This window comes from Notamacropus eugenii, chromosome 3 (genome assembly GCF_028372415.1).
Source record: "Notamacropus eugenii isolate mMacEug1 chromosome 3, mMacEug1.pri_v2, whole genome shotgun sequence".
In the NCBI taxonomy this organism is placed as follows: Eukaryota; Metazoa; Chordata; class Mammalia; order Diprotodontia; family Macropodidae; genus Notamacropus; species Notamacropus eugenii.
The window spans coordinates 224643906-224715994 of record NC_092874.1 but is presented as its reverse complement, the minus strand read 5'-3'; the positions used below and the strand labels follow the sequence as shown (position 1 = coordinate 224715994).

At 43.7% G+C, this 72089-nt stretch overlaps 1 protein-coding gene across 1 annotated transcript; it reads left to right on the top strand.

The window, feature by feature from the left end:
- Positions 1-12726: 12726 nt before the first annotated feature.
- KRT80 (keratin 80) lies at positions 12727-46510 on the top strand. Its single transcript, XM_072654731.1, has 9 exons — positions 12727-13242; positions 26948-27156; positions 36213-36273; positions 36964-37059; positions 38339-38503; positions 41457-41582; positions 42719-42939; positions 43681-43736; positions 44218-46510. Exons 1-9 carry the CDS (start codon positions 12940-12942, stop codon positions 44337-44339), a joined length of 1359 nt encoding a protein of 452 aa, XP_072510832.1. The 5' UTR covers positions 12727-12939; the 3' UTR covers positions 44340-46510.
- The last annotated feature ends 25579 nt before the right edge of the window (positions 46511-72089 follow it).

Genomic DNA, 72089 nt, shown 5'->3' with positions numbered 1-72089 from the left:
CTTCACATAGGGCACAGAATCTCTCTTGGATAAGTCATTCCACAATGGAGATGGACTGATAGGGTTGATCAGTTCCTCACCCAACACAGTTCGTCTTTCACCACCGAGATGACTTTTCAGAGGATGCAACCTTTCTGTGGAAGGGTCAATTCATTGGACTTCCTAAACTTATTTTTAGATAGGCAGCTACCATGTCCACCACATCCAGCTTCAGGTTTCGCTGGGTATTACAGCACTCTTTTTCAGCTGGAGTATGACAATAATCTTCAAAAAATGAAGAGACCTTGAGTCTTCCCTTTGACTCCCTCATGGTCAGAGGTTTGCTACTTCCCTGGCAAAGGTGGGAGAGGTATAGCCTGTCCTGCTTGGCAATTCTTCCTGGCTCAAAGCAGGGTTCCACCCTTACTTCTGGGTTACATTTCTCAGATTCCTGTATGGGTCCTATGTAAGCCAAATAGTTCATGACAATCTGTGTTCGGAGGCAAGTTTTTGTTGGTTGGATTTTTCTTCCGCAATTAAGCTATTGAAAGCCCTTTTTTATTTACTTACTTATTATTTATATCTGAAGTCATATTACCTTCATTGTCTTCACCCCTTTAGAACATTCAGCATTGCTGAAGTCTAAGTAGGTCACACTCTTAGACCTAAAATGGAAAAGACAATATTTGCCCATATGTCTTACGTATATGTTATACATATCTATGTTTTGAGGAAACTAAAAAGCCCCACACATATAAAAGCTATTAGTACTAACCTCAGTTCTGGCCCTCAGGTTTTCATGTCTACCTGTCACTCATTCCCCACCACTGCTATCCTTGGAAATTTTTCTCTAGTCAATGAAAATTGGTCCCCCATTTCCCCATTTTTGACATTTGGTTATTAAAAACAAACTCCTACACCTGAAATTTAACCTTCTTACTCATGGGCTCCTCTAATACTTTGTCCTATGAGACTTTGGAAATGTTCCTACCAAGTTGAGCTGATTTTTACAAGAAATCTCTTCTATTTGGAAAGTTCTCTTCCATTGGATTACCCCACCCCCATCACTTATCTCATTCCCATATCATCAGTGACCATAATCTCAATATATCCCTACTAAGTGCTTTGAGAGGGAAAAAGACAACTGCTCTCCAGGAAATTTCCAGTCTGATCATTCCATAGAATGTAAGTTCCTTAAAGACTATTTCATTCTTTCATCTGTATATGCCTTCACAATATCTGAAACATAGTAGTTACTTAACAAAAGATCATGGAACTTTAATTTGTTGGCTCATAGGGAGCTAGCTCTAGTACTTCTAAGAATTATTCAGACTTGAATAATGAGAGAAAGGATCAAATTGTGCTGGGGACTGGGGGTCAGGAAGGAAGGTAAAGATTGAGTGAGATTAATCTGCAAAGGCTTCCTGCAGCTGGTAATTGAGTTCCTCTATCAACTAATGTAGGAGTTCTTAACTTTTCTTTGTGTCCTGGACCCCTTTGGCAGTCTCATGAAGCCTATGGAACCTTTCTCAGAATCATGTGTTGTTGTTTTTTTAATTCATAATTGAAGAAAATGCTGATTTCAGTTAGAGGTCAATGGAAATAAAGAATCCAATTTTTCCTTAATTTCCCAGGATCCTCTGAAATCTAACTATGATCCCCAGTTAAAAAGCCCTGATTTAATGAATCAAAGCCAAAATCTTCTCTCCCTCTGCTTCCAGAACCTTCATTTCACCTCTTGGGCTCCTTTTCTTTCCCCACACCCAACTGACAGTCTCCACACACTTCAGTTCCTTCCCACCTTGGAAACTCATCCTAAACTATGTGATACCCATTCATCACACAAATATTTACTGAGTGCCTACTGTGTGCAAGATACTGGTTTTGCTTTTATGAGATAGGCCTCTGCCCAGCTGAGGAAGCAAGGTAAGGAGGAGAAGCTGAAACTATGACGTAAGGAAATGCCTTTCTCATCCGCCCCTCAACCTTGATGGGTTGAACTGAACCACCTTCTCCACCCCCAGACTCGGTTAAGCTGTGAGGCTCATGCCTGTCATATCCAGGTGGCCATGACTTAGAGAGAGAGAGAGGAAGTAAAAAGAAAAATAAAGAGACCTAGAGCTAGAGGCCTAAAGGCAGAAAGAGGAGTGGTGTAGAAGATAGGGAAAAAAGGAGAAGGGGAAGGAGGAGAAAAAGCAAGAGAGGAGGGATGTGAGGAGGGAGAAAGTGAAGGAAGAGAGGGAAAGAAGACATACAGAGAGAGGGAGAAAGAAAAAAAGAGAGTTTAGAGAAAGAGAGAAAGAGAGAGAGAGAGAGAGAGAGAGAGAGAGAGAGAGAGAGAATAGGAATCAGAAGAGTTCTAACCCCAGATCTTCCCCTAAGCTTGGACAAATAGCTTCATCTCATCTGCAAATTGAAAAAGTTGGATTAGATGATCAATAAAATACTTTCTAATTCTATCACCCTATGCACTGAACAGACTTCAATGATAGCCAGTGGTATGCTTTACTTATACTGGAGGCATATCTCTTCCCAGACTGTAAGTTCTGTGAAGGCAGGAACAATCTTATCTTCTTTGTCTGTCTGTCTCTGTCTCTCTCTCCACCTATCTATCTAACTATCTATCTATCTCTCTGCTCAGCACTCTGGTGGGCACATAAAAAGGACCATTTCTGGTTTAAACCTTATAGTAAGGATCTAGCACAGAGTTTTGCACATCATAGTCCCTTAATAAATACTTGCTGTACAACACTGGATTATGATCAGCTATGAATGACTTAGCTATTCCTGGTTATACAAGGATCCAAGAAAATTCCAAAGGATTTATGATGGAAAATGCAATTCACATCCAGAGAAAGAGCTGATGGAATCTAAATGCAGATCAAAGCACACAATTTTCACTCTATTTTTTCCACATGGTTTTTTAGGGGAATCTGTTTCTTCCTTTACAACATGAGTAATATGGACATATGTTTTACATGATTACACATATATAACCTATATTAAATTGCTTACCATCTTAGGGAGGGGGAGGGGAGAGAGGGAGAGAGAAAATTTGAAACTCAAAATTTTTAAATGAATGTTAAATTTGTCTTTACATGTAATTAGAAAAAATACCATTATAAATGAAAATAAATAAATAAATGTCTGCTGTATTGCACTGTGGCTGTAACATTCAATTCAATAAAGATTTATTAAGCCCTCTGCTGGGACCACAAAGACAAAAGTGGAGTAGCTCCTGCCTCCAAGGATCTCACGTCCCATTGGAAGGGTTAGACTCTAAGATTCCTTTAAGAAGAGCATAAGCTCCTTGAGGGTAACAACTACAGTGATCCCTTCTACACTGTGACTTTCCCCATCAGGTTTTCATATGTCATGGGTCAGCATCAAAATTAAATAAGAATTTGGGGGGGGGGGTTGTGGAAGCCACAGATGACACGTGAAGGTCAACAGACAACACAGAGCCTATGACCAAATACTTAACCCAAATTTTACAATAAGGTACTGTATATTCCCCATAAAAGAAAAAGAAAAAATTCAGATTTCTTCTCTGTTAGAGAAATATTTTATGTGGATTTTCCAAATCACAGAGGCATGCCCCCAACCTCTACAATGTGGAAGGGGTAACTGTAGCTGGGCTTTGTTTCTATATCCCCTAGCTCAGTGATAGAGAGAGCCATCTTGGAGACAAGAAGACCCAAGTTCTAGTCTTGCCTTTGGGTGGCCCTGGGCAAATTACTTAACCTCTCAGTGCTCTAGACAACTCTCTAAAACAATATAAGTTGTTGAGTGTGTGACTATCTGTACTGGTGGAGGAAGTTTCCTCATCTGGGAGTTCCTTGTATCTATTAAATCATAAATCTAGTCCCCATTTTGCATCCCCAGTGCCTCCCAAAGAACCTTGCACATAATGTGTGTTGGACTGAAATTTCATCCCTAGCGTTCTATATGATTCTGGAGGGGAAGGGGAGGGAATGAGGCCTCGTGATTTGGTTGGCTTTTGTTTATTTTGGGCTTTTCCTCCTGTTGTTCCTGTTTGACAGCTGTAACAGGCCAGTGCAACACCTTCCTCACCTTCCTCAGAGGCACCCAAGGGAAGACTCCACCAAGTCTGATGAAAAAACCACCACTGGACTCTGGTGTCAACTCCATGAGGCCCAGAATCATGGTCCCAGGCTCCCCCTTTGAGCACCCTGTGCCAAACCCAGAGACAGGGCCATGGGAAAGACAGGCCAGTCACATAGCTGAAGATGGGGGCCTTGGGAACTGAACCATGCCAACGATCAACCAGGAAGAAGGAACGGTGGGAGTCAGGCAGAGTAACTAATAGAAATCAGGTATTAGATAGGACACAAGAAACTCACAAAAGATGGAATTTAAAAGAGACAAATCTAAGTCCTATATTTAAGTTTTAAAAAAATCAACTTTACAAGTATGAAATAAAGGCTGAACAGTCTTTTCATGAAAAAGATATGAAACTTATAAAGGACTGCAAACTCATGAATAAATGAAAAAGCATTTAAGTGCTTACTGTGTGCCAAACTCAGGGGGTGCAGTGGATAGAGTACTGGGCTTGGAGTCAGGAAAACCTGAGTTCAAATCTAGCCTCAAGACACTAAGTAGCTGTGTGACCCTGGGCAAGTCACTTAATCTCAGTCAGCCCCAGTTCCCTTAACTGTAAAAAGGGGATAATAATAGCACCTAGCTGAGTTGTAATAAGGCTCTGAGGATCAAATGAGATAATATCTTTAAAGTGCTCAGCACAGTGCATGTAGAAGGTGCTTAATAAACCCTTGTTTCCTTCTCCCTGCCCCCAGGCCAAACACTATTGATACAAATACAAAAGCAACATCATCTCTTCCCTGAAGAAGCTTACATTCAAACAGATGGAGACAAAACATGTGGGGAAATGGCGACTGAGGAAGAGAGTTTGGGTTTGGGAAGTCAAAGGGATGCTAAGTGGATCAATAAGAGTTGATTGACATACTCTTTCCGGTAGCAATGGCAACATTGATTTGATTACAGTTGGGGTGGGGATAAAAGAACCCACTCCCACCCAACTCCATCAATATAAATGGAAAGAAGATAGCTGAGGAGAAATTGGATAGTACAACATGGCAGACAAATGAGCTTATATGATCTTGGGCAGCATTAAGAGAAGCTTGGTGTCCAGCACATGGGAGGTGATCATTTTATCAAGGGGACTGGGCACAAGAATGGAGTACATGGGACAGTCTCTCTCCATGTGGAGAGACCAGGGAGCCAGCTTCCCAGAGAGCTGAGGTAACTTGTTAGGGGAAGAGCCTTGGAAAGACTATAGTTGTGATCTCCTAACCATGGCGGGGAAGGGGAGGTTCTTTGGTTGACTGTAGAAGTATTCAAAAAGGCCTATCAGCCTCAATTTAAGCCTTTGAACTGTTTTCCCTTCAGTTACATTCTGGTGATACATCTTCTTCACTCACAGTGTTGAGTGAGAGACATTACCACAAGGAGGGAAGCCATTAGATCTTCATCCCTCTGACACCATTGTCATCAATATTGTTGGTGTGGTTTGTCCTTCATCTCAAAGAGGACCAATGACATCAGGAGGGTGATGTCTTGACTTGCAAGTGAATTAGATTTAAGTGAGGGAAGGCTGTGCAAAGTCACCAGCCTCACTCTCTCCTCCAGGGTCACAGAAGTCCAGTGGTCAGAAATAGATCAGGAGGACTAGTGATAGCCCCAGATATGGAAGGATACCCTGGCCTTTTTAAGCTAAGGTACTTCTTAGGTCCTCTGAAGCCCTGTGAAAAGATTTTGGTCCTTGACCCCTGGGTTTGTACTTTAAGTGAAAGATTTTGGAGTATATAACTGTGTGAGTTCAAAAAGTCAGGAAGTCACCCTGGTACCTAGCATCCCATAGTCTGGGGTCCAAGGCCAGTGCAGTATCAATGTCCCAAGGAACAATAAGTGACCTTGGGGTTTGACCTTCAGTACCCCAACAGAGCAGTAGCTAAAACAAGAACTCATCTATCCAAGATGAACTTGTTTGATTAGTGCTACCTAGGGACTAAGCTAAGTTTGGGGCCTATTCCTCCCAGAAACCAAGCTGTTCTGGAAGCAAGTATGGCTCTGAGGTATTTGACGAGGGGGGGAGGAGAAGTTTGTACTTTATTCTTTCTTTATCTTTGAAATAAATAACCCTTTGTAAAAGTTACTTGATGTTAAGTTCTTAATATACCTCTGGGGCACTAGCCAATGACACCTGACATGGCACAGTCTTTGGGGGCTCCAGTCAGTGGTAGTAAGGAAGAGATACCTCAACTTTTCATTGTACCCAAGAAATGCCAACACAGAGCCTACCCATGTGGCCCACAGCACTCCCAGCTGCTACTGGAATCATGTGAAAATGTCACTGGGAAATAGTTTTTAAAATAAATAAAAACACAACAAAACAGATAACATCACATTTTGAAACTAAGTCAATATGTGGCCCACAGAGATAATTAGGCAACTCAATGCAGTTCTAACCTGCTTTGTTTGCCCTGCTAACCTTCTGGAGTCTGATCACAACCAGAATCATGTGTTCAGTACTGGGAAACATTGACAAGATGGAAAGTATCCAGAGGGGAACAGTCCAGGCCTTAAAGGATTTAAGACCAGGTTCTGTGGAGATCAGTTGAAGGAGATGGGAAGAAAAGAGGAAAAAAAAAGATTTAGGGAAGATATACAACTGCTGTCTTCCAAGTATTTGAAGGGCTGTCAGTCAGTCAACGATCTTTTTTTCTTCAAGTGTCTACTATGGGTCAGGCACTTTGCTAAGTGAGGGGGATACAAAGAAAGGCAGAAGACAATCCCTGTCCTCAAGGAGCTTATAATCTAATGAAGGTTGTGTATTCATCCTTCACTGCTGAAGAAGACCATGCCATCAGAGAAATGATGACATGACCAGCACTTGAGTTTGTTTTGAGTGAGGGAGGGCTGTGCAGGTCACCAGCCTCACTTCTCCTCCACAGCCATCTGGATCCAGTGACCAGATATTCATCAGGATGACTGGAGATGACCCAGGATGAGGCAGTTGGGGTTAAGTGACTTGCCCAAGGTCACACAGCTATCAAATGTCAAGTGTCTGAGGTGGATATGAACTCAGGTCCTCTGACTCCTGCACTGGTGCTCTAACCAACGTACCACCTGAAAAGAAATACACACTTACTAATGCTATATATAGGAGAATAAAATAATTAGTAGAAGGAAGGCATTAGAATTAATGGGGATCAGAAAAGGCATTCTGTAGAAGGTGGGCTTTTAGTTCAATCAATCAATAAACATTTATTAAGCATCTGTCATGTGCCAGTCAATGTGCTAAGTGCTAGGGATAAAAAAAGGCAAAAGACAGTCACTGTCCTCAAAAAATCTAAAGGGGGAGACAACATGCCAATATTTATTCATTTATTCATTTGTATTTATTTATATATTTAAATATATTTTATTTTATATATTTATATATGTATATAAATATATACAAAGCAAGATATATATAGGAAATATAATGAGTTTTGTTTTGGACATATTAAGTTTAAGATAAATCTCCTGGACATCCAGTTCATGATGTCCAAAAGGCAATTGGAGATGTGAGATAGATCAGCAGGGAGACTGGGGCAGGAAAGGTAGATTTGAGAATCATCAGTATAGAGGTGGTAATTAAACCCATGGGAGCTGATGAGATCCTGAGGACAGAACCCTGAGAGACACTTGATAGCAAGATCTGGAGGAGGATCCAGCAAAGGAGACAGAGGAAAGGCTGTCAGATAGTAAGAGGAGAACCAGGAGAAAACCTAAAGAGAAGCGAGTATCAAGAACAAGAGAGTGATCAACAGTGTCAAAGGCTGCAGAGAGGTCAAGGAAGATGAGGGCTGAGAAAGCACCGTTGGATTTGGCAACTAAGAAATCATTACTCCAAACTTTGGAGAGAGTAGTTCTGGTGGAATGTCAGAAGTCAGATTGTAAGAGGTTGAGAAGAGAGTGAGAGGAGAGAAAATAAAGACACTTCTAGATCACCTTTCTGAAGAGTTTAGCTACGAAGGGCAGAAGAGAGATAGGAGGATAGTAAGTGGGGATGGAAGGGTCAAATGAGGGTTTTCTTCAGGATGGGAGACCTGGGCTTGCAGGTGGTAAGAAATGAGCCAGTGGGGAGAGATTAAAAACAAGTGAAAAAATAGGATGACACGGGGGGCAATCTGTTGGAAGAGATGGGATGGAATGGGATCACTTGAGCAAGCAGAGGTGTTAGCCTTGGTAAGGAGTAAGGTCATTTCATTATGTGAGACAGGGGTGGAGGAGAAGATAATGGCAGGAGGTACCTGAGTGATAGATGAGGAAGAAGGGAGAAGAGGGAGTTCACGGGCAAATAGCCTCATTTTTTTCTGTAAAGAATGAGGCAAAGTTTTCAGCTTTAGAATGGGGACAAAGGGTGAGAGGCTGAGGCTTCGCTGGACATTATCTGCAACATGATAAGGGTCCTAGGGATTCCAGGGAGAAGGACAATGTAGAGTTGAATTGGTTCACCAAAAGTCAAGCTGGGGAGGAGAGAAGAAAGCAGCTGCTACAGGAAAGGTGGCCTGGAAGAGAACTGAGAGGGCAAGGGATCTGAGGTCACAGTGCAGACAAAGAGTAGGGTTTCATAAGGGAAGGCAAAGGGAGAAGTGACAACCCAAAACGTTATATGTCCCTTTTAATCACTGAAGGCAAAGTTTGAGTTATCAAAAAGGACTTCATCAGCAACAGGGGGAAATGAGACAAAATTTTTAAAAATCAATTTAAAAATATAAAATTGTTTTTTAAATTCTAACCACATAATAGAATTGTCAAATTGTATATAACAGCCCCTACAAAGATCAGAGGAGATGTCACATAAAGCATGAACAGAGCAATCTTACCTTAAAATGCCCCAATATTGCCTCAGAGTCTGATACCATTTCCTGAACTAACTGGGGAAGAGGAAGGTCCTTCTGCATCTCTCATTGCTACAATCCACAATGCAACATAGTTGCTCAATGTATCTATTTAAATCACTGAAGACAAAAGTTGAATTATCAAAGGTGTTCACCAGCAACTAGAGGCTGATGGTAAATTCTCAATCCACAAAGCAAGACATAGGACCACAATATTTTCATTGAAAAGAGACTTTAAGAGACCATTTAATCCCATCAAGATCAAAAGATATACTACTTGTAACGTGCTTAGCAAAATGCCTTGTACATAGTAGGCACTTAATAAATGTTTATCCCTCCTTCCTTTATACAGAAGGAAACTGAGGCCCAGATACATCAAGCGACTTGCCCAAATTCAATCACTTCAAAACTTCAAGGATCTGTGATCTCATTGATTGCAATATTTCCTCCACTCACACCCATTAAAAGTCTTCTATAACTTGGTACTAGGGTACTTAATGTTTTTTGTGTATATGTTGGACCTCTTTGGTAGTCTGGTAAAGGCTATGGTAAACCCTTCAAAGGATTGTGTTTTTAAATGCATAAAATAAAATGCATAGGATTACAAAGGAAACCATTAGTAAAAAAAAAAAAATTTAAGTCCACATACTCCAAGTTCAGAACCCCTGCCCTAGGAGAGTCAATTAAATTTAATTCCATAAGCATTTTGTAGAGGTTGTAACATTTAACAACAATTCTGTTATGTGTCAAGATTTATAAAACACTTCCCGTGTGCCAGGCACTGAGCTAAGAACTAGGGATACAAATATGAAAAAAAAAAAAAAGATAGTCTCTACCCTCACAGAACCTAATAAGATGATCTTCTCAAGTGTTTGCAGCTATGTTGGTGTTGAGTGTCTCTGAGCTCACTCGGACTTATCCTCAGACAAAGACCTGCTGGGACTCGTACTCAGATTACACAGTGTATGGGAACCCTGGGTCACCTCTGGGCCATGGAAAGGCCATGGAATAAGATGTCAGCAGAAGTTCCAAAGCCATCCAAGCTTGGATGGAAGCCCAGGTATTACAAATCCAGTGTTCTCCCTGCTCCCTACGAGCTACTTCACTGATAAGTTGAGCTGAGACCAGAGAAGAGTCCAGACTCAGGGTCATAGGTTTGAGGTATCATGGGAATTGGCCAGGTCTAAAGTCAGAAAATGACAGGAAGTGTGAGGTAGCAGAAAGATCACCACACTGGGAATGGTCCTATCTTGGCAACTTGTGAATAGTATGAACAAATCATTTCCATTATTTGGGCTTTACTTTCCTTATTTGTTGGACTGAATGGCTTGTAAAGTGCTGGCAAGTCGAAATTCTAGAGGCTAACCTTCCATTCCCTTCTAAGTTGCAGTTCCTAAGTCTGGGTCCTCCTTCAGACATTCAGGTCATTGCTTTCAGATACCATAATTCCACATGTTAGCAAGGCTCTCCCCATCAGCAGTGAAGGAAGGGTTCTTTTTTCACAGGTTGTCACAGTCATTTGTGACCCCCATTTAAGTGGTTTGCCATTTCCTTCTCCAGCTCATTTTATAGATGAGAGAATGGAGGCAAACACAACTAAGTTACTTGCCCAACTAAGTTACTTGCCAAAGGTCACTCAACTAGTAAGCACCTGAGGCCAAATTTGAACTCAGGTCTTCCTGACTCCAGGCCCAATGTTCTATGCACTGAGCAACCAAGCTGCCTCCTTAGCTTGACTGTGTCCATTGGTATGAATTTCAATTAAATTTAAGCTCCCTGAAGGCAGAAATTATTTCTCTTTGTAAAACCTTTGTAAACTCTTTGTAAACTTGCATGTAGTGATCCCTGAACAACCATTTGTTGAATGGAATGGGATTAAATTGAATTGGGAAAAAAAGTGTTGAGGTACTCACACCAGTGAAATAACTGGTGTGTGGCATGATACCATAATGAGGCAGATAGGTTAGCAGCTGATTTCAGAAGTTCATTCACGCTCTCTCCTGCTCTGAAGTTGCCTTCGCATTCCCTTGTACTGTGTGCACCTCTTGTGGGAAACTCTTATGTTACAGGTTTTGCTGCAAATTGTCTGAGATCTTGAGCACAGAGAATACTAAAGGGTTTAGATGACAATGAATTTGTGCCACTAGATCAGGATCTGTTTTATCCTAGGAAACACTAGGGGATTCTCCACACTTCATAGTCATGCTCAGGTCTGGGGCTGAGAGAATTTGAATTTGGTCAAAGCTCAAGCAACATTTACAGGAAGCCTTTCTTTGTCATCCCAAATGTCAGTGCCCTCTCCAACAAAAACTTAACCTTGCTTTTATTTCACATATACTTATTGTCTCCCCTAATGAACTATAAGCACCAGGGACTATTTCATCAGTGCCTAGTACCTAGTGGGCATTTGATAGATGATTGTTGATTGAATAGTGGACCCTGACCTTGGGGTTCAGACCTTAATCTTCTGATTCCATTTCCTGGATCCACTCTACTACATCAAGATGCAATAGCTGGATGCTAAATCTGAGGCCCCTCCTATGTGTTCCCCCTCTCCTTCTAAGAAGATGGTTAGATGTGATGTAGGTAGCTAAGTAGCCCAATGGACAGAGCATTGGGTCTAGAGTCAGGAAGACATGAATTCAGATCCTGCCTCAGCCATTATTAGCTGTGTGACCTTGGGCGAGTCACTTAACTTCTGTCTGCCTTGGTTTCCTCAAATGTAAAACAGAGATAATAGCTCCCACCTCCCAGGACTATTGTGAGGATGAAAAGAGATAATAGCTGAGAAGTACTAGCATAGTGCCTTGAATCTAAATGCTCGTTCACTCCCCCATCATTCAGGCAGAGGGACAGTAGCGTTAGGAGGTTCAGTTTCTCTGTTTTGCAGAGTAGCCATCCCAGGCTCTTAGGCTGAGGATAATAGGTCCAAGTTTCTTAGATGCTGCATAAATCATCTGAGGCATATGCTTTCCTACGCACACAAGCATTTCCTCTCCTCATGAGCACACTTGTCCCAAAAGGGTCGCCTCATGAGTGGGATGTTGAGCTGAGCTGAGTTCAGAGTCCAGCCCCTGCTTACCCAAGGCTGCTATGGACATGTGCATGATGCCTCAGCTGGAGGGGTCAGTGAGGACAGAGTAGGAAAGAGTTTATCACCAAGGTCACCATGGTAGAATCCCATGCCCACTCCATTTCACTTGGGCAAAGCTACAGAAAAGTAGTATTCCAGGAAAGCTTCCTGGAAGTGGGGAACTTTGGGGACGGATAGAACCCAGGAAGGCTTGGGGATGATACTTTGGTCACCAATTTATAAACCCTTTGAGGTCAAAAAATATTTTTTAAATATGTCTTTTAATCTCAAGATGTGGGAGGGGTAAGGGACGGGAGGAAGGATAGAAGGAGGGAAAGAAAGAATAAAAACTTTTACGGTGAAAAAGAAATAATTTTAGAAGCTGTTTTTCACTGCCAGTCTGGCACTTGAGGGGCCACCATCCACACCTGAGAGCCCAGGGCCAGGGCACAGCCTTTTCCTGGGCTCAGCTTTTCCAAAAGTATGTGAGTATTAATACGTCACTCCTCAGGTATGCCACTGAGGTCTGTGGTGAGAGCTTCTCTCTCTTTCTCCTTCCTTGTTGTGTCTGCCCTTCCTCTCTCCCACCCACCCACCTTAAGACTCCTCCCCTCCCTTCCACCCCCTTCAGAGCCTGACCTGGGTTTTGTTTGGGAGTCTAACAACCCACTCATAGCAAACTACCTCAGGAGGGGAGGGGAAGGATTCAGGGATCTGGAGGGGGAGGGAGGGAGGAGGGAGAGAGCAACATCATCTAACAGGTTGGTCTGGCTGGGAGGCGTCACGCCCTCCCCGAAAAGGTAATGAGCACAGTACAACAGGTGTTTGCTCCTCATTACCCAGCTCCCTCCTGCCTGGTAGAGACAGGAGACGACTGGCAGACCCCTGCTGCCACATCCCTCTCACCCAGGGTGCTCCCTTGGGTGCCCGGTCTCACTGCCCCCCAGGGGGGGCAAGATGGCCTGCCAGTCCAGCGTCAGCTTCAGTAACCTCAGCAGCAGCGGTGTAACCTCAGTATGGAGCACTGGACTAGGCTCCTTGGGATGGAATGGCTGTGGGGAGCCCAGCCCCAACCCCAGCTTCAGCTCTCGCAGTCTCACCAGCTGCGAGTCAGGAGGCACCTTCCAGAAGGTGACCGTGAACCCCAGTCTCCTGGTGCCTTTGGACATCAAGGTGGACCCCGCCATCCAGCAGCAGAAGAATCAGGAGAAAGAGGAGCTGAAGACCCTCAACGATAAGTTTGCCTCTTTGATTGGGAAGGTAAGAGGAGGCAGCTTTTACTGAGCCAACTTCTTTTGTAACCGTATTTGACGATAAAGGGACAGCGCCGCTGGTCTCTGGCTGACTTGGACACTTTGCAAAGTGGGATGCGCGGGAACAATCAAGTGGGTTTATTTTTATTCTTGCTCCTCCTCCCCACTACCCTGACTCTGAGCATCCCCTAGGATCCCTCACCAGCCAATGGGAAGGCAGGATACTCAGCTGAGCTAACCTCTGAGAAGGGGCGGGACTTTCCTGACTCCATCCAAGCACTTAGCAAGAAAGGACAGGACCCACTGTCCCTGAAGGATGTCTAGGAGTGGAAGAGCATTTATTCGACTTAGAGCTGCTCCCCAAAGTGCACATCCTGGGTCAAAAAGTCCCTTCTCCTTTATCAGATTCTCTTATACATATGGGTCTCACTTAACAGCTGTGAAAACTGAGGAACAGAGAGGTTAGGTAACTTGCCCAGGTTCACCCAGCCAGTAAGTGTCTGAGGTGGAATTTGAACTCAGGTCCTCCTGACTCCAAGTCCTGACCTGTTCTGTGGTGTAAAAGTAGAGGTAGAGGTTTGTCAAGAAAGCCAAAGAACAACCCAAACCCCAGTCTCTGCCCATCCATCCCTTAAGAGCCGGTGGATCTATTCCTATCCTTTTTTCATAATCCTGGGGAGGGATAGTATCCTTTTTGTTCTTCTTTGGCCAACCCCTGTGATTCCCTGCAGAGATGAGGTGGACCCAGGAAGCCTGAGCCAGAAGGAGGATGCTGCCCCAGGCATGTCAGGGGATAGGAATGTTGGTGGTGATGCTGGGATATAGGAGACAGCCCTGCACATGGCTTCTCAGTTCCATGGCTCTCTAGCCAGGCCTCCAGCTCTGCTGAAATTACAGCAGAAATTCAGCCTCACTTGGGCTCTGGGTATCTTCAGCACCCCCATCCTTGGCCTGCATTTGGTTCTCTGACACTAATCTGTCTTTGTGTGTTCTGATTCCCCTTTCTGATCTGGTCCCTTAGGGCAAAGACCATGAGCCCTCATGCTAAGAAGCCATTTTTTTCTCCTTCCAGCTCCAGATATCACTATCCCCCCCCCCCATTTCCCAAAAGCATTCTCTGGCTAATCTTTCCTTCGTTCTCCAGCTCTGGCCTTCATCCAGAATTCTCTGTCTGGTCCCCAAAGGGTGCATCCTGGGTGAGAGTCCTTTCTCCCTCTTCAGAGTCTCTTCTGCATATATTCGAGGCAGAAAAAAAAAGATGACCAGCTATAGTAATAGCTACTATTTATATAACTCTTTGAGAGTTACAAAATGCTCTCATTCTCTCTCTCTCTCTCTCTCTCTCTCTCTCTCTCTCTCTATATATATATATATATATATATATATATATATATATATATATATACATGCATACATATATAAAATATGTGTGTATACACATATTTACATATGTACTTATATACATATATACACATACATATACACACATGCACACACACATATATATATATTCCTCACATATTCACAATACTGTGAGGTGGGTACTATTCTTATCTCCATTTTACAGATGGGGTTGACAAAGGTTTAATGACTTCTCCAGGGTCACATGGCTACTAACTTTCTGAGACAAGTTGCAAACTTAGATCTATTTTGAATCCAAGCCCTGTCTTCTAGCCACTATTCCCCCCAGCTGCCTGCCTGAAAAACAATTGTCTAGCTAGGTGAGAACTTTCTGCCAACTCCTAACAACTGATAAGCCCCAGAACTGTAATTTCCCTCCAATGACAAATATTTTGTAGAGGGGAGGCAGGTCCCTGCACAGCTCTGCTCTCCAATCCTGGTTTAATCCCTGAAAAGTATTGCTTCACCAAACTACGTCATTTGGCCAGGGTGGGTGACTTGTCTCCATTGAATGCCGGTGCTGATATCACTTTGAGCTGTTGCCATAGGGAAAAAGGAAGCTGGAATTTTGTTTATAGAGTGCTGGGCAGGATGACCCCAAAAGGCACCCCAGAAGCTGGGACTGAGGAAACTGCCTTTGGAATGTTTTTCCGGGAAGTTATGGCCTCAACTCCCACAGCTCCAAGGTTCTCTTCAGGGTTATGAGTGTTGGCCTTTGGCCAAGAAGGGGCCCCATTGATTCTATAACTCTGGAAAGACAATTTGCTTGTCTACCTCCTACCTTGACTGCTCTTCTCCCTCTCCTTCTTCTTTGAATGTGTAGCTCCATCCTAGATGTCAGCAAAGAAAGGTCCCTGCCCCACCCCCAGATTCTGATGTGGAAAATGGACAGAACCCAGAGCAACTGGACAGAATAATAACTCACTGTAGGTTGGGAGTGGAAATGGGGGTGGTGTGATAGTCAGGAAAGACCTTCCTGAAGAGTGCTGGGAAGGGAACAAGTCTGGAGAAACACTACGGAGATACTAAAAAGCTGCAGAACACTAAGAAGGAAAGGGAACGGATATGAGACTGCAAACTGGAATGAAGTCCCTGCTGGAGGTTCATGCAAAATGGAGGGAAGGAAGGAGCCAGCACAGATGATAAAGCTAAAAGACATTTAAGAATCATCTAATCCAGAGGTGGAGAACCTGCAGGCCACATGTGGCCTTCTAGATCCTCAAGTGCGGCCCTTTGGTGGAGTCCATTTTATAGAACAAATCCTTTTATTAAGGGGATTTGTTGTATAGAGTTTGGATTTGGTCAAAGGGCCGCACTTAAGGATCTAGAGGACCACCCTCAATCTAATCAATTCCTACCATCTTTTAAATGTGAAGGGTCTGAGACATTTACCCTCCATTCCCTATTTCTTACCCCATGATTAAAATAACAACTAGAATTTATATAGTGATTTCAGGTTTGCAAAACACTTCACCTAAATTACCTCAGCAACCCTGGGAAATAGGTGTTCAATTACCCTCATTTAACCAGTGAGGAAACTGGCAGAGATTAATGGCATGCCCATTGGTGGCCCAGCTAGCAAGTGTCTGAGGTTGGATTAGAACTCAGGACTTCTTAGAGCTGGATTAGGACTCTTAGAACTTCTTGCTCCAAGTTCAGCACGGTATCCATTGTGCCATCTGGCTACTTCAAGGTGAATTAAAAGCTACAGAATTCATTAGGAGAGGGGTGAGGACAAAGAGCAAGAGAGGGGAGCGTCAGGGATGATAAGAAAGCTAGGAGAAAAATCAGAGGGAGCAAGGATTATTTCCTCTAGGGAAGAGAAAACTGAGACAGGTTGGATCATAGCACAATGTATGTACTCATAATCACTCTAGGATGTAGGTACTACTTGCAAAATGGGGATATTGTTATCCCCATTTTACAGATCAGAAAATTAAGACTTTATCTTTTGAGGTATCATAGATTTAGAGCCAGAGGAGATCTTAGAGATCATTGAATTCAAGGCTCTCATTTTACAGATAAAGAAACTGAGGCTTCCTAAGGTCAAGTGACTTGTCCCAGGTCACAGAAGCAGGAAGAAGTAGGGCAGTGATTCCAATTCATATTCTCTCATGGCTTTTCCATCACACCCACCCTGCCTGTCAGTCACTGAAAAGGGCACTATTGGGAGGTGGGGAGGGAATGGTCTATGAATGAAGTCTTAGGGCTCCCAGAGGGCCAGGCAAAAGGAAATGGATTGAGGGAGGTAAGACAGTAAGAAGGTCTGTCAGGAGAAAAAGGAAACAGAACGAGATTGTGAAATGTCCACTTGTACAGATAGGGACAGAGAGGCACTGGCCTCTCCTCCGGGCTGCCTGCAGGCACAGAGATGACTGAGATCATTTCCACTAGTCCCTAAGGAATTCCAGGATTAGGAGGAAGGTCTGGATACCAGGACTGACAGACCCCTGCATGCAGGCAAACTATATATAGCTAGCAGCCAAACCTCCCTGAACAAAGCACATTCCTACCTAGAAGCAAAGAGATAGAGGAATCCTCCAGGGTCATTCCAGGCAGGTGGAGCAGGGAGAGGACCTCACAGCCTAGCAAAGCTGCCAAGCCAGGAAGTCACAGAATGAAGAGTACAGTCAGATAAGGGCAGGGAACTGGGTAAAGAGAACTCTAAATCCCCTACCCACTCCCAACACACACACACACACACACACATACACACACACACACACATACACACACACACACACACACACACACACACACACACACACACACACAATCTCATAGACAGACAGCCTTTCTGCAGAAGGCCAGGCTATGGGACAAAGCGTTCAGGGGCATAAATCCAAGAAAGTCTACAAAGATCACTTTCCCACCTTGGCCCCAGGGAGCAAGTCTCCCCAGTTCCCTAGAGCTCCCTCATTTGGCCTGTATCCTCCTAAGGCCAGAGAAGGACCACCCAGGCAGGACGTGAGCTGAGCCTAGGGCTGGGGAGCAGGGGTATGTACCTTAGTGAAAGAGGCCCAGAGGGTTAGCCCATCCCTGTTTGGAGTAAATTCCTTTGGCCTCTTGGAGACAACTAAACTGGCACCTCATCTGGCTCTGGATTAGTTGCCCTTCCCAGCCCTTTTGTTCCCAGCACGGGCATTGAGGGAGGAGGCCTCTAGAAAAGAAGATTTTTTGGGGAGTTCCTGGGTGGGGGACAGACATTCACATCCCTCCCCACCCACTATGACAACATAGAATTCTTCAAGGGGGCAAATGGCCTCCCAATCCTATGACTAGAGGTCCCTTCACCTTTGGAGCACTTGGCTTCATTCACACTGTCTTCATGAGTAAAATTAACTGGGGCTACAACATAAGAGCCTGAGGTTAGATGGAAGGCAAAACTTCTGGGAGGGAAGATTTGTCTATACACCATGGGTGGAGGAAAGAGAGCTTTACATGTCTCCTCCCTCCCCACCCACTGCATAAACATGGGACTCCTGCCCAGGTAAGGAAGGTGGGAGATCAGTATGGTAGTAGGAGAAGTAATTCCCCTTCCTCCACTCCACCCTTCCCCAAATTCATTCATTCATTCATTCATTCATTCATTCTCTCTCTCTCTCTTTCTCTATCTCTTTCTTTCTCTCTCTCTGTGTCTTCCTCCATCCTCCCCCCTCTCCCTCTCCCTCAGTCTTTCTCTGCCTGTCTGTGTGTATGAATCTCTGTGTCATCTCTCTCTCTGTCTCTCTCTCTCTGTCACACACACACACACACACACACACACACACACACACACACATTTTCTGATATCTATGAACTAATCTAGCTATGACCACTACAGAAGGTAGACTTGACAAAGATCTCACATAGAACTTTCCAGAAGCTAGAAGGTTAAGATAATCAAATAGCATCAACTGACTCTTGTCCCCATAACTTTCCTGGCATAGAGACATTACATGCCAGTTAGTCCAACCCCCTCTTCTAATAAATAGGAAACTGAGATCTAAAGAGGTACGTTGACTTGTCCAAGGTCACACAAGTCAGAGTCAGAGTCTAAATTTGAACCCAGTTATTCTGGCCTTCACTGTACCCCACTTCCTCCCATGTCTTGGTTTGGTTTAGGGGATTTCAAAAGAGAACATGGAAGAGAGAGGATTATGAATCTCAGTTTTTATATTCTGGGCAGTCACTTGGCAGGACAGACACTAGGCAGCTGAGGAGCAGCCATCATCTACAGAGTCTTCAGTACTGGGAAATTAAATGTACCTCAGAAGAGACAAGTGGTAAACCAAGAGGGGAGAACAGCTTGGGCAGACAGAGGATAAAATAGAATGATCCTGACAGACCGGGTACCAGGTGTCACCAGGTGTCACCAGGTGACAAGCCTAAGAGGTGGCCTGCTCCCAGCCCAGAATGAAGAAAATCTACCTCTTGCTAACAGGATAACATGGGTCACATCGCCAGTCCCAAGAGCAAAGCTTGGGTTTATTCCTGAACCCTTGTGCTTAGCCCTATTCCCAATGCTCAGTTCCCATCCCTATCTGCTAGTTTTTCATCAGGACAATGGAGGATGAGTGAAAGGAGAATGGAGCGCTATTAGCATTCCAGAGTCGCGGACAGAACATTACCCTTGGAGGCCTGGGAGATGTCAGCACTTACTGCTGTTTTCTGTTTCACTTCAGCTGATTGCGTCCATGTTTTCTCTCCCAGACTGGAAAGGGTGAAGTCAGGGACTTCATTTTATCCTTCTTTGGATTCAAAGAACCTAGCACAATGTGGTGATGCCCCATAAAATGTGCTTAAGAAATATTTGTTGAATTGATATGTTGTATTATTGATATCAGTGATATTAATCCCGACATGTGGGATTAATTTGACCTTCATAATGTCTTGTTAGATAGCTGCTGATTTGGAACTGTCACAGGTTCACATTTGAGTTCAGACAGACATTCCTAGTCATAATAACTTGATATTTTTATGGCAATCTGGACTGTCAGTTAATCGATAAGTACTTATTAAATTGTTTCAGTTATGTCTGATTCTCTGTGACTCCATTTGGGGTTTTCTTGCAAAGATACGGAGTAGCTTGTCATTTCCTTCATTTTACAGATGAAGAAACTGAGGCAAACAGGGTAAAGTGACTTGCCCAGGGTCACACAGCTAGTAAATATCTGAGATTGGATGAGTCTTCCTTACTCTAGGACCTACACTCCATCTACTATCCATCTAATTGTCCCAAGTAGCACACCTGAAAAGGGGGCAAAAAATAGTCCCTATCTTTGAGGAGTTCACAGTCTAATGGGGAGAAAATAAGAGAAAACATATGTACTGAGAAGCATATGAGGAAAAATTGAGAAATAAGGGGTAAGAACCAAGAGGGGTTGAGAAATGCTTCCTATAGAAGATGGGATTTTAATTGGAACTTGTGTGATGTCCTCTTAAAAAACAAAGGAGTAATAAGAACTGCAAAAGAAATCAAGGAAGCCAATAGAGAGAGCTGAGGAGGAGAGCATTCCAGATATAGAAAACAGCCAGAGAAAATGCCCAGAGCCACAAGATCTAGTTCATGAAACAGTGGCAAGGACAGGGTCACTGGATTGGAGCATATGTGATTAGGAGTAAGGTGAAAAAATAAGGTAGGAGGGGAAAAGGTTATGTAGGGCTTTGAACGTCAAACAGCAGACTTTGGCACTAGAGGTGATTGGAAGCCACTGAAATTTATTTTATAAGGAGATGGCAGGGTCACATCTGAGCTTTAGGAAAAATCACTTTGGTAACTAAATGGTGGGTGGAGTAAAGAGAGCCTTGTAGCAGGCAGATCCTCCAGCAAGCTCTTGGAGTAATCAGGATGTGAGGTGATAAGGGTTTACACCAGTGTGATGGCAGTGTCAAGAGGAGAGAAAGGTGAAATCGGCAGGGCTTGGCAACAGGTTGGTTGTGAGGAGAAAGGGGGTAAGAAAGAGTAAGGAGTCGAGGATGGCACCCAGCCTTAGAGACGTTAAACTTTAAAAATTGCAAAGCACTGTATATATGTTATTTTCATATGAGTCTTACAACGACCCTGTGAGTTGGTCCCACAATTATTATTCCTATTTTACAGATAAGGAAACTGAGGCTCAGAGAAAATAAGTGCCTTCCACATAGTCTCACAGCTCAGAGGGCGGCAGGTCCTAGAATGCAAAGATGAATAAAATACGCTCTGATTTCATCCTTTCTAGGAGAGGAGATAAAATGTAAACACAAAGAGCTATGGTACAAAATAGAAAATGGCAAGTGCTTAGGATACAGACAAATCAGCATCTTGAAGAGACGCAAGGAAAAACAGCCATCTCCTTCTCCAGACCTTTAGCATCTACAGATGCTCGAGATGTAGAAGGTACAGAAACAGCCCCTGCCTGAAAGAGAGAAGAGCTTGGTCCTCCAACAAGCCCCCATGCCCCACCCCCACCAGCAGCACCTGGTCCTAGAGCAGGTCCACTGTCTCTAGTCCCCAGCAGCCCCCATCCTCAGTCTCTAATGACTACAATCTTTCCCCACTAACCTGGGAGAGCCCAGGACAGAGCCATCCTTGAGTATTGTTGCAAGATGATTCCCCTCTAGTGATCAAAGGTCACAGGAACTCACAGCTTCCCAGCCTTGCCTAATGACTCCCGAATTCAGCCTCCTCCTCATCCCTGATCCACACCTCTCTGTCTCTCATGTCACTAGATATGATGGGCAATTCAATATGCCCACTCATGGCCTCCTCTCCTCACAGCCTCTTCTACCACACACTTTCCTAGGAAAGCTTCCCCGGACTGATGCCACCCCTCTCTGCATCTCCTCTGTCTTCTGTGAGAACCTACCTTTGGAATCACAGATTTGGATCTGGAAGACACCTTAGTGTGTCTATTCAAATCCCCTCATTTTGCAATGAGGAAACTGAGGCTCAGAGAAATGACCTGAATCATCCAAGGTCACAGAAGTAGGTAGTGACAGAACCAAGAGTCAAACCCAGGTCCACTCACCCTACACCCTGAGCTCCTTCCACCATGTCACATTACCTTCCTAATCTGTACTTGTTGAGATATTATTGTATGTACATATATATGTGTGTGTGTGTGTATGTATATATATGTATGTGTGTATAGTAGATATATGTAGAGATATATAGTATGGTGAGATATCATTGTAAATATATAGTTTATATATATCTACATATATAGTAGATATATATAGATAGCTAGGTGGTGCAGTGGGTAGAGCACCAGTGCAGGAGTCAGGAGGACCTGAGTTCAAATCTCACCTCTGACACTTGGCACTCACTAGCTGTGTGACCTTGGGCAAGTCACTTAACCCCAGTTGCCTCATCCTGGGTCATCTCCAGTCATCCTGATGAATATCTGGTCACTGGATTCATATGACTCTGGAGGAGAAGTGAGGCTGGTGACCTGCACAGCCCTCCCTCACTCAAAACAAAGTCAAGTGCAAGTCATGTCATCATTTCTCTGATGGCGTGGTCTTCTTCATCAACAAAGGACTAACACGCAGATATATATATAGATATAGATAGATAGATAGATAGATAGATAGATAGATAGATAGATAGATAGATATATAGATAGATAGATATACATACATAGACACATAGTAGAAACATTGGTAGCTGTCTCCAGTCAGGAAAGAAGAACAAGGCAAATACCGAATCCCTCCTAGAATCTGTTGTTCCTTCTCTGTAACCTCCAACATGCCAACCAGCACCCCCTAACTCTCAGGGCCTCTGTATTTATCTAACTTCCCCTCTGTATTCCTCTGCCCCCACTGTCACCATTGGATACTTCCTTTTCCATTTACAGATACAACCCGAAGTGAGGCTTAAGTGAGTTTATCCTACATTAGAGAAGGGGTAACTAAAAGAAAAAAGCTTGCAGATGATCCCAGAAAGATCAAGTACTGAGCTCTGGCCCAGAGTCTTTTCCTAAGATGTTGCATTAGCCAGTCTTGCAGACTGGTACATGCTGTCCAATGTCCAGCACCAAAGGAGGACATGGGGCTGGCAAGGCTGCAGGGAGGAGTCATCAGCAGGCAGACACCAAGGAAAGGAATCCTCCTAGGGAAAGGGTGTGGTCCACCTCCAAGAGCAGAAGGGATACTATCCAGGTCAAGTGAGAGTTCAGCAGCAACCAAGTAATCATAGCCCACATTTATATACTGGTTTTGGGGGGTTTTTTAAGCCAGTCTTGTGATATCATTGATGTAGGGAACTCCAAGGGATGAACTCTCCGCACTAATGCAGGTCAGCACCTTTTCTGCTGCAAATAGCCAGAGAGCCATCTGGGGCACAGAGAGGTTAAGTCATTTGATACGGCCCCAGGATGGTCAGAGGTAAGGCTTGGATCGAGGTCTCCTTGATTACCAAGCTGACTCTATCCACTATGCTACCTGGCCTTCTCATGTAGCCTTTAAAGTTTATTACAAAATACTTTTTGGAAGCAACAAGAAAAACTAGATTTGATGTTAGAAAACCTAGATTTGAGTCCTGACCCTGAAACTTATCAACTTTGTGAATTTCAACAAGTCATCTTTCCTCTCTGTAAAATGTTCCATTATCTCTAAGGTGCTTTCCAGGCTTAGACTTTCTAAGTCCTATGAACAGAAGCAAATGGTGTGAGTATTATCAATCCCATTCTAAAGACGAGGAAATTGAGGGTCCAGGCTGCAGTAGGCTAAGAGATAATCTCCAGTCCAGTGCTGGGGCTAATCCTTGCTCCTGGGGGAGGCTAAAGCTTAGTGGATCTCTTTAGTTTGAGAATTCTGAGCTACAGCTGGGCTAAAGCCTATTAGGTGTTCATAATACATCTGGCTCTAATACGGTGAGCCCTGAGCAGGACCACCAGGCTTCCAGAGGAGTGAGCCACCTGGGATAAAAACTTCCAAGCAAATTAGCACTAGGTTTGAGCCCATCATTGGCCACTACTTTTGGAGAGCCAGCCCAAGGAAGATAAGGAAAAGGAAGAGAAAGAAAGGGAAGGAAGAGGGAAGAGGGGAAGGGGAAAGGGGAAAAGGAAAAGAAACTTATTCCTATACAAGTGTGAGAACCAGTCACCTCCATTCTACCCCAGTTCCACTCCCATACCGCAGCAGCACCTAGCTGTTAACAATGGACAAATCGATTATCACTAGTCCCCGGAAGCCCCCATCAGTGGTGTTGATGGGGTGCTTGGGTGCATGTGCTTGGGCCCCAATTTTAAAATCGCATTTCTCTTTAAAAATCACATTTCTCCCTAACCTCAAAATACTATCTCAGACAGTTTCTCCCCAGCCCAATGACACAGCCTGCCCCAGCAACAACCCTTATCTCCCTTCCTGCTACAGCAGCCAGTTGCACCTATAGAACTTACTAGTATGAACCAACTATGCACTGATTGAACTGGCTGTGCACTGGGTCATCATCTACTACTTACTGACCAATCATATGTATCCTAGACTTAGACATATGTATACTCCCTTATATTTACCTTGTCTAACAAGACATTGATGAGAGCAACCTGGTATTTCTGAGCCAGCCCCCTGACTGTTGGTTGACTTAGTGACATTCTATGCCTAAAACCTAAAACACCTACAGGTAGCCCCCTTTGGGCTATTTTCCGATGAATTTTTGGATACAATACCTGCTCAGTAGATACCAAAAGTGCATGTTCCTTTAAGAACTAACCACTCCTTAATCAATCACTCCCTAATCCCACCCCAAAACACCTAATTAGCACTTTTGTCACATGCTTCACTATATAATATTCTATATAAACTTTACATATGCCCCTGTAAGGTTGCAGGTTCCCTAAGAACTCTTGCCCGCTGAAAACTGTAATAAATCTTTACCTTGATCTCAACAATGCTTGAGTCTGTGAATTCCTTCCAGGCGGCCTGCCCCTGGTACCCTGGTCTTTGAGGGGGGGGTCTTACCACCACCCCCTTTTCCTCCCTCATCAGTGTCTCAGGACTACAATCTGTTCCTCTCTCTCCCATGCTCATACAGCTAGTCAAGTGTAGGAACTGGAATCCAAGGGACCATGACAGAGACAGAGATAGGAATTTACAACAATGGTCCAAGGCCAGGGAAGCCAGCACCAAATCAGACAGAACCCCATACCAAGAGCAGCAACAAGCCTGGGGAGATGAGAAGCTATCTCCAAGCTTCTCTGCCCAAGATGAACTTGTCTTGCAATGGTAGCATGCTGGCTATCACCCCTCACTGACCCCCTTGTCTATCCAGACATAATCTTCGATGACCACAGTCTCAGGCTTTAGATCCATGGAGAATGACAGGGATCTTGAATTGACAGTCATCCAGCCTAAATTATCCCATCACAATTCTTCATATTTCTAGGAATCTTTGCCATGTCTCTGGTTCTAACTGCCAATTTCAAGGAAAAGAACTCAGAGAAGGCAGCATGGTACATGGGTTCTAATCTTCCCTCTGATATTTACTAGCTGTGACCTTAGGCAAGTGACTTAACCTCCCTGAAATTCACTTTTCTTTTTCAGTAAAATGAAGGGGGTTGGAATAGCTGGCCTCCAGAGGCCGCTCTGAGCTCTAGATCTCTGATTCCTGACTTCTAGTAGCCATGACATTGCTTCATGAGCAATGCTGCCCCAGGAGCCCCCACTAGTGTATAGTTGTCACACCATGACATCTGGACATCACACACTTCCCACAAAAGGATTGGCAATACATACATAATACACAGGCATTTTCTAATAATACAAGCATATGGTAAAATGAACATGCAATTTCTGTCCCCAGTCATAAGGGAAAGGCTGTTTCTTTGGAGGATGTGAAGAGAAGCACTTGTCCAAATGATTGTGGGGAAATAGGGGGTGTGGAGCCTTGTTCAGGTTATAGAATAATGAGGGCTTAACTTCCAACTATGGAGTCTAGAACTTGGGGAGGAAGGCGTGAAAGGGCTTCAGCTTTGAACTTGAATCATAATAGTGAACCACATTTTCACAGAACCCTAAGATTCACCAATCAATCAACAAATATTCATTGAGCACCTATCATGTGTCTAGCAACTGTGCTAGGTCCTGAGGATACAAGCACAAAGACAGATCAGGAGGCCAGATATGCTTCAGAGGAAGGGAAGTATGAAACCAGGTGGGAAGAAGGAAGGAAACAAAGAGAACAAGCATTTATTAAGTGCCTACTGTGTGCCAGACACTTTACAAATATTATCTCATTTGATCCTTATAACAACCCTCGAAGATAGGTACTATTTTATTCCTATTTTATAGTTAAGGAAACTGAGACAAACAGAAGTAAAGTGGCTTGCCCAGGGACACACCCAGTAAGTGTCTGAGGTCAAATTTGAACTCAGATTTTCCAGATGCCAGGACCAAGCTATCTACTGGGCTACCTAGCTCCTTAGGGGGAGAGATGAGTTAGATAGAACTCAGCCTGATGAACCTTAGCAACACCTGAAATAGGAATGCCTTGGAATAAGATTCCTATGCTGTGTAACTCTGTAAGAAAATTCTGTAAGACTTGAATTTTCTCCTCTTTTGCTTTCACTAGTAGTAAAGTTTTCTTTTGAAAATCATATCTCTGTCTCTAGAGCAAAGAAAGGGATGTCCAAGCTTGGGCCAAGAGCTTCTGGGGCAATGAGAGTACCCAGGAAACAAGAAAAGCATTGACAATCCCATGTCGTGTCCTCTGTCCTGATGGAACCATGTTCATAATGGTCTATTCAGACTTGTCTGGACACCACATTTTAGGAAGAACAAAGCTAAGGAACAGGTGGGGAGACCATCTGGTAGGCGGATGAATGGGGGGAACCAGGGATATCGAAAGGAAGAAAAGAAGATTTGGAGGGGGAACATAATTGCTATCCTCAAATATCTGAAAGTACGTCATGTGAAATAAGTTCTGCTTTGCCCATAGGGCAAATCCAAGTAGCAGTTGCAACAGCAGATTTCAGGGGGATGTCGGGGAAAACTTCCTGAGAGCTGCCTGGGGGGAGGGTTCCCTATCCCTGGGGGACAAGTGGATGGTCACTTGTCAGAGATCCTTCATGCAGGTTGCTATTCAGGTAAAAGTTAGACAATAGAATCTCTCAGGTCCCTATGTGCTTGTCAAATGGAACTAAGAGATAATGGAAAGACACCTGGATTTGGAGCCAAATTTGAGTTCAAATCTTAGGTCTTTTAGTGAATGTATAATCTGAGACATGTCTCAAATCCTCTGAACTCAAACTTCTTTTCTCCTCACCTTGGACCCAGAGCTCCCCAAATCCCACCAAACAGCCTAGCCCCAGATGCCTGTCCCCTCATCACCCATTCCCTAACTCTTCTAGGTGCAGTCCCTGGAGCAGCGGAACCAGCTGCTGCAAACCCGATGGAGCTTTCTGCAGGAGCAAGAATCCACCTCAGTTGACTTCAGCCACATGTATGAGGAGTACCTGAATCGCCTGCAGCAGGAATTGAAGACGGTGAGCCAGGAGCAGAGTCAACTGGAAGCCAACCTGACACAGATGATGGGGAAGGTGGAAGAATACAAGATCAAGTAAGTCTCTGCTCTGTGACCTAGGATGGGTTGACTCTCCCTAAGGACAGGGAGGCCCAAAACATGATTTTTTTTTCCCACTTCCTATGGAGGTTGGAGCAGCCTGAGTCCCTAACTATTCTGCCTCAATTCAGGGTCCCCAGGCATCCTACTCTGGACCCCAAATTTCCTCCAAAACTCTTTTTATTACCACAATAAGGAAGGCAAGGCAATTAATATGGTGGACAAAATGGCGGCAGCAATTGCTAATAATCCTTGCAAGGGCACCAGCCTCTTACCCTATTCTAATGCTATCTATAGCAGCAAAGCTAGTCCAAGCTCCTTCATAAACTAGTCCTTATAGTAAGAGCTGACTTGCCAGGACAGATAACAAGAGATCCAAGAAAGACTTTTCAGTGGCAAAACAGTACAGTCCTAGAAAGTCTAGAAGTCTGAGTGACTTTCCTTGTTTCCCCATAAGACACTTTCCTCATGTCCTCAAATCCTTGTATTTGATGGCCTAAGACTCTATGATCCTACCCAGCCTGCCCAGTATCATCAACACTCTCACCCTATAGCCTTCTTGACTCACTAGCCCTAATATTCTACCTTCTCCCCAACATCTGACCTCACCACCTTCAGAGTTCCTACCAACCACCCTCAGACACAGAACTGAATGGAGACTGGTACAGAGAGACCCCACAGGAAAGACCAGAGGGATTCCATTTCTCCTAGATCTGTCACCTAGTTCCAAAGTTCACTGTGGGATTTCTCTTGAAGTCTCCACCTTAATTCCATAAGGTCTTTATCTGAATTCTATTAGGCCTCTTGCCTAGTTTCTGTTCAGCTGTTTGATTTCTCATTTAGCCTCTCCCTGATTTTCACTCAGTTTTCTACCTGATTTCTCAAAGGCCTGCTGCCTAATGTCCATCAGGCTTTCTACCACACTAGATCTGTAAGGTCCCTTCTCAATCTAAAAAAAAAACAGATTAGGTGATTGGCTTCTATTTGGTCTGGTCCATTAGATTCATTACCAAATTCTACACCCTACTGGGCATGGGGGCCTATGGTTTCTTGTCTAGTTTTATCTAACATCCCACAGAGCATTCAAGGTCCAAGAAAGGTTCTTCCAAGCTGGGTTCCATAGTATATAAGGGGAAAGGGGAGGACAGATGATGGGATGAGAAAGAAGTACCAGGGCTCCCCAGAGAGAAGAGCTCAGATTGCCAGAGGTAGGTGTGGGGAATGTTTTGTATCTCCCAGACCCCCCAGGTTGCTATGCGTGTTGGAGGGGGTGCCTAGGTGACTTTGGGCTAGGTCCCAAGACAGAACAGGGAGGGGCTAATCCTTGGCTTCATAAAACTGATGAGATCAGCCCTTGCTCTTGACAAGCAAACAAGTTGGGGAATGGGGAGGAAGAAGAGGTGGGGATGGAACAAGGCAGCAAATTGAATTAAAGATTTTTTGTGGATCTCGACTGAGGTGGGGGAAGGAAGGACAAAGAGTCAGGGTCACCCCAGTTGGGCTTTCCATCCAGGAAGTGGGTCCATGGAAAATAGAATTGTAGAATATCAGAACTGAAAAGGACTTCATTTTCCAAATGAGGCCCAAAGAAGGGAAGCAATTTTCCCAAGTTTATTTATACAGGGAGCTTGAGGCCAGGCTGGGATTCCTGATTCCTAGTCACAGGCTGTTTTCACATCATGCTGGGGCCACCCTGAGGAGGTTAGGGCTTGAGAACAATTGCTTCCCTTTCACCTGGAGAAGGGGCCAAAAGTCAGACCTGCCTCCCCACACGTCCAAGTTCCGTCCCCTCCTGGGCAGTCTCCATGTGGCTCTAAGCCAACTCAACATTCCGTCCAATGAGCAGCTAGCTGGGCAGACAGGAGAGACCCTACCCACAAGAGGCACCCCCTTCCAGGCAAAAGCAGCAGCTCCTGGAAACATTAAGCAATCACTCCTTTAGTGTCTGCCTCTGTCCTGTTCAGTCACATTCATGACCTTCTCCCCTTCTCTTCCATAAAGAGCTCAATGACCTTGACCCTATGCCCCATCTCCCCCTCCTCGCAGACATTGTCCTGGGTGAAACCCACAATAAGGGGAAAGAGTGCACACAGTAGAGATATTGTGTATCCATGAGGACCAACCTGTGTCTCTGCCTGACTTGCCCCTGGTTTCTACTGAAATCTACAGCTTATTTTTAAATTAAATTTTATTTTTAATTATCAAGCACTCATTTTTCCTTCTCCCCATCTCCCTTCTCACTGCCCACCGCCCTCCACAGAGAAGAAGAAAAAGAAAAACAAAACCCTTGGATCCAATATGTAAAATCAAGTAAAGCAAATTCCCATATTGGCCACATCTAATACTGCCTTTATTCTATCAGAGAACCTAGTAGAATCTCAGATTCCTGGATAGGCTGTCCAGGCCAAGCCTTTGCCTCCAAGTCAGATGCTACCCTACAGCTCAGCTTTAGTGTAAAGGTCTAGACTTCTAGAGGAGAAGCCATACTTCAGTCAGGAGGGACTAGGAAGGAACCGGGAAGGGAAGAACAGGGAGACAGAAGGTGAAGAACCCTACATGACCTCAGGTAAATTACTTCACCACCCTGAACCTCAGTTTCCTCCTCTAGATAATGAAGGGGTGGAACTATAATCACTAAGGTCCCTTCCAGGGCAGCTGGGTGGCTCAGTGATTAGAGCACCTCCTTAGACTCAGAAGGACCTAAGTTCAAATCTGGTCTCAGACATTTACTAGCTGTGAGACCCTGGATAAGTCACTTAACTCTGTTTGCCTCAGTTTCCTCATCTGTAAAATTAATTGAAGAAGAGGAAATGACAGATCACTCCAGTAGCTTTGTCAAAATGGGGTTACGGAGAGTCAGACACAACTGAAATCGCTGAACAAAAACAAAGGTCCCTCCCAGGTCTAAATTGTCGGATCCCTCCCAGGTGACCTCTACTGAACCTAAGGTCTCCTGTTGGAACTGGGAACTAGGAAGGATGATAAGTGACTCTCAGAACAGCATGTCCCTGACACTAGAACAAAAGAGTAATTGGTCAGAAAACCCAAAGGAAATTGGGGTAAGCCTACTAGGAAATCAGGCAAGAAGAGAACCAGATCTCTCTGAGCCTGTTTCCTCATCTGTAAAAGGAACAGGAGAGGGGAGGGTGTTCCAAATATTGTTCAGTCAGTTTTCAGTCATGTCTGACTCTCTGTGATCCCATTTGGGATTTTCTTGGGCAAAGATACTGCCATTTCCTTCTCCAGTTCATTTGACAGAGGAGGAAACTGTGGCAAATTGAGGTTATGTGATTTTCCCAGGGTCACACAGCTGGTAAATATCTGAGGCCAGATTTGAACTCAGGAAGATGAGTCTTCCTGATTTCAGACCCAGCAGTCTCTGCACTATGGTGCCACCTAGTTGCCCCCTTCTAGATGACCACCATGATATTATGATCTGGTGATATGAGAAGATCTCATAAAAATAAAGCATTAGATATGATGACAGTTCAGCAGTAGGTAATAATGAAGGTCAGGTGAGGGACCTCCTAAAAATTAGAAAGTCTGGCAGATCCTCAGTCTTTCAGGGGATGCATATCCATGAGTAGGAGAAGGTGGTGTGGCTGGCCATGGTCCCAGTGATCCCCAGGCCTGACCCTATTGACCTGACTGAGTCTGCTCCCTTTCTCACAATTAGCTATAGAATATGTTGGTGCGTCCCAGATCCCAACAGTCTATAGTGTTTATTGTTAAGAGAGGAGGGGAAGCCTACAACACACTGCCATTCATTATCATCCCCAGATCATGCAGCCCCACAAATTGCAATTTGGGTACCATATTTGCATTAACCCCACCCACATGTTGACAGTGTCTTCTCCTCCCCCATTTTCTACCTCTCCTCATCCTCAAGGTGAGTGTTTGTAGCTAACATCCTCAAAGTTTTCCCACCCAGACCAGAAATCGTCCAGTCAACCAACATTTCCTAAGCACTTACTACTGCCAGGCACAGTATAAGTACAGAGGATAGCAAGAAAGGCCAAAGACAGAACCTGGTCTCAGAGAACTCACATTTGTATATACATGATATTTGTTGCTGTTGTCAGTCATTTTCAGTGGTGTCTGACTCTTTGTGATCCCCTTTTGGGGTTTTCTTAGCAAAGATACTAGAGTGAATTGCCATTTTCTTCTCCAACTCATTTTACAGACAAGGGAACTGAGGCAAAAGGGGTCAAGTAACATACCCAAGGTCACACAGCTGACTAGGAAGTGTCTGAGGCCCAATTTAAACTGTGGTCTTCCTGACTCCAGGTCTGGCACTCTATCCACTGTGCCACTGACCTGTTCCTACACATGATATATACATGTATATATACATGTAAATGGAAAGTAGTCTTAGAAAGAAGGGACTGGAGGAAGAGGGTAGGGACCAGGAAAGGCTTCTTGAAGAAGATAGGATTTGAACTGAATACTGAAGGGCCTACATAGGCAAAAGCTGAAAGTGAAGAAGGAAAGCATTCCAGACATGGGGGACAGTCACTGAAAAGACACTGCAACCCCCTCATTTTATAGGGAAACTGAGGCCCATCAGCTAAGACTCTTGCCCACAGTCATGTACATAAGTTAGTGGAAGAGTTAGGAATCTCAGCTCAGGGCTTTGTCCCCCACAGCATCTCCTAGGGGAACCCAGGATACAAGAGCAGCAGCCAAGGAGAATTCTTTTCTCTCTGACCAGAAGCCTGATTTCCTGTAGACCTGGTTTCTCTCTCTTAGGTATGCATCTATGAACAGTTGTCAGATGGCAAAGGTCAAGGCTGTGGGGAGGTCCTCCCACTGGGGTTCCCCCTAGAGCCTGAGGAACCACGCCAGCTGGTGACACAGGTCCAGGGCAGTACCTGGTGCATGGCAAGAAAGGCTGGTTATAATTATCACCAGAAGACGATACAGGAATTCCAGGGGAGAAAACTATAGAAAAGAGGAGGTACCCATCTCTCAGGCAACTCTGAAGCTACAAGATCCCAGGGTACACACCCAGCTCTAATCTTCAGGGCATCTGAAGAATGCCCAGAAAGGAGGGAAAGGGGAGCACCAGAGATCTCTACAGGGTCATGCAGAGATCATAGCTGAAGCAGCCGCAGACTGAGTGTCAAAGGGCAGGTGGGAGGGAGAATAGCTTATGAGTCAGCCTAGGCTCCACAGCAAATATTGTCCCAAGGGGAATCAGTTACACGAGATCAGGGAGTGTTGGATGGGGAGGGAACTCAGGAACCTAGTCCTGTCCCATCTCTAGTTCCATCCATCAGATAGGGTCCCTATTCCATCCAGAAGACCAGCAAAGAACACTTGGAAACTAAGGAAAAGCAGCAGCAATGTCCAAGGACAGCCCTTCACAGGTCAATCTGTCTGGTCCCCGTCCTTCAAGAAAGCCTCCCCAAGAAGAGAGGCTCCCCCACTCCATTTCTCTGTCTGGTCTATGAGGAGATCTTTCCTGCTGCTTAGCCCTAAGTACTTCTGGCTTCAATTAATTGACAAAGTAACTAACAAAGTAACTAGTAACACAGCAGGCAGCTAGGTGCAGTGGATAGAGTATAGAGCTAGAATCAGTCCTGAGTTCAAATCTAGCATCAGACAGTTGCTAGCTGTGTGACACTGGGCAAGTCACTTAACCCTGCTTGCCTCAGTTTCCTCATCTATAAAATGAGCTGGAGAAGGAAATGGCAAACCATTCTGGCATGGGGTCACAAAGAATCTGACATGATTGAACAACCACAAAGTCTAAGACAAAGGTTAGTCTCTAACTCCTAAAGAATTAGCTTTGGTGAAGGGACTGAAGGGCTAAAATTCTATCCTTCTAGAGGAGACTCTACCTGTGCGCTTGAGGAACTCCTGCTATATAAACTAAGCCACAAACATGGAGTGGTCCAGGGTAAAGTGAAGACATCAGACCTGGAAAGATGGTCATCAATGGAATCAATCAGGGAAGACTTCCCAGAGAAGAGCACAGAATGATACAGAGAGCCCTGGATTTTGAGTCATGGAATATAGATTCAAGTCTAGACTAGTTCTTCTAGCTGTGTGAGCTTGGGCAAGTCACTCACTTCTATTAGGCTCAATTTCCCCATTCATAAAATGAGAGAAACCATACACTATTGACTTCACAGGGTTGTTGTGAGGGAAACACTTTGAAAAACTTAAAGAAATATTGTTATTATGCAATATGTGCAGGGTTGGGAAGGAGACAGGGATAGGATTGGAGTAAGGAGAGGAGGAGGAGAGCTGAGAAGAAACCGGCTGGAAATAGGGGAAAGGATGTGAAAAGAGACTGAGGTGTAAACAGGGTGCTGGGAGCAGATTAGCCCAGCTAAGTCAGAGTGAAGCCAGAGTCACTGAAGAGGAGAAGGGGGTAAGATGGCAGGACCTCTAGGGAAGGATGCTTTAAAGACAGACAGTGAAAGGAGATTGAAAACCAGGTTGAGTGTACAATCAGAAAGGACTTCCCAGAGGAAGCAGGGCTGCAGGAAGTCAGGGAGTCCCAGGGAAAGAAAAGTCTGATGAAGTTTAATGGCCGAGAATTTGGATGATGGGAGTGACTCACCAGTTTCCAAGAGTTAGGGGAGTCATAGGGTAGGGATGGGGATGGGGGAAGAGACATGAAAGTGACCCTGTTGTCAGGGTCATTAACTCTTTCTTGACCTATTATGGAAATATGTAATACGAGTCTACCTTTTCCATTTCACAAATGGGGAACCTGAATGAACCTGGACAATGGGGGAGATATATAGGAAGAAAGGAGAATTGAGGATGGGGACATTGAGGGATTGCCCCCAGTGATGTGATGAGATAGAGCTGGGAATGGGGAGGTCTGGTGGTCCTGCTACATTCTCCTCCATCTCTCAAGCTCAGAATTTGTGACAGTTTTTCAAATACATGAAAGTGGAATCCCCACCCCTTCTCCTCTCACCAGCTTGGGAAGTTCTGAGGCGCAGGATTCAGGTCTGGCTTTGCTGATTGGGGTCTGTCTCCACATCAGAGTTAGGTTACACTCCAAGCCTAAAGGACCTGTGTGTGTTCATCCGTTGCTGAAGAAGACCATGCCATCAGAGAAATAATGACATGACTTGCACTTAACTTTGTTTTGAGTGAGGGAGGGCTATGCAGGTCACCAGTTTCACTTCTCCTCCAGAGCCATCTGAATCCAGTGACCAGATATTCATCAGGATGACTGGAGATGACCCAGGATGAGGCAGTTGGGGTTAAGTGACTTGCCCAAGATCACACAGCTAGTGAGTGTCAAGTGTTTGAAGTGAGATTTGAACTCTGGTCCTCCTGACTCCTGCACTGGTACTCTATCCACTGCACCACCTAGCTGCCTAAAGGACCTGTAATCCCTGGCTAGACTGTCTTCATTCCTCTTGGAATGAAGTTGATTGACTCAATCCTTTACAAAATTCCACCATCTTCTCCTTACCCATATATTCATCCAGACTAAGTGAGCCTCTTCTTTCCCTCATTACCCACACCCCACCATACCCATGCTCCAGATACAGAAGAAGGGTAGAGCCCAGAAATAACAAGATTTGTTAGTGCTACAGAAACTAAATTCTGAGTGAATGATAAAAGTAAAGCTGGTCCTAGAGAACAAATAATGAAACATATCTCCCTCATCCTTAGTGGAGAGGCAGAACCTTACATACCTTGTCAGATGAGGTCACTATAAAAATGCCTTATACTTAAGCATTTTTCACATGGGAGGAATGTAGTTCTGGGTGAGTGGCAGGGATGGTAATATCCAGAAATGACTATGTAAAAACAAAAAGCACTAATAAAACATATTTAAAAGTATAGTGTTGCAGGCAATTAAAAATTATAGGTAAAAGCTTCTATCACTAGCAAAAATTATTTTTAACTAATGTTCCTTCTTAGTCCCTAAAGGAGAATGGTATGTTCTACCCCCAAAAAAAAAGTCCTGACATTAAGGTGGGATTTACCCACCTGGCACTCTGGCTCAAGTTTATTGACCTATTAAACAATACCAGGGTCACCCTCAGCTAACCAGGAAGTTGGCATCAGCCAATGCCTGGATTTGGAGGCAAGAATCAGGTTAAGAAGACCTGAATTCAAATCTAGAGTGAGACATTTAGCAGCTACATGACCTTGGGCAAGGTCTAACCTCTATCTGTCTCAATTTCCTCAACAGTAAAATGAGGATCATAATAGAATCTACCTTTCAGAGTTGTTATAAGAATCAAAAGAGATATTTTAAAGCACTTAACATGCTGCCTGACATCCAATAGGCATTATATAAATGTGTGTTCCCTTTCCCCTCTAAGACTACAAGTGGCAGAGAAGGTGCTGACCCTCACTGAAAAAGGGCATTTCTTACTTACTCCTCCCTACATTCATACACCGTATTTTTTCCAGATGATGGGTATCTCTTTGGCTTCCTGTTCTCTACAAGCTATATAGATGGCTTTGTACACATGGTTCCTTTCCTATTGTATGTGATTTTGGGGGGGATATATGTCTAGAAGTGCTATTGTTGGGTAGTGACTTTTGGGTATAGTTTTTCAAATTGCTTTCCAAAACAGTTGGACCAATTCACAGATCTACCAACAATTCATTAGTACGCCTGTCCTTCCACCTCCCCACCAACAAGTGGCATTTTCCTTTTTTGTTACTCTTGCCAGTCTGATGACTGTGAGGCATAACCTGAGAGATATTTCATTTATATTTCTCTTATTTTGGGTTATTTAGAGTATTTCTAAAATTGGGTGTCAATAGCTTGATTTGGAACTGCCTGTTCTTATTCTTTAATCATTTATCTATTAGAGAATGACTCTTGTGATTATGTGGTTGAATCAATGCCTTACAGTTCTTAGATACAAGACCTTTATCAGAGAAACTTTCTGCAAAGACTCCCCCCATTAACTGTTTCCCTTCTAATTTTAATTGTGTTGACTTGATATAAAAACATTTCAGTTTTTATCCCCAGCAATCCTTGGGAAAGAGGTTTCTGAGTCCTGTATTTGTAGCTACAGTAGGGGAGCTGAGTCTCTTTATGTTTCTGTCCCTCTCAGATACGAAGAAGAGATTACCAAGCGGACAGACATGGAGTTCACCTTTGTCCAGTTGAAGAAGGTATTGCCCCCATTCTACTCCCCTCGCCCCTTCCTATTCACCCAGTCTGGCCTCAGGACAGAATCCAGCTCCCTTAGGCCAGGGGCTCTTAAACTTTTTTATGTTATAGACCCCACTGTCAATCAGGTGAAGCCTATGAACAGCTACTCAGAATAATATCTGTTGCCTACTTTCATAACTGGAGGAAATGATAAATTTAAAATAGATATTAGCAAAAACAAAGATGTAATTTTTATGAATCCCCTGAAAATCTCACAGGGTCTATGAACCCCAGACTAAAAACCCCAGGTCCATGTCTTGATTTTTCCCAACCCTGCTTTCTAGTTTCCATTGGATCCACCTGACTTTTTTAAAACACCTCTTGAAAATGCAGCAGTATTTATCCCAGGATAGAGGAGCAAGTAGGCAAATATGTGAGTAGGCAGAGAGAGATACACAGCACAGGTAGATATGGCACTGTTCTTGTCTCGATCCTTTTATCCAGAGTCCTTTTAGGTTCTTCCCATGTACCCTTCTCCTCCCTCTTCCTTTAATTTCCCAGGATCTCTCCTTCCCAGCCAGACACTTTCACACTATAGAGTTAAATGGCAACCCTAATATCTGCCCCACTATTCCTCTTCCCCAGCTCAGCTTATTCCCAATGTACCTCACACACATCCTCTTTCTCACTGATCACTCCCTCCCCACCAGGATCTGGATGCTGAGTGTCTCCGAAGGACAGAGTTGGAGGCCAAACTCCAAGGACTACAGAGTTTTGTGGAGTTGATGAAAACTGTATATGAACAGGTGAGAGAAACAGGCTCCCTGGCAGCCCCATGAACATAGAAAGAATCCTACCTAATCTTCTCCATGTATCATCTCAGAGAGAAATAATTTATTCATGACCACCCATGAGTATCAAAGTAGGAAGAAATCACAATGTAGAACTGATAAAAATCAGATATGAGTCTCAGAGCAAAGCTAGAAAAAATAAGATATATTTCTAGGTGTCTAGGTATGTACTTATACCACCCCATTCACTCTTCCCAATTCAAATATCTCTTTCTCTGTGGTCTTTCCTGATTTCCCCCAGGTAGCCATCATGACCTTTCCCTCACTCTAACTTCACTCCTATTTTCGTTTGCATCTCTTTATTACAATCGTGTATTATTGACATGCTATGGTCCATGAGGTCACAGAGTCAGACACAACTAAACAACTGTACAACAACAAAAATGAGCCATATACCTCTAGTCAGCTATAACTTCCATGAGCTGAGGGAGTATGTATTGTATAAATTTCATATCCCTTTCCACCACCTAATTCAGAACTCTGTACACAGTAGGTCCTTAATTAATGGTTGTTGTTTAACTCATCTTTAACTGGAATCCATCCTTAATTGAGATCTGAGGAAAGAGGAGACACAGTGTCTGCTCTCATGGAGACACTACTCTTATGGGAAAGACATGATGTACTTACAGAAGATAGACCAAATACAAAGACAGAATGAAAACAAGTGAGCAGAGTGCCAGGCTTCAGTGCTGAGGCAATGGGGAGAAAGTGAAAAAATGGAATTAGGAGTGAATCTGAGAAGGGTTCTATAGAGAAAAAAGAGTGTAGTTTGGGCTAGGAATCCAGGGTAGAAGGCTTAGGGGCAAGAGGGATGAGGGAAGGAGAAGATGTACCAAGGAAGGAGCCCTTAGGTGAGGAAGCTGAGCAGTGAGAGAGATTAATCATAGGATTCCTAGCTGGAAAGGACCTTAGAAGCCTTCTAGTTAGAACCCCACCCCTTCATTCTGTAGAAAAGAAAACTAAGACCCCAAAAAGGGAAACGACTTTCCCAAGGTCATACAGAACCAGACTTTGAATTCAGGTCCTCTATTTCCATTTCAGTATTTGAGCTACTTTTTCAAAATACCACAGATACTTTCATTCTCTTTTCATGGAAGTGGACATGCTGGGACACTATCTGGGACACTAAAAATGGAGGAACTGAGAAAATAAAGGGGATGGGCACCCCAAATGGAATCTCCTGTATCCTTCCTCTCTGTTCAATCCTGTTCTCTCCCATTTTCCCTCCACCCAGGAGCTCCAGGACCTGATGGCCCAGGTGAAGGACATATCAGTGACCGTGGGAATGGACAGTCGCTGCCACATCGACCTCAGTGGCATTGTGGAGGAGGTGAAGGCCCAATATGATGCCATTGCTGCCAGAAGTCTGGAAGAGGCCGAGGCATATTCCAGAAGCAGAGTAAGGGCAAACAGGATGGTAGAAAAGGAAGAGGAAAGGGGAGACCATGCCAGCAGGGCATCATTGACCATGGACAGTGTCCCACCCCATGGATGGGTGGGAGGGAGAAGCTGGGGGGCTAACTCCAGAAAGTTGTCCCATACTAGGAGTGGGGAGGAGGACTAAGTGTCAGTAAGTATTGGGGGTGGGGAAGGTGAGCTCAGGAATATAATCGATATCGAATTTTCATGAAAAACTTGGATCCAGTGTGAGGGAAGTTTGTGAAGTGGGGAGACATAAAATACAGAAAGGAAGTTCTGGGGAGAAAGAGGTAGTCTAGCCCAGATGAGAGAGCACTAGACCAGAATCCAACTGACATTGCCACTAACTCTCTCTGCAACCTCAGACAAGTTATTTCTTCTCTCTGGACTCCAGTTTCTTGTGCAAAAGGAATGAAATGAACCAAATGAATTCTCAAGTTCCTTCCAGTCGTGATACACTGTGGCTTTCTTGGGGGACATTTCAGAGAAGAATAGAGCGATCCATCAAGTACTGATTTGGCATCTATTATATGGAAGTTTTGGGGGAAGCAAAAAAAGGAGGGGAGCAAACACAATGGTCCCTGCTCTCAGGGAGTTAATGGTCTAACTGGGAAACTAAGGCATAGAACTGCCTGCTGTGTATCTACACTGATCCCTCCTACTCAACATGGCCAAAAGTGACTCATTATCTTAACACACACCCCCACCAGCAGCTCAGCCTATCTTTCCTATCACTTCATCTTAAAACATGGTAAACAACTTTGATTCTTCCCTTTAGCCCTCAACATCCCATTAGTTTCCATCAGTTTCCATCATCCCCTGCCATATCTTTTCTCTGTCCCCTTCCCTCCTTTTCTTCTGCACCTACCCAATCAGACCCTCAGTGACTTTCCCCTAGACTTTTATAACTCATGCCCAGTCTTATAGAATCATCAGACCCTACATCTAGCATTGGAAGGACCTCAAACACCATCCAACACCCTCAAATGAAGGGAATGGGGCTGAAAGAAGCAAAATGTCTTATCTAAGACACTCAGGAAGTTAAATGGCTAATCCAAAACCACACAGATTTAACCACTCAAGAGAAAAAAGGTTTATTTTAAAATATTCCTTTAATATTTAAAATATTAAATGACATCAAAAGACACACAGGGAATAAGTGTCAGAAGTGGGATCTTAACCCAAGGCTTCTGATTCTACTGTGCCATCCTACTTCTAGTCTTTACTTCTCTAAACCATGCATCCTTCATATTCCTGGCCAATTAATCTGCCTTTAAACATGCCTCCTCCGTTTGCTCAAAACCTTTCAGTGGCTCCTATTTCCCTGGTGAAAAAAACTGTAAACTCCTGGCCCTTGGGGCATTCTAGACTTTTCACAACGTGGCTCTACCATATATATCCAGTCTTACCTCATCCTGATCATCATGGCTGCCACATGTCAGCCTACTGGCTCTTTCGCCATCTTCCATTCCCACCCTTCCCTTTTCTATCTCCACACCCTTGTTTAGATCATCCCACTTGCCTGGAATGAACTCCCCCTATATTTTGAACTAGTTGCCTTCTGTTAAGGCTTAACTCAAGTACAGTCACCTCCATGGAGACTTCCCTGATACCACTAACGCCCCTCCCCCAGGTAAAAGGGACCTCCTTTTCACCAGTTTCTTAGATTGCTTAGGCTGGCACTCTCCAATCAGTTCATTCTCCCTCATCTCATGGGAATGTGCATTCATATCTCTCCCCTGCCCTTCCTGAACTGAATACCTTCATGATCAGGGTCAGTGTTACACCTGTCTTTGTACCTCTCAATCCAGTGTCTTTCACACAGAAGGCACTTGATAAATGTTTGTGGAATTGGAGATACATACATCTGAAACCATGTCATCTGGTGTTGTTCAGACTCTAAACTATAGGACTTCTAGGGAGAGAAAAATAGGAGGATGAAGGGAAGGAGACAGAGAATAAGGATTTGGGAGGAGGGGACAGAATAAAGTGAAGGAAAAAAATAGAGAGAGGGCAGAGAATAGAAAATGGGGGAGAAGATAAGAGAAAGAGAGGGAGAAGGAAAAAGAAGGTAGAAACACAGGAGACAAGAGAATAAGGGAGAGCGGGAGAACAGAGAAAAGGAGCAAGAGCAGAAAGTAGAGATTAGGAAAGAGAAAAGACATGGGGAGGGGAGAATAGAGGAGGACAGAGCAGACAAACAGAGAGTAAGAGAGAGGAGAAAATAGAGACAGGGGAGGAGAGAAAAGGGGGAAGAAAAGAGGGAGAAAATAGAGAAGTTAGAGAGAAGGAAGAGAAGAGAACAGGAAGGTGAGTGGAGCAGCTTCATATAATAGAAAGACTCCCCAAGATGAGAAATGAATTTATGGGGTAAGCTCCTTGAGGGCAGGGGTGTATATCTACTTTTGTCTTTGTATCACCCTCAGTACTTAGTACAATGCGATTTGGCACATAATAGGAGTCTAATAAATGTCCAATTAATTCAATTCAATTAAAATTTCATAGTGTTCTTTCAGTCTGTTTATGCTCAGTTAAAGGGCTGTTGTTTAATCCCACAGCTAATACTTTGTTAGCCTTTAGCATGATGCCTGGCACATAGTAGACTCTGAAGTGAGGATAGGAAGGTAAGGGATAGAAGAGAGGAAGGAGATCAGACCCTGGGGGTGGGGTGAGGAGACATGTCGGGGGAAATGATAGGAGAACAGGGAGAAGAGAGAGAACAGCATGAGAGTGGGAGAAAAAGAAAAAAATAGGAAAAGAAAAATGGTAGAGGATAGTAAGGAAACTGTAGAGAGCCTACAGAAAAGAGGGGAAAGGAGAGTTAGTAAGGAGGGAAAGGAGAAGGATGAGAAGGGGGAAAAAAGAGGAAGCAATCACAGAGAAGTCTTCCCACACCGGACCATATCTCCCATTTACTCTTGTTCAATTCTCAGCTGGAGGAGAGGGCAGCTCGATCTGCTGAGTTTGGGAACAGCCTTCAAAACAGCCGAAGTGAGATCGCCGACTTGAACATCCAGATTCAGAAGCTAAGGTCCCAAATTCTGTCTCTCAAAAGCCATGTGAGTGACTCAAACGGGCCAACCTACAAGGGGGGAGACACACTCACACTTTCTCCCTGGTCTCTCAGCCAACAAAACTGGACTGGGGTTCATCAATCAGAGGCCCAAATCACCCAAGGAAAAAGGCTGGTTTTAAAATATTCCTGGGACAGGCATGTCACAGTGGGGCACAGTCAGTCAATAAGCATTTCTTAATGGAATCTAGACTGGGTTCAAGTCCCATTTGGACCCTGAAATTTAGATCTGGAAAGGATGATAGAAGTCATCTTGTCCAGCTCTTCTGGGTAGGCAACAAAAAAAGACTGTGGGGTTTAGAGGTCTTTGCAATACATGACTTCGTTCTCTTATTGGTCATGGCATTGGACAAGGGACAGTTTCTCTGGTTCTCAATTTCCTCATCTGTAAAATGGCGGGAGGGGGTTGGGGAAGGTAATAAGCATTTATTAAGCACCTACTGGGTGTGAGACACTGGGCAAAGCTTTATAAATATTATCTCATTTGATCCTCACAATAATCCTGTGAGGGAGGGGCAGCTATTACTCCTATTTTACAGTTGAGGCAAAAAGAGGTTAAGTGACATGCCCAGGGTCACATAGCTAGTAAGAATATGAGGTCAAATTTGAACTCAAGTCTTCCTGAATCTAGGCCCAGCTGCCTCTAAATGGACTTATTCATGATCCTTCTCCAGCTTATCTTACAGGATTGTTACAAGTCTCAAATGATATTAGGAAATGAACCTATGGTTTCAATGATATGGGGAATTCCTAATGAGGAAATTCTCTCTACCAAAGAGGATCAGAACCTTCTTTGTAACTTAAAGTCTTAGAAAGTTGCCTAGAGGTTAAGTGACTTGCCTAAGGTCACACAGCTAGGATGTTTCTGAGATAAGGCTTGAACTCAGGTCCTCCTGGTTTCAAGGCCAGGTCTCTATCCATTACACCACACTGTCTTTCATTGTTCAGACTCTTTCTTTTAGGAACCATAAAGCACTATACCATCACATTTAAATTCCTCCTTCTCCACACCTGGGGGAATGTGGGTTTTGTGATACCTTATCATCCCTCTACCCAAGTATACCCAGGCTGAACTCCAGTCTCTCTCCCTCTGATAATCTCCCTTCATTGTCCTCGTCATAGTGTCTGCATTTGGAAGAGAACATCAAGGCCGCAGAGGAAGAGGGAGAGCTGGCTTTCCGGGATGCCCAGGCCAAGCTGACCCAGCTTGAGGAGGCCTTGCAGAAAGCCAAGAAGGACATGGCCATCCAGCTGCGAGATTACCAGGAGCTGATGAATGTCAAGCTGGCCCTGGACATTGAGATTGCCACCTACAGGAAGCTGGTGGAAGGAGAGGAGTGCAGGTGATGGGAGGGAACTGACTGGATAAGGACAGAGGCAAGGCCAGATAAGGGAGAATTACAGGATTGAGTGCTAGGTCATCCAGTCTAACCCACCCCACCCCCCACTTTACAGATGGGGAAACTGAAGTAGAGGAGAGGTCACATGCTATAACCTTGAATAGGAAGACCTTTGCCACTTGTTCTGTGTGATCTTTGGCACATCATGTGACCTTTTTGAGTTTCAGTTTCCTCATCGGTAAAGTAAGAATACTTCCTAGCTTACACAGTATGAGACTTGAAGAGGTCATATATGCAAAGTCCCTTATAAGCAGAAATATTCTATAAACACATTTGATGATTATTGTTATCATACAACCTGGCAAAGATTATACAGCTAGTGGTTAATCTGAGCCTATAAATCAGGATTCCCCCCTTCCATCTGAGTGCTCTATCCACCCTAACACACTGTATTTCATTTTTTAAAGTCCCAAAAACACTTCCAGTATATGAATGGACAAATGTGATAAACACCATCCCTGAGTCTGGGAATCCAAACCTTAAATGAAATCAGGCAGCAGGCTAATAGAAATCAGGAAGCTTCTCCAAGGAGAATAGTGAACCCACAAAAGGGAAATGTTACTTGCCCAGGTTAACACAGCACAGCAGCAGAAGGTTTGCCTATAGGCTCTGACCCCTCTTGTGCCTCCCTCGGTTGCACCAGGGGAGCTCTCTTCTCCAGCTGACCTGCTTCTTTCTCCCCAGGATGGACTCTCCGTCCTCTGCGGTTGTCAGTTCTGTCCAGTCCCGATCCAGACCTGGTGAGTTGATTCATCTTATCTTTTGTGTGTTTGAGGGAGGGGGATGGAGGTGGAAGCCTGATTCCTTTTTTAGGGGACTCTAAGAGCAGTTTGATCCAATTTAACAAACATGTTTTAAGTACCTATGACTTGCAAGGCACTGAACTAGGCATGGAAAAGCCAAAATTAAAAGGAAACAACCCTTACCCTCACAAAGTTTATAATCTGCTAGAGAGGCTAGAACCTGAACACAGAGAGAGAAATACTCAAAGTAACTTCTAAAGGCAGAGAAAACTGACAAATGGTGGGGAAGGAAGCATGCAGGAAATGGCAGCCAAGTGAGATGCAGGTGAGGATCGAGATTGGCATCTCAGTTATCAGAAATAATAGTTAATATGCCAATTTGTCTGGAACAGAAAGTATATAAAGGGGGTATTAAGAGAAAGATGAAAAAGATAGGTGGGAGCCACCCAATCAGCTCTCATATTTATTTTCCTTGCAGCTGCCTCCAAATCAGGCCCCTCAATCACCTCCTTCCTCAGGAGGAAGAACCGGGGTCCAGTGATCAAGATCACAGAGACGTCGGAGAAGCTCATCTCTCAGGAATCTGAGGCCACTCAGTAAAGCGGCTGGCCCTGGCCCAGCTAGCCACTCCAACTCATGGAAGACAGAGGGAAGCAGCAGCCTGCCTATACTCTTGGTGGGAGAAGGTGTCCAGAGGGGATTAGTGATCATTCCACTCTACTTTTCAACCTCCCAACAGCATCACTCATTTCTGGAATTTCCGCCCAGTGGTCAGGGCCATTTGCCTTACTTCCTGGACGTGCTAAATGGATTTCAGGAACAATCTTGCTTCTGTTCCTTGTTACCTCTAAGACTTCTTCTGATTCCCTTACACACACACACACACACACACACACACACACACACACACACACACACACACACACAGAGTTTTCATTTGAGGTTTGGGGATCTGAACAACTGATCTATCTGGCATGATCCCCTGCCCTGGACATGCCTCTCAAGTCCCTGCCTCAGGACAGAATTGAGTGAGCAAGTCTCCCATTGCTCCCTGGTCTGGTCACCTTCATGTTGTTTGCCCCTCCTCTGGCACCTCCAGGGGATGGGTGGAGGAAAGGAAGTTTGGGTGCCACTGATCAGCCAGATTAGCAGGGAGGATGAAAGCCCACTACTTCCTTGCCACCAACCTTTACTTGCTTCCCTAAACCCTGACAGTATTAAAGTAGGCAGGGTGTGGGGATTCCTGGGGGAGAAATGAGATGTTCTTTTGGTGGAACCAGGGAATTAGCCTCGAGGCTCCTGGGCCTTGAGGACCCAGCTTAGATGCCTCATTATCCCTCCCTTTCCCTTCTGACCCATAGGAGTCCCACCCTCCAAGGACTTTTTCTCCAATTTAATAGCCCCCAGGAAAGGAATAGTCCACTGGCCTATTCCTGAGGCAGCTTCCCATCTCCCTATCAGGGAAACCTTATATTCTTGCCATTTAGTTGGAAGAGAGGGTTAGAAGAAGCCTTTTCCCAGCTAATTCTAAGTTCTTGTGGATGTTGCGAACACTTAAACCTTGCCATACCCTCCTAGAGGAGAGCTAACAGAATCTCATCTCACCTTATTCAGGTGCAGCTACTATGGGGTTGGGCCCCTTGTCCTAGAGTCCCTGTGGCCTCACACTTAGAATTCCTATTCTCTAGCCATGTACTCTACCCAAAAAAGCAAAGTTCTCAAATCTCCAGTATAACCACATTGCCTAGATGGCCCCCTCCCTATCCACACCCCCCCACCAAACATAGAACCAGAAATGCCTTGAACTTCCAACTCTTGGTCATCTATGGCTGGATTTGCTGCCCTTTACCTTTCCCCAAGACTAACATCTTATCCCTTGCCTCCCTGCCTTCTTTCCCATTGGGCCATGAAAAAAGGCTTAATTAGAGCCCTTTGGAGCCCTGAGGGGGGAGAATCTAAGTATGGGGAGGTAAGGAATCTCCTTAACTACTATCCTCTACAGCTATTCTGAAGAGGGTATCCTAGCAGCCCCAAAATAAATGTCTTAAAGAGACATAAGAGAAAAAAGTCAATATCTAAGCAAGGGTATTTGGGTCTGTGACCCTATTTGCTGCTTTTCCCTTTTCCTGGCAGACAAGCTGCCCCCTACTGACCTCCTTTTTTCAGTCTAAAATCTCTCATACACAACTGACCCCACCCCCTTCTTCTCCCACCTCAGAGCCCATCTTTTCCCTCACTCTATCCTCTTCTCTCTCCTGGGGTTCCCTAATGCCCCCAGCCCTAGCTCCTCAGTCATCCCCAAGTCCCACTTCTCAAGGTAGTAGGTGTGTAGACTCTGTCCCTTCCTTTGGTCTTCATAACCTTAGTACTCCAAGCTGCTAAGCAGAGTAGAATGCCATCCACTACCTGAGTCTCAGATGAGAAATCCAGGGGACCCAGGCTCAAACACACCTCTGTCTGGGGAGCTGTCCAACACCCTCCAGACCCCAAACAAAGCCTCCAACTGCTGTTTTCCATGCTATTTATTGGTCTCTAAGGGTGCAAATACATCAATGGGATATGAGATACACAGAAATATATATTATTTTTTCATAAGTTATGTGGTTCTTAACTTATTGCCTCCTTCTTTCTGCTTATATCATCAATACTCTAGACTGTGTTTGTGGACAGCACCTCTCCTAGTCACTGTACCTCATGGACTGAACTCTCCTAGGATAATACCCCCTCTTCTGCCTGGTAGGGTGAATAAAGTGTGCTAAGCATCATCTAAAGATGGAGACGTGTCCGTTTCTATGTTCCCTCTTGTATTGGCCAGTGCAGTAGAGGGACAATGAGGGATCCAGGACTGGAGCTTAGATCTGTCTGATATAAGCCAGGTACCAATTCCCTGGTGGGAATAGTCCAGGAAATCTTGATTCCTGCACTATTAATTTTCACTGCTTTCTAAACATTTTTGATCTCCAGTCCCCCAAATCAAGACACTCAAAGAACCAAGGACCAAAAGAATCACATATACCTTCCTAATCCCTAATTCTACTTGGCTCCCTGAGTTTGGATGCCTGATGAAGACAAATCCAATGACTTATCTCCCTTGTTCCATCACTGCAACACAATTAGATGCATGATCCTAGGATTTATTCCCTCTTTCTCTTTATAGTTCTTGTATCCACACAATCCACACCCCAAGAGGGAATTTGCTAGGGTTTATTTAGAAGAGATGAGAGGCAGTGTGGTGTAGTGAATAATGTTGGCTCTGGAGTCATGCAGACCTGAGTTTATCCTCCTGCCTCTGATGCTTTCAAGTTGTTGGATTCAGGACAATCCACTTCATCTCAAAGGGAACTCCTAGCACCTCTCCACTAGCATAGTTGTAATAGGATGTGATCTGCTTGGTGGAAAGGCATTCCCACACTGATGGATCCCAAATCATTTCCATCCTCGGGGAAAGAAAGGGACAAAAGAAACAAGAACATACAAATTATGTTTCCTAGGATAAATAGTGAACAAAAAGTGGGAATGAAGGAAAACTTCATTTTCCCAGGATGGAATCGGGTCAGATGATCTCACAACCCTCTCTAGGCTAGGAACACCTGACTGCCTCATAGCCACAGAAAAGAAAGACATTTTCTACCTGGGATAATCCCATGCTGATTTTAAATTTGCCCATTTAGGATCAAGATCCATAGTTCTTTTATCTCTAGGTTTATTGTCATCAAATCACAAAACCTCCTAATGGAATTGGGAGTAGGGGAGTATCCTAGTCACATTCCTGTGGTGTCACTTATCCATCCTCTCTGCCATCATTCATTCCCCACCTCTAGGGGAAAGGCAGGAAGCTGTAAACTGCAATGTGGTAGAGCAGGAAGATCTCATTTGAAGTCAGAAGACCTGACTTGCTCTTTATTACCTGTGTGACCTTAGACAAAGGTCCTCAGCTTCCTCTGCAGAAAAGCAAAGGGCTTGGACTTTAGACAGGTACAAATCTCCTTTCCTCTAATAATCTATGATCCTGTGAAATACACACATATAATGAAGTTTCCACCATTATAAAAATAGAAAGCCCTATTGGGATATAACTATCCATTTCAGAATCCTTTGCTTTTGTAAATTTTAATACTGATAACCAATAGTAAAAACTCAAAACAAAAAAGAAGGTTGCACTGGCAGCTAAACACTAGACCAGCCTAGACTCACCTAGACCACCTTCTATGAAATTTCCCTTACTCTCAAAGAGGTCTGACAATGCCAATAGAGGTGGTTTCTCTAATCACATAATCTCAAAGTTAGAGGAGACATCAGGGAAGATCTGTAGTCCAATCTCTGTCTGAAAGATGCATCTACTCCACAGTCAATGTGAAGCTTTCCCCATTAGGGGCTAGGGAACTCATAGGAACTGGTGCCAATTTCAATCAGACAATCCTACATGAGCATACAATGCCTTCCATACTATTCTGCCCCCAGATGTGGTACTGAATGTCCTAGAAGGACAATCTACTAACATGCTATTATTTCCAACTGTAGAACAACAGTTCTATGTGAGTTGCCATGGGAAAGTCTGTACAAAAAGAGTCCCCTGAATTATCATCACACCTCTATTTGCCAAATATTCCCACTCACCTATTGCAGTTGGGATGGTACTGAGTACTTCTATGGTCTCAGTGCAAATAAATTTAAGCTATAGTGCCTGCCTTCAAAGAGCTTACAATCTTATAGGGAGATTAATAATAATTACTTGGATGCAGCACATTTGATAATTTGCAAACATTATTTCATTTGTGCTTCACAATGACCCTATGCTACAGGCACTACAAGTATTATTCCCCCCTTTTTAGAGATGAGGAAATTGGGACTCAGTTAAGTTGTTCACCATAATCACAAAGCTAGATGTCAAGGGTTGGATTTGAACCTAGGGCTTCATGGCTCTGAGCCTGATGCCCATTTGCACCCTAACAAAAATAGGATAATTAGAAAGCAGAGCAAAGCAGAATACAGGCACACCTCATCTTATTGTGCTTCATTGTGCCTTATATATATAATAAAAATAATAATTAACATTTATATAACACTTACTTATGTGTCAGGCACTATGTTTTACAGTTAATTATCTCATTTGATTCCCACAACAACCTTGAAAGGTAGGTGCCATTATTATCTCCATTTTATAAATGGGGAAACTGAGGTCAGATGATTTGCTTAGGGTCACAGAGCTAGTAAGTGTCTGAGACTAGATTTGAACTCAAGTCTTCCTGACTCCAGGCCCTATGCTCCATTCACTGTACCACTTTGTTGCTTCTAATGTTTAATTGATTCCAAGAGGTCTGAAAGGCATGCCAGAAGTAAATTCTTTCCTAATCTACATCTCCTCCTCAACCCCCATACCCACATGCTCTCATATTCTTCCAGCAGCCCATAAGTGGCAGCTCCTGGTACTGGCACATCTGCCATTCTGCACCTTCACTGACTTTCTGCAGGATGGCTTTTAATTATTATTAATAATAAGAACAGCTAGCATTTATATAGCACTTTCAGATTGGCAAAGCATTTACATATAAGATCTCATTTGATTCTCACAACAACCCTGGGAGGTAAAGGCTGTATTGTCCCCATTTTGCAGAGGGGGAAACTGAGACTGGGAAGTTGAATGACTTGCTGAGTATTGTACAGCTAGTATCTGCCCCAAGATTTGAATCCAAAACTTTCTGCTTCTAAGCCCAGTGCTCTCTCTACTGAACCACCTAGCTGCCTATAGCAATAATTTCTCCTACTTCACCCCTGTAGTCTTAAAGACAGTTGTCCCATACTCCTTAGCCTCCAAAATAGAAGCTTCATGCTTAGTATAAAGGGAAAGTGGGCCATCAGCTTGGGGGAGCTACAGCAGTGTCTAGAGAAGCCCCCACCAGTCTCAGGCCTCTGCTTGGACAGACACTGCTCCATGGTGAGTGGAGCCATTGGGGAAACCAAATGACAAATGAGAAAATGGTTTGGTGATGACTGAATAAGAACAAAGAGCACTCAGTGTTCCCAAAGATTATTTCCACCAAGCTCTGGTAATGACTTGCCTTGTCCACTCCAGAGACGCACAGAATTAAAACTAATGGCTTAGAATTGGAACCTCCTCTCTCTGGGAAAGTACTGGATAAAAAAAATTGACAAAGTCTTACTCAACTGCTTTTTCCAAGTCTCTTTTTCAACAGTCCTTATCAATTACCAGCATCTTCCATCGTTATGGAATGACTTGCCACACAAGAGGTTACAAATTCCAAAACTGTTGTTTATCTCACACTGGTTACATTTCTGGGTGGACGCTTCCTGGTACCATAGAGGGAGACACCTTCATCCATCCCCCACGCCTTCTTGTTATCTCTCAAGGAGCCTGGCCTTCCCTGATTTGTCTGGCTCATCCTAGCCCTCCCTAACATTTGTCCTGGATTGAGGCTCACATGTATTTTGTTTTCAGGGCCTGTAGCCCTCTACCCACTGTCTGCAGAACCCAGAATAAATTCAGAGCCCTATTGTCGTCTCCGGCCTCCTTCCTTCATGAAGCATAGTGGATACAGCACTTGCCCTGGAGTCAGGAAAACATCACTCTGAGTTCAAATCCAGCCTCAGACATTTATTAGCTGTGTGGCCCTGGGCAAGTCACTTAATCCTATTTGCCTCAGTTTCCTCATTTGTAAAATGAGTTGGAGAAGGAAATGGCAAACCATTCTAGTATCTCTGCCAAGAAAACCCCAATGAAGTCACAAAGAGTTGAACACTACTGAACAACAACACCCTCTCCCTCAGCCTAGAGCTCTTCTGCTACAGTCCCTGCCCAGATCCTACCTTTCTGAGAATTGTTTTTACCTAAATCCTCTCTGCTTAGTAAAAAATAACACTGCTTTCTAAAGCAATTGATGGTTCATGAAGTACTTGGATCACAGAATCCCTGTGAGTCAGTGAGTGCAAGTAATAATATCCCTATTATATAAGTAAGAATAAAAATTATTTGATTGATTTGTACAAATTCTCTCTCCCTCCCATTGCCTATCCCATAATTGAACAAAAAAAAAGAAAGAAAAAGAAAACTCTCATAACTACTGTGCATAGCCCAACAAAACATATTCCACATTAGCTGTGTCCAAAAGTGCCCCAGCCCACCCACCATTCCCTGAGAGGGCAGGAAGAGCCTCATTCTGCACTGGAAGTTCCTCCCCTCTCTGGCAGGAGAAAGTAACACACTGCCTCTTCAGCATCTTGGACTTAATGTACTCATCAGAGTCTCAAGCCTTTCAGAGCTGTTTTCTTTATGATGCTGTTGCCATACTATAAATCATCCATCCGTGCTCACTTCTCTTAACAATGGAGGAGAAAACTGAGACCCAGTTGTTATTCATTTGTATCAGTCATGTCCAGATATTCATGACCCCATTTGGGGTTTTCTTGGCAAAGATACTGGAGCGATTTGCCGTTTCCTTCTCCAGCTCATTTTACAGAAGAGAAAACAGAGGCAAAGTGACTTGACCAGGGTCACACTTCTAGTAAGCGTCTGAGGCTGGATTTGAACTCAGGAAGATGAGGCTTCTTAACTCCAGACCCGGTATTCTATCCACTGTATCTGCTAACTGTCCACTTAAGCCCAGAGAGACTAAGTCATTTGTTCATGGTCACGCAGTAAATAAATATCACAGAACAGCTCAGGTCACTTGGTCCCCAGCCTATGGCTGTTTCGTACCCTGCCATTTCTTTTTAAAAAGGAAAAGAAAAGAAAAGAATTTTCCTGATTTTCTAATCCTCTGCTGGTGCCCCAAACATCTGCCCTCAGTCTCTTCCCCTTGGCCCTTCCCTTGCTGTTGGGAAGGTTTCCCATTTCCTCTATCGCAGGGGTGGATAGCTTGTGGTGTGCATTCCATAATGACAGGCAGATGTGTGTTAGCAATAAGCCTTAAGAGAAACTATGACATCATGGAGATTTGTCTTTGGCTCTCCCTCCCTGGCGCCTGCCCTGAGTCAATCCCTGGATTATGGTTCAGCTCTAGATTAATAAAAGTTGACATTCCTGTAGCACTTTATGACTTGCAAGGTCTTTAAGGCATTATCTCACTTAATTCTCACAACGACCCAGTGAGATAGGTGCTGTTCTTATGCCCATTTTACAGATGAGGAAACTGAGGATTAGAGAGGTGAAATTATTTTTCCAGGGTCACACAACTAAATAAATGTCTTGGAAGGGATTTCAACACTGATGTTACCAACTCCAAATCCAGCACTCTCTCCCTTATGCCATGCCCCCTCTGTAATCTGAGGATTCAAGGGAGAGATCCTGCTCAGGCTCAAGAAATTTACCTAAATAAGTTGTATGTTGTTGCAAATCATAGGATGTATGCTATTCTGTGACACAGCTACCATGGGTTTCTCATCTCAACCCTAGATATAAACCAGCACGTGTGATATCTAGCCAGTAGCTAGCCAACCCAGCCTAGGGCTTCAGACAGACTGTGAGCAGCCCAAATCAAGCTCCCTTCCATCTCCCACCTCAAGAGACAGACAGAGACAGAGAGAGAGAGAGAGAGAGAGAGAGAGTGAATAAGAGAGAGACAGAGACAGAGTGTGAGAGACAGACAGAGAGAGCCCCTACAACAGAACACAAACTACACAGAGGCACTATATAAATGTTTCAATCCATGGTAAGAAAGCCCAGTGGACTGATAAATAGACCAATCATAGGAGAATGCTCAGTAAAACAAGGACACATTCTTATTCAACTCCTTTTTTTGATTCTCCTTTCCAAAGATCTCTGAATGGATTGGCATAATTCCTCCTTCAGTGATAACGATGGATTCCCAATTACTCTAACTGTTTCTGTCCAGTGGCTCCCCCTTGAGCTTAGGGGAAGGGGTCAAGTCTGATCACCTACTCTGCTAATAACATCGATTCTGATGACGTTGGCTACTGAGGGTTAGCCAAAAGGTTAACAGATAATAATATTGGTAGAGTTGTGAACTGGTTCAACCATTCTGAAAAACAATTTGGAACTATGCCCAAAAGACTATAAAACTGTCCATACCCTTTGACCAAGCAGTACCACTCCTAGGTCTGTATCCTGAAGAGATAAAATAAAAAGGGAAAGGACTTATATGTACAAAAATGTTTATAGCAGATTTTTGTGGTGGCAAAGAATTGGAAATTAAAGGGATGCCCATCAATTGGGAAATGGCTGAACAAGTTGTGGTATATGATTGCAATGGAGTACTATTGTGCTATAAAAATGATGAGGGGATGGTTTCAGAAAAATCTGGGAAGATTTATATGAATTGATACAAAGTGAAGTGAACAGAACCAGGAGAATATTGTACACAGTAAACAGCAATATTGTAACAATGATCAACTGTGAAAGATTTGACTCTTTCAACAATATAATGATCCAAAACAATTCCAAGAGACTCATGATGAAAAATGTTGTCCACCTCCAGAGAGAAAAGTGGTGACTTCCACATGCACATTGAAGCATGCTTTTTTTCACTTTCTGTATTTTGCTCTTCTTTTTTTTTTTAGCATGGCTAATATGGAAATATGATTTTCATGACTTCACATGTATAATAAGTATCATATTACTTGCCTTCTCAATGGAAAAGAAAAAGATTGGAGTAAAAGAGAGAATTTGGAACTCAAGATTCTTTAAATGAATGCTAATAAATTAATTAATTTAAAATAATAATAGTTCTTATTCCTATACTACATTATCATTTACAGATTACTTTCCCCAGAATTCTTTGAGATGGGGAGTATATTATTGTTTCCATTTAACGGATGAGTAAACTGAGGTTGAGGGAGGGTAAGTGACCATTGTCTCACAGATGGGAAATATTGGAATAATATCTCCAGACTCACACCTAGTATTCTTTCCATTCTAGCAGTTAAACACTGGTTAAAACTTTTTCATTTTAACAGGAGACCCTTGAAATGTACCTTCCCTTTGTTGAAAGATCCTCCTTTTGCAACCCCATTCCATGTGAGTGAAGGAAGACCCTTGGAAAGGTTGCCCTCCTCCTGCTCTATATATATTCCTTCATTCATTCAAAAACATTTTTGAGTGGTGAGGTATAATGAAAAGATTACTGAGCTTTGAGTAATAGATTGGACTCCAGTGCACACCAACTTTGTGACTGTGGTTAAGGATCTCTGAGCCTAAATTTCCTCAACAAAATGAGAAAGATGACACTTTTCCTAATCTTTTAACCTCCCACATCACTGCCCACTCCTGGTGTGGAGGTCACCTGGGGGGGGGGTCTCAAAAGGTATGCCAGTGGAGAGCAAACTCCAGGGGGTCCTCAGAGACTAAAAAAATGAAGCTCTGAGAATGAAAACAGGTCATCATAATAGGTCATGGGTCTGGAGTCAGAGATCCTGGGTTCAAATCAAGCTACTGTCTGTGTGACCCTATGGCCCTCCTTTTCCTCATTTGCTGGTTGGTCTCCCTGTCTCAAGTCTCTCCCCAGAGTAGTCCAACCTCCTTTCTGCTATCAAAGCACAAGTCTGCCCATGTCTACTCAATAAATTCCAGAGACTCCCTGTCACCTCCAGGACCAAATATAAAATCCTGTGTTTGGCATTCAATGCCTTTCACAACCTGACTCCTTCCTACTTTTCCAGTCTTCTTACACCCTACTCACCTATGCATACTGAGCTATCCAGTGATGTCCTCCTTGTTAGTCCTCAAACAAGACCCTCCCATTTCCCAACTCCAGGCACATTCCTTGGCATTACTCCATGCATGGCTAGAATTCCTTACCTTCTCATCTCTGCCTCTTGGCTTCCCTCTCCTCCATCAGGTCCCAGCTAAAATTCTAATTTCTATGAGAAGCTTTTCACCATCCGCCTTAATTTTAGCACTCCCCCTCTAGGATTATCTTTAATTTATCATGTATATCATTTGTTTTTACATAGTGGTTAGAGTGTTGTCTCTCCCGTTAACTCTGAGCCCTGAAAGAACAAGGATTATCTTTTGTTTAACTTTGGATCCTCAGAACATATCATAATGCCTGGTGCATACTAGGAGCTTAGTTATTTATTGATTACCTGACAGATCTACAAAAATAAGGAGATTAGACTGTATCACCTTTGAGATCCTTCCATCTCTGAATCTGTAATCCTTTATTCATACATTGTTGTCACCTGGGAACCCTCATAGCTCAATTAGAAAAGGTTCATCACCAGACTGGCTGTAAAGTGATGAATTTCTCAGCTACCACAACTCATGAAGACCTGTTTAATTAGAGAGGGGTTGTGATCTACATCAGTGAAATGAAAGTGGACACAAATGAGATCACAGATCCTTGAGGTAGCAAACTAAATACTAGCATTATGGAAGTGTGAGTTCTTGTTGATTGGTTATTGACCTTTGCTCCTGAAGAAGACCAAAATGACATCCCTATGTTGGAGTCAAGTTACAGTGTGATCTGAGTTCGGAATGCTCTACCACACTTGGGCACAAATAGTCCATGTGAACATTTGAGGTGGATTCTCTAAATGAGTACATCTCTTGTTATGATCCTATACAAGGCACTGAATGCCCAGAGTTCCTCCTTACTCTTAGAACATCAAAAGACATTTCCTTTCAAACTGTGCATCTCCTATTTCCCCAGGCCTCAGGGAAGGAATAACTTACATATTCCTATACCAAGAATTCTTAACCTGGAACCCAAGGGGTCTGTGGATAGATTGCAGGGGGTCCATGAACTCTTGGACAAAAAAAGTACATCATTATTTTCACTAACTTTTGGTTTCTTTTGTAATCCTGTGTGTTTTATCTTATATATTTAAAAATTATTATGAGAAGGAGTCCATAGGCTTTATCAGACTGACTGACAATGGGAATCATGACACAAGGGGAAAGGCATCTGTCAAGGGCCTATTGCGTGCCAAGCTCTTTGCACATATTACATTTTATCTTTGCAACAACCCTGGGAGGCAGATGCTGTTATGATCCTCATTTTTACAGTTCAGTAAACTGAGGCAGAAAGAGGTTAAATCACCTTTCCAAGCTTACACACCAATGAGTTTTTGAGGCCAGATTTGAACTCAGGTCTTCCTAACTCCAGGCTCACTCTATCCTCTGTGCCTCACCTTAGTAGTAGCAGTAGTAGTGGTGGTGGTGGTGGTGATGAAAGTAGTGGTAGTTGTGTTCATAGTGGTAATAGTAGTGGTAGTAGTAGTAGTAGTGGTAGTGCTAGTGCTAGTGGTAGTAGTGGTAGTAGTTAGTAGTGGTGGTGATGGTGGTGGGGTAGTAGTAGTAATAAATAAATAACATTTATATAGCACTTACTATTAGACAAGCACTGTGCTAAGCACTTCATACATTATTATCTCATTTAATCCTCACAGCAGCCCTGTGAGGCAGGTGCTATCATTATCCCCTTGTAGAGATAAAGATCCTGAGACAAACAGATTTTAAGGGACTTGCCCAGGGTAACACAGTTAGTAAGTACCTGAAGCTGGCTTTGAATTCAGGTCTTCCTGACTCCAGGCCCAGTGCTCTACCCACTGTGCCATCTAGCTAAGAACCCCTGCTCTATACAAAAGTGTGCCATTCATCAAATGCCTGGTTGAAATTTCGGGATACAGAAAGAGTCAAAGTGACATTTCTTTGCAGTAGCTATCAATTAACCTGAGCATCAGTATGCACACTCCCTTCCTCCTTGGCTCATAAAATTGTCCTTAGTGCTGATTAAGAAGGAGGATATAAAGAAAAACTTCCTAACAATTAGAGCTGACCCAGAATAAGATGAATTGGCATGTAGTAAGTACCCCATCTCTGGATGTCTTCAAGTAGGGGTTGGATGACAACTTTAGGATAAATGTTTAACAACAAGCTCTCCAAAAACGCATGACATACTTTTATATCTCATCTACACTATTAAGATTTTCTCCATCACTTTCTTAAATCTAGACAATTGACAAAACAATAAATTAAGCCCTGATTTATACCTTTGCTAATTCTCAAAGTGGAAAAATGTTCATGCTGAAAATTTGCCAGAGCATCAGCTCTGGCAAGTCAATATTGCTGGTAAGCAATATGTTGTTCAATAAAAAGGATCCGTATTTCAGATAATGGTGAATTAGGACTATTGAAGCCCAGGCTGAAGAGATAACTAACATCTCTGAACAGGTAGGGAGTAGGCAGAGGGAAGAGAGAAGCAGTACATGATGAAAAAAAACCACTAAGCAAATGTTTCTGGCTGCTGAAGGAATAAAGGCTGGGTGAATGTGGCAAGTCATTTAACTTCTGTCTGCCTCGGTTTCCTCAACTATAAAAGGAGGATCAAAATAGCATCTGCCTTCCAGGGATGTTGCAAGGATCGAATGTAATATGTACAAAGAATTTAGCATGGTGCTTGGCACATAGTAGGCACTTAATAAGGGCCTTTTCCCTTGTGTCATGGCCCCCTTTGACAGTCTGATGAAGCCTATGGATCCCTTCTAATAATTGTTTTTAAACATATAAAATAAAACATAAAGGATTGCAAAGAAAACCAAAAGTTAGTGGAAGTAATGATGTCTATTTTTGGACCCCCTGCCAGTGTTTTTTGAGTACCTACTATGCTAAGTATGCACTGTGGAAAGTGCAAGAGGAGTATAAGATGACACCTGCCCTTGAGGAGCTTATAATCTGGCAGAGTGTGCAGGAACGCTCTCCTGTCTCTACTGTGGGTGGGGGTTACACCCCAGACTCCCTCCTCCTCACAGCCTCCCCTAGCTTCATCCTTCTCCCTTACCTTCCTTTCCACACAGCACAAGGAAGGTCTTCTGCAATGTCCCCAACCATTTAGCCTCTGCTTGCATACATTCAGTGACAGGAGAATCACTCCTTACAATGCAGAAAGCTCCTTGCTGGTAAGGATGATTTCATATATTGCATGTGCATCCCCAGCATATTGCCAAGAGGACATCATAGCTTTTTCAATAAATGTTTTTGATTGATTGATGAAGTATATCATTATTGGGGGAAGGGACTGGACCTCTGATTTCCTTGGGTAGAAAAACTCCCTATACCAATGGAGCAGATCAGTATCTTCTCTGCAATTTATGGTCTTAGAGTACTGTCTAGATCACCGAAGAGACGAAAGCAAGGGGTCTTGTTCAGGGTCGCACAGTCAGGATGTGTCAGAGATAGGACTTGAACCCAAGTCTCTCTGTCTCTCTCTCTCTGTCTCTCTGTCACTTTCTCTCTCTCTGTCTCTCTGTCACTCTCTCTCTCTCTGTCTCTCTGTCACTTTCTCTCTCTCTGTCTCTCTCTCTGTCTCTCTCTCTCTCTCTCTCTCTGTCTCTCTCTCTCTCTCTCTCTCTTTCTCTCTCTCTCTCTCCCTTTCCTCCTCCTCCCTTCCCCTTCTGTTTGAGACAGACAGGGTTATCCTATCTCACTCAGGTTGGAAGTACAACTCTATTTCTGGAGCAAATCAGTTTGCCTCTCCTTAGGCATCCTGGTGGCCTCCCCTTCCACCCACCTCAGCTTTCATGACCTTGTTGCATTGGTGCCAGACAGCCTACTGTAGCCAAATTCAAGTGCTCCAGTAGCCTCAGCCTCCTTTAGTAAGTAGCAGAGTTTATAACCATGCATCACCATGCCATCCACCCCTTTTTATCGTTGTTCAGTCACTTCAGTCATGTTCAACTCTCCCTAATCCCATTTAGGAGTTTTCTTGGCAAAGATACTAGAGTGGTTTGCCATTTCCTTCTCCAGCTTGTTTTATAGTTGTGGAACTGAGACAAACAGGGTTAAGTGACTTGCCCAGGGTCACACAGCTAGTAAGTGTCTGAGGTTAGATTTGAACTCAGGTCTTCCTGACCCCAGCCAAGCCTGCACCATCTAGCTGTCACCCAGTTTTTCCTACCTCTGAGGTCATTTCTCTAGCCACTGCCTCTAGACTTTCAGGAAGCTCAATTACATAGCAGTTCTTCCTCATGTTGAACTAAAACCTGCTTTCCTATAACTTCAAAGGCCAGGAGTTCTCTGAAGGGAACAACAAAGACAGGAGGCATCAGGTGGGGTACCTGGATGTCCCCTCAAGCCTATGTCCTCCCCTCCCCCACACTTCTGGGTTTGTAGGTCTTGAGGGGTGGCAAGGAGCAAAAAGTCAAGAGGCCAGAGGAAGAAAGCTGCAACCTTCTCCCCTCTTCCCCAGGCAAACCAACTGAGCCACATTCCATTGGGAGAAGGTCATTCTCTGCCAGAGATTCTCTGCCTACCTGCCTGCCTGCCCTACTGCCTCTCACTGCAACCACCAGCTCCAGTGTTTCCTAGGATCACTAGGAAGCATTGGGTTTTACTGGGATCTGAGTTCAGATTGATAGAAAGGAACAGATGGAAGAAAGAGAGAGGGGGATCAATTTTAAAAATCATGGGTTCAGAGGATTTGTACCTGGGAAAGACTAAGGATCACACTTCATTTTAGAGAGTGAAAAAAAGAGGGTCCCGGTGAAAATAAAAGGCATTCCCAAAATGAGACAGGAAGTAGTGAGTAGCAGAAGGGGGATTCGAACCCAGGTCTTCTTACTTCAAAACTATATATAGGCACATGGGTAGGCTCATAGGAGCTAATATTTAAAGATAAAAGGAAATTTTAGGAATCATTTAAACCAGTCCCCTCTCTTTAGGGAAAATTAAAGCTAGGGTTAATGGTATGCTGGTAAATGTTTAACAAAAGTATCTCCAGGAAGAAAGAGGGGAAGAGGAGAAGGAAGCCACACATACTTTTAACCCTAAAATGCATTATTAACATTTTCTGTCATCTTTTCCAGTCTCCAGCAATCATCAGAGCAATAAATCAAGCCCTGATTTAAAGCATTTGCCAATGTGAATACGCTCACGTTGAAGATTTAACAGTCGGTCCTCAAGCAGGTTTGAGCTGGCTCCAGGATAATTCCAGGTCATAACACAGGCTAGCAGGTTTTAGTGTTGAAAGGAAACCAAATAAGAGAGGCTCTAGTTTAGTCCAGGGATTCTTCACCTCAGGTAAGGGAACTATGGATAGATTTCAGAGGGTCTATGAACTTGGATGGGGTGGTGGCGGGGAGAAATCTTTCATCTTTAATTATATTTTATTTTATAACCTCTAATTAAAACTTGGCATTTCTTTCAGTTATGATAGTAGAAGACAAAACCACCAAAGGCATTCTTAACACAAAAAAATACTTAAGAATCCTTCCTTATTCAACAATTTGATTTTACAGATGGGGAAACTGAGATCCAGTGAACTGCACAGCTAGTATCTAGTATTCTTTCCATGGTAAAATGTTGTAAAAGTTTCTACATTATAGTAAATTCATTGGCATCATGCATGCCCCTGCTCTCCTTCAACGTTTGTGGGGCCTCTAGAGGCTGTTTATAGCTCTTTCATTTGCTGCTCCAGTTCATTTTACAGATGAGAAACTGAGGCAATCAGGGTTAAGTGACTTGCTCAGAGTCACACCGCCAGTAAGTGTCTGAAGCCAGATTTGAACTCACACACTTGAGTCTTCCTGATTCCTGTGCAGAGGTGACTGAGACTAAATCATTCAGCTAAGCTATAAAGTGTGCTCAGAGAGCCTTTGCTGCTTGCTGAGAAGTCAGGCATCCATGGCCCCTAGGATGCCTCTGCAAACAGTCATTCCACCAGCAGAAGCACTCAGGCCAATGATTCAGAATTAGCCTCTCTCCAGTCTCCAACTCTCCTCCCTCCTCTCACCTACTCTCCCTAGGGCAGAGGCTCATATCTACTTTTTGGGTTTTACAGACCCCTTTGGCAAAACAATGAAATTTGCGGACCCTTTCTCAAAATGTTTTTAAATAACTGAAGGAAATGCTACATTTCAGTTAGAACTTAGTGAAAATAAAGATGGAAATTTTTTCCCATCCTAGTTCACAAACCCCCCTGAAATCTATCCCCAGGCTCCTCCAAGTTCCATGAATCCCAATTTTAAAACCCCTTTTTTTGTGGGAATGTAATTCCAGTTTCTCAAAGGAGGTCTGTGTCTGTGACTGTGTCTATGTCTGTGTGTGTGCATGTGTGAATGTGTGCATGTGTGCATGTGTGCATGTGTGTGTTGGAGAATGTGTCTGAACTATCCATGCATGTTTTTTGAGGCATGGGGCATTCAGTCAGTGTCTAGGACCCTTCAGAAGGGCATAAGTATCTAAGCTCCAGCTAGTGAAGAAGGGATGGCACCTTTGATCTGTAGACTTCCTTTTCTTTAAGACCCATCCCTTTCCCTCTTCCCCTTCTGCAGCTTTTACCCTCTGTTGAGCCCCAGATCAGAGGCATTCTTGAGAAGGGAGCACTCCCTGCTGGCTACACTGCTTCACACTCTCCCACACCCTAGACTAAAAGGAGGCTCAGATAAAAGCTGGAAGCCTACAGCCATGGCTAGTACTGTGTGCAAAGTCCATGTGGCCTAGAATTTGGTGAAGTGGAAAGGTCGGCCTTTTGTTTTGTTCCATTTTTTTGGCCAGTTCAAAGTCTCAGATCAAGATTCCTTTTGTTCTACTGTCTCTATCCCTAGTCCTAAGATGAGTTTATATGAGGAAGACATCCAGGCCCAATGGAAGAATGTCCTTTTTAAGGCTAAACTACTTTCTATTCCCACTTCTTCCCCTCTCTCCTCCTGGAAGGGAATTGAAATTCAGGAGAAATAGAGAACCTGTCTGAGGACACTAAGCAAATGGAAAAAAGGGAAGCAAGAACCTTGTTCCCAAATCCACCCATCTCCCCACCCCCAAGTTCAGGGGCAGATGTGCAAAAGTAGATACTGGCTCCTTGAAAGAAGCTCTTTCAAATTATCCCATATGATTTATTGGTTGGGGAGTTAAGTAAACAGGAAGGAAGGAAGGAAGGAAGGAAGGAAGGAAGGAAGGAAGGAAGGAAGGAAGGAAGAAAGGAAGGAAGGAAGGAAGGAAGGAAGGAAGGAAGGAAGGAAGGAAGGAAGGAAAAAAGGAAAAGAGGAAGGAAGAAGGGAGAGGAAGGGAAAGAGGGAGGGAAGAAGGAAGGAAAAGGGAGGGAGGAAGAAAGGAAAGAAGGGAAGGAAGGAAGGAAAAAGGAGGAAAGAAGAAGGAAGGAAAAGAGGAAGGGAGGGAGGAAGGAAGGAAGCAAGGAAAGGGAGGGAAGAATAAAAGAAGGAAGATGGGGAGGGAATGAAGAAGGGAGGGAGGGAAGAAGAAAGGAAGGAAGGAAAAAAAGAAAAGCCTAGCCCTGTTCTCCATTCATTTTATCTTCCTTTCTGCCCCACCCAATCTATTCCACTTTCTCCCCAAGTGCCACTCCTTTAAGTGTCAGGAATTTGGCACTCCCCAGACCCCAGAGCCATCCGCAAGCTCTGTCAAGAAGCACCCCCACCCATGGATCCCACACAAATCTAATAAGGACTCTGAAAGGGCCTTCATTCAGAATATGAAAGTGGGTAACAGCATAATGAGGCCCTCTCTGCTCCCTAACAGAATACAAGTACATACTTGCATGTGTAAGTACATGCACATAACACACATATCTAGACATAAATATAGACATGTAAGGCCCATTGGAGCTATCTTTTTTAAATGTAGCTCCCCCAGTGCCCAGTAGATGATAGATGATAGAGAGAGAGAGAGAGAAAGAGAGAGAGAGAGAGATGATGGATGGATAGATGGATAGATGGATGGATAGAAATAGATGATACAGATAAAGCTAGACAAAAGGTAGATGACTGATAGATAAATAGATCATGTACTTAACACTTAATAAATATCAAACACTTTGCTAAAGTAAACATAAGAATATAAGACATGACCTTAAGGTACATCCACTCTAATGAGGAAAGATAACAAATAGAAGAAAGCTGGAAGGGCGAAAAGGGTACATTAATCTGAATGGTATGGAGATGCCAGGACCTGGTGGCCTAATTTCCAACAAAATTAGACAAAACTCACCAATCAGATCCTAAGTTTTCATTGAATTTCAATGAGTTAATTCCCCAGACATACATTTATCTGTGCTTTAAACACATTTGTGCACACAGTAACACATAAGAGTAAAGATCTGGGTATAAAGTGATGAGGCCCTGGCTCGCTGGCAGCTGCTCAGAGGGCTCAGGCTCAGCCACAGCCTCCTTACTTTGGTCCAACCATTAAGCACAGGCAAACATGCCTATACACACATATGTACATTTCTACATTGCACACATGAGTGACTGCTGCTGTTCACTTGCATTTCTCTGCTTTATTTATTTGGTTTCTCAACTACACTTCCTGTGACCATAAGCACACACACACAAACACACACACACCACACACACACACACACACAAACACACACACTCCCACACACACACACATACACACACACAATCCTAACAGGTCTCTTTCCTTTTTTTTTTTAAGCTAGTCACGAAACAAATGAGATATTCATAAAGCTGAACATAGTGCTTAGCACATAGTAGGCACTTAATAAATGCATGTTCCCTTCCCCCTACTTGTGGTGGAATAGATACCTTTCTGGATCTTGGACCCCTGGAAGATCTGGGTTCAAGTCTTGCCACTGACATTTACCCTGGCTGTGTGATCCTGGGAAAGTCACAACTTCTCCATGCTCGAGGCAACTCTCTACCCCTATAAATTGTAGAGAAGGCATCTGTTTGCATTAGTAGAGGGAATTTTCTCACCAGGCTAGTCCTGACCCAACAATACTTGTCACATGAACCATCAGAATGTCAAAATGGCATCTTAAAGATGAGTAAACTGAGGTCCAGTGAAGTACTGTGATCTACCCAAAGACATGACCAGTGATAAAGCTGGAATCAGAACCCAAGTCTTTCAACACTAGACTACATGATTTTTTCACTATGCCAGGCTGCCTGGAGTCATCTCTCCCCAAGGGGGCCTCTTCCTATTCCAGCCAGAGAAGCCAGGAAGTATATAACAGATAAACTGCTGGATCAGAAATCAGACCTGAGTTTGAATTCTGCCTCAGATACTTACTAGCTGCGTGAGCCTGAGCAAGTTCCTTCACCTCTCTCAACTTCCTTATCCATAAAATAGGGAGAATGATAACACATCTATCTTGCAAGGCTATTTTATCAAATGAGATAATATCTGTAAAATATTTTACAAACCATAAAGCTATTAATAATATAATTATGTTGGTTATATTATTAATATTAATCACGATAATATTGACTGATTTAATTATATTGATATAATCAATAACATAGATGTTAATGGTTAACTATTAACATTATAAACTATTAATAATGCGTTTACTAGCTATTATTATCCTGTCCTCCCCCAACTGGTCACTTAATCACTCCTACACTATAGATATAGATCATGAAACTAATCCTGACCTATCTCCGTTTCATAGAATTATAAAATATTAAAAACAAAGGGTCTACCAGGGATGGGGAACCTATGACCTCAAGGACCCAAGTGACCCTCTAGGTCCTCAAGTGTGGCCCTTTGACTGAATCCAAACTTCACAGAACAAATCCCCTTAATAAAACGATTTGTTCTGAAAACTGGAACTCAGTCAAAAGGCCATACCCAAGGACCTAGAAGGCCACGTGTGGCCTCAAAGCCACAGGTTACCCACCCCTGCTAGATCATCTAATCTAATTCCACCACTCTTCTTTTTAAAATAAGGAAACTGAGGCTCAGAGAGGCTAAACCTCTGCAAGTTCAGATTAAGTACTAGGTTTGCTCCGCCACTGGGCTGGGAACAATCATGAATCTAAACATTCCTCTCCTTGGAGAAAGAAGGAAACTCATTGGGCAGTTATCCAGAGCCCAGGTTTGGAAGAGGGAAAAAAAAGAAATCACCCCATCTTGTTTTCCCTTGCTGTACCTTATGGGCTAATGTGACATAACACTATAAATACCATTCTTTTGACGAGGTCGGGACTATCCAAGGCCAGGACCATCCTAAGGGAGGAGCTGGTATAACATCAGTCCTGGAGTGAGTTTGGGGAGGGGAAGCTCCAATTCATTCTGATCCCTCAAATCATTTTCATACTTAATCCCTGGGGTGTGAGACAACTCACTGGACCAGGAGTCAAGAGAGCTGGGGTAGAGTCCTAGCTCCGCTGCTTACTAGGTGTTCACCTCACTGAGCCACAGTTTCCTCATTTATAAAATGAAAGGGTCAGATAGGACAAGTTATCAGGTTCCTTCCAACTTAGTGATTTTGTATGGGAGATGGGGAGAGAAAGATCCCAGAGTTGGGGGGGAGGGGGAAGGTGAGAAGAAAGAAGAATGAAAGGAGTGAGAAATAGGATCCTGTCCCAGCATCCAGTCTTATTCTGGGGACTCTTCCCACCTTGGGAAAGAGCCACCAGTGTATTGAGCCTGCCCCCATGGAGCCCCAGTGAGTATCTCCCCTGATATGCTAGGAATGCCCCCACCCACATCCTATGCACACATACACACACACACACACACACACACACACACACACACACACACACACACGCACACACACACACACACACACATGCACACATTTCCCCCTGGCACTGGGGGAGGGTGAATGAGTCACTAGAAACTGAACCAGGGCTAAATTCACATACCATACTCCCCTCTTCCTGTTTTATTCTCTAACTCTGAGCCCTGAAAGGGAGGCTGGGAGAGGCCACAGTTCCATAGGAATTTCCCCATCTAAAAAGGAGGCAGTTGGACTGAGGCCATCCCCAGGGCCCTTCCAGCTCTAAATACACGGCTCAGTAAAGGGCAAGAACTCTTGACTAAGCATTTCCATCTCCTTTATTGCCTGTTCCTCAGCCCCCTAGTGTGGGAGGGAGTCACAGAATGGCAGAAGGAGAGGACAGCTGGGTGGTGCAGTAGATAGAGCACGACCCTGGAATAAAGATGACCAAGCTCTGATCTGAGCTCAGATACTTAGTAGCTGTGTGACCCTGGGCAAGTCACTTAACCTGAATTTAAAGGAAGGAAGGAAGGAAGAAACAAATAAAGCAAAGAAGTAGAAGGGACCTGAGACTAGTAGTGATGGATAATCCAACCTTCCCCTTTTTCAGACAAGAAACTAAGTCAAACAACTTGCCCAAAGTCAAACAGCTAGCAAACTCTCTTAACTCATCAGTTATAGATCATTTTAAAAAGTAATTGGAAGGAAGGGGAAGAATGAATACAAGAAGCAATTTAAAAATAAAAGATGCTATTTTAATTGTTTTTAAAAGAGTTGAGAAACATTATCTCAAATTTTCAAAAGCATTCTTGGCCCTCTGGCCAGATTTAGGATCAGCCCCCACTCCCCAAAGTTTACTGACTCCAAGTCCAATTCTCTTTCCACATCACATTGCCTTGAGGGAGGGGGAATCAGTAGCAGGGGGCAAGCTTTGTGGTCAGAAAGACCTAAGTTCCAATTCTATATGTCACACTTAGAATCTGTATAACCCTAAACAAGTCATTTTATTACTACTACTGCAACACTAACAGAGCTCTCAGTGTAAACTCAATAACCCTCATCTCTGAATGATCTCCAATTATACTGAGCCCCCAGTCCCGAGCCAAGTTGAGATCCCAAACATACTGTTCTCAGTCACTACTCTTGCTGCTGCCCTGCCACACATACTCCACCTCCTCCCCAGAGGGGAAGAGGGTCTCCTGGCATCAGGACTCACATTCTCTGCTTCGTCTCCCTTTCTACCAACACAGAATCAAAACTGAGTGCAGCTCTTCCAATTCACCAAGGGAAAGAGCACGTAAATTCACAAAGGTTAAGCAATTCATACGTAAGACAACAGCAGAACTGCAAGGTTGAATGGTGCCTCAGAGATCATCTGAAGAGAAATCTCCTCTACAGCTCTCCAGAAAAGAACTATCTAGTCTCTGTAAGGACCTCCAAAGACGAGCAGCTCATTACCTCCTAAAGAAGTCCATTTATGTCTGATATGTGTCTAATTATGAAGATGAGCAAGAAAAGTGGTCCCTAACCTCAAGAAAATTACAATGGAAGGGAGAGGAAAGGAGGGAGAGAAGTCAGAATTGTATTGACTGAAAAAAAAGAAAATTTCATTTTTTTTTAATCTAATCAACTCTCTAGTCTGCCCTCCTCCTAGCCACACTCATCAGTACTGACTCAGCATCTCCAGTTTCTGAATGTCTCCCATTTAGCGCCAGTCAAAGGATTATATCATAGGATCACAGACTTAGAACTGGAGGGCAAGGAGAGCACCTTAGAGGTATTAAGTTTCTCTCATTTTACAGATAAGGTAACTGAGGCATGAGGAGGTTAAGTGATTTGCTCAGAGTCACACAGCTATAGGTAACATGTCCATTTAAGTTGCCTTTTTTTCTGAAGGAAGAAAAAGTTTATTTTCTTTGTCCAATTAACCTGACATGTTCATCAGAACACATGACTTAACTAACTATTGATAAATGTGGACAGATTAAAAAAAAAAAAGGCCCTTCCAAGGCCTCTGGGTAAGTTGGCCTGCCTGTGTTATCCAGGAGCAGTCAACAAACAATGCCCCAGGAGGAAGGAAGAAACCAGTCTGGGCCACCGTGCAAATTGCTTTGTCCTATGAGTTGGAGGGACCAGGAGAATCTAGGGGAAGGACAAAGTTCTACCCTCCTTAAACTTCCAATCTGAGACAGGGACACAATGAACAAAGAACAGGAAAACAGAGCCTCTGCCCTCTGAACACAGAGCAGGGAAGATGAAAGGCTTGATGAGGGTGGTGGTGGTGATGAGGAGGATGATGATGTCAGATGAGCTATAGGAGGGCAAGCAAGGTTGCTCACTGCCAAGATCTGATCCAGACGAAGACTGCAGGAACCATAAGGGTTTTAAAAGGGGGCTGATACCCAAAGCCCTGCAACTACCCCTCCTAAATAGGACTCAGCTAAGAATATGGTTTATGTGGTTACAGGACCATGGCTCTGAATTCTTGATGGCTGCATTGAGCCACATGGGCACACCACCATCTGCACCATGGAATAAGGACTGGGTCCCAATGGGACAGGGCTCAAGAATCCCCAGGCCCAGTGCTTGTGGAAGCGTCCTGAAAACACAGACATCTAGTGTCCTATGCCCAAAGGACGAAGGACATGCCTGGGCAGGAAGGCTGTTCTCAGCTTCAAGGATTCAGAACAGGGCGGGACCCAACTGCATCTGAGGCCAAGCCACCCTGCCCCCACCCTCCACAGCCTTAGCAGCAGTCCAAAAGTTGGTGTCCATCTCCCTCTAGTGGTTGAGAGTAATCATTGCAGTCCCATGGACTTAGACTCCAGAAAGTAAGGCCTTGGACAATCTGTGCACTCCCTTTGTTTAATTTTTCTGACTTACCCCTCCTCTCCACTCCCCCATAAAAGAAGTCAATTGATTAGTATGTACTAAGTGTCCAATCATTGTACAGTCTTAAGTCACTATTAATCACTATGGGGATACAAAAGTCACCACTCCTACTCTCAGAGCGCGTATGATAAATGCTAACATTTATACAATTCTTTAAGTTTTGTAAATTACTTCATTTGCTCTCCACAACCATCTTGTGGGATAGGTGTCAGTATTATCTCTAATTCACAGATGAGGAAACTGAGGCTAACAGAGTTTAAGTGATTTGCCCAGGGTCATACAACCAATCTGAGGTAGGATTCAAACTCTGGTCTACATCACTCAAAGTCTAACACCATTCTTAGTACTACCTGTCAGTATGGTGCTGTGGAAAGACCATTGGCCCTGGAGTCAGAGAGTCTGATGCTTACTACTCTGAAAAGGTCATTTAACTTCCGGAGTCTCAGCTGTTTTGTTTTGGGTTGGGGATTTGTTTTTGTTTGTGTTGTTATTGTTGGGTTTTTTTTCATCTGTAAGGTGGAGGGGTTGGACGAGATGGCTTCTAACTTTCCTCCCACTTCTGTACAGCTGGACCACTCCCCAGTGAGGCCCTAAATTTATGATCCCTTGTTTTAGCTATAGACACATACCTGGATTCTTAGCCCACCCTCACCCCTGTGCCATATTAATCTCCAACACACACTTGGCCTTTAGCCACAAAGGCCACACCTTCCTCAATGCCCTGTCAGGCTAATGGACTGCTCAGGTCTCCAAACCTGGCACTTGGAGTTGTTGCTGTCTCTCTTTCTACTGAGATCGCTCCAGGCTAAAGTCTCACACAGACTCTGCTTCTTTCACCTCCCTGATCTGGTCTGCCCTCATTTCATTCTCTACCCCCCCCCCACTTTGTCCCAGCCTTCTAATCTCCTTTTAATCTCACCTCATTTGATTCCCTCTCTCCCTACACAGGAAAAGCCTCACCCCACTGCCCATCTCTTACTTAGCAACCCAAAAAGAACCTCATCCAGGAAAAGATAGCTCATCTTATTCCAGGACCGGCCCTACTAAGCCCCCATTCCACTTACACAAACACGCAGCCCTGAGTTGTCCATCACTGCCCCCTGATCTACATTGGTGTGAATGTACTTTGACTGATTTCCTGCCCACCTGTCTTAGACTATAGCTTAAAATATCTTTACGGCAGAAACTGGATCTGTTCTTTATCTTATACTCCAAATGACCAGTGGCTCCAAAACATAGTAATCACCTTCTAGGCAGAAACCATTTTCTTGCCCTCTTGTTCATTGGAGAATCCCTAACTTCCTTCTAAATATAGTTATATGCTGCCTTTTCTGTACTGAGGCTTTCCTGATCTCCTTTCCCTCTCTCTCCTTAGTGACCAGTGCTCTTTCCTTTTTAAAGCTGCATCACTTTGTAGAGCTTTACTTACATTTGTACATTTTGTATCTCTCTCTTTCTTGAGGTCAGGGACTGCTAAGTTTTCGTCATTGTATCTCTAGGACCTAGTACATTACAAGTGCTAGATGTTCATTGAATTGAACCTTTGTACTTACACAAACACACCCACCAATATTCATACAGGCATATGCACAATTAGAAATATACAGAGAGATACAGTATCTCAAAGACTCATTCACAGAGCCAGTAGGAACTTAGAAGTCATCTACAACAACTCTCTCATTTTACAGTTAAGGAAACATAACCACATAACCTGACAACATATCTGCCAGAGTACTGAATACCAGAGGAATTATTTGTTAAATGAAAGGAGTGAATGAACGGAATAATGTGAATAGATGACTTTAGCCTTTGTCTTTCTCTGTCCCCTGAGCCCAGCTCTTAGCTGTTATTGCTTGGTCCCCACCTTCCTCCTCATCTATGAGCTAGCTAGGCAGCACAGTGGATAGAGCGCTAGGCCTGGAGGCAGGAAGACCTGAGTTCAAATATAGCCTTGGATACTCACTAGTTGTGTGACCCTGGGCAAGTCACTTAACCCCTGCTTTCATCAACTGTAAGTTAAAGATAATAATAGCACCTATCTCATAGGGTTGTACTAAGGATCAAATAAGACAATATTTCTAAAGCGTGTAGCAAAGTACCCAACTATAGATTATATATGTATGTATATGTGTATACACACACATATGTAACTATATAAATGTTTATTCCCTTTCCCTTTGTGGTCAAGAGTTAGGGAAAGTAGATGAGAGCCTATAAGGGGAGAGGGTAAGTGTCCCTTACCAGAACTTGTTGATTTCATCATTCCTCTCAGAACTAGAATGGGGGAGCGGGGGATAAAGATAGCCAAGAGGTGACATGGTGGGCTTCAAATTTATCCCCCCAAAACCCTCACTGGGTGTATGTTTGCCTGGCTCAAGCTAGACACAGCCCATAACAGCTAATAATAATCACTAGCTTTAGTGTTTGTAAAGCACTTTACATGTTATCCCATCTGAGTCTCATAACAACCCTGGAAGGTAAGTGACGTAATTGTTTCCACTTTACTGATGAGGAAACTGAGGCTGAGAGATGTTAAGTGACTTGACCAGGGTCACATAACTAGTCTGAGGCAGAATTCAAACTCTGATGTTCCCAGCTAGAAGTCCAGGAGGCTCACTTATAGGCTTATGCCACCTAGTTGCCTCTGCATCACCTTAAACCTCAGCCACAAAATAATGCAGCCACAGTTTATTCCCTTTCCAAGGTTCTTCCTCTCAGCCAGACAGATATATTGTACACTGAAGAGTAACCAACATGAAGAAAACACCCAAAGAATAGCTCTGGTATTCCAGGTCAGACCTGACTCAGTCTGACCAATCACATGGCTCTGGTCTGATAGTAGAACTAGAACTAGACCCTTGCAGGTCATCCAACAGTTAACAAAAGGAATTTCCCTTAGCCATAGCATGGAAAGGACATTCAGCAAGGACCCAGCATTGCCCCAAATTGCGTGTGGCTTCCTTAACTCCATATGGACCATAATGGCCCAGGCCAGGAGCTTAAGTCAAACCTGAGGGAGGAGTCATGACACCCCCTGAAATCACTTTTAAACTTAGACAGAAAGCTACCTCAATTAATAGGTCTTTTGTCCCCTGTCCAGCTAAATCTCAAGGTCTTGTTTCAATATTTTTTAAGGAAAAACTAGCCTCACCTGCAAAGAGCAGGGGTTGCTTATACAACGCCTGAGCTAAAGTCCTGCCTCAGACACATACTAGCTGTATGACCTTGGGCAGCTCTCTTCATTTCTGCTTGCTCAAGGCAGAAAGGCTAGCCATCTGCAGAGGAGATAGTTTCCACACTGGAAGTTTCCTACACTGATGAAATCACTGTCCCCTCCAAAATAAAACCAAACTCTCTGCCCTCTTCTCCTTGAATAATATCTGTCCTGTCCTGCTTTCAGATTCCTTTTGGAGACTCAGCATCTCAAAAAACTTTCTCTGATTCACCCCACCCACCTCTTCATGCTGCTTCAGCATTTAGAGACACTTTTCCCATCAGCTCAGCTTCCTCACAGTTGTTTCTCTCTCATGTGGGTCTTAGTGCCTGTCTGTGTCCTGAGTGTGTGTCTTCTCTTCCCCAACAGAGAATTCCCTGCATCCTCCTCCCTCATCATCCAACACTGGGTAATACCTATAGGCCAGTGGAGAAAAACTGAATTCATCCATCAGCTTCAGTCAGAGAATGTTGGGCTTGGACCCAGGAAAGCCTGGGATCCAATCCAGCTTTGGACATTTGCTGTTATGAGTCTATGGGCAAGTGACCAAGCTTCAGTTTCCTCATCTGTAAAGGAGGAAAGTAATACTTGATACACCTAAATCACAGGGTTGTTTTGTAATTGAAGTGGAATTCAAATTGTAAGTCAAGTGTTTAGTAAACTTGAAAGTACTCTCTAAAGCCTGATTCCATAAATATAGAGGTCATGGATTGTGTTCAAGGGGCTTGGGAATTGGGGAAAGGGGGACTCCTCTTTTGACTTGTAGGCTTCAACAGGAAGGTGTCTCCTCTCCACATTTTTATATATTTGCTAGATAATCATGTTGCAGAAAGACCCTCCATG

Excerpts from the sequence above, each read along its gene's own strand:
- KRT80 (XM_072654731.1), top strand. The coding sequence starts at position 12,940 with ATGGCCTGCCAGTCCAGCGTCAGCTTCAGTAACCTCAGCAGCAGCGGT. Across the intron at positions 13,243-26,947 it reads TTGCCTCTTTGATTGGGAAG|GTGCAGTCCCTGGAGCAGCG; the intron begins GTAAGAGGAGGC and ends TAACTCTTCTAG. Across the intron at positions 36,274-36,963 it reads CCTTTGTCCAGTTGAAGAAG|GATCTGGATGCTGAGTGTCT; the intron begins GTATTGCCCCCA and ends CCTCCCCACCAG.